Genomic DNA, 70,811 nt, shown 5'->3' with positions numbered 1-70,811 from the left:
AAAGCTGCACCGAAGTTTTCTTTGCACAGCTAGTTGGTTCTTCAGCATAACCATAAATCTAGCTGATTAACCCCGCGTGCCTGTTGCTCCTCCTGCACAAATCGAACAGACATCAATTTTTCCCCTTACAAAGCAAAATCTTTTTCCTTGTAACTGCTGCCTCCTGGAGACACCAGGAATTTCTCCCTGAGCTAGTTTAATTCTGCAATCCAGCACATCTTTTGAAACAAGTCCTTGGAACAAAGTATACCTTAATCAATGCTTTCACTAAAGCTCTTTATACTACTTTATCAACTGCATCCTCACCATCATGAAAGCCAATTTAAAATTAAAATGTATGTAGAGCAGCATTATTGCTATTCCTTATGTTAAACCAGTAAAACTCCATTAATTTTAAAAAAATAAAAGAATTGAGGATCCTTTTACAACTTCAGAGAGTAAAGCCAAGAGTAAGAAATACCCAGAATTTCAAAATGTTGCAAAAGTTATCTGTTCTGGTTTTACAAAGCACACTGGTGCACTTTGCCCTATTTTAAACATGCCATTCAAGTGTTATCTTTTTCTTTTATTTTACACAGGCAAAGGTTTATCCAGATTTTACACTCTCTCAGGTAAACAGCAAAATACAACAATTATTATATCAATCCCAAATAGAAATCCTGAGTGGCTCTGTCAACGTAAGACCCATAGCTTGAAGAAAGACCTGGTAATTTTTGTAAATCTGATAGAAAATATTTTAAAATCTTATATCTCAATGTTAGACATTTTGTTTTCCTCTCCTAGGCACATCCTTCGCCCTGGACAATGAAATCATACCAATAACTACCAATATTGAACATTAATTTATCTTAATTTTACACACACTTCCCAAAAAGGAACAAACACATTTCAGTGTGTTAACAGAGGTGTTTGGAAAGCACTTCTATCTGGGAGGGTTTGAAAAGCCTATTCAAAGCCTTTTTCCTAAAATCTGGTATGGTGACAGACCCATGTTAAGGCACGTAGTTACAATGGTAGGGACGGGCATAAAACAGGAAAGGTAAATAACAGTAAAATACTCACATTTAGTCTTCATTTCTCTTGCAGATATCATCTTCCATCTCCTCTTCACGATTGGATTTTGTGCCATTTTATTATAAAATGCAGCTTAGCTGTGTTTCTTTTCGCAATCCTCTTTGGACCTGGACTTCTTTACTGAAGATGTCTATTTTACAGAGAAGAAATGAAAGTCACAAAAAATCCTTGTGCACCATTTCACCAGATAAATAAAGCATTCCATTAGCTTTGTGCCTCCAGTATCGGAGAACCCCAAAGCTGATTCGCCTCTCCGAGATCTCTGCAGGCATTTTAACTAATGAAAACCCAATAGTTATGTATTTTATTCATGCCTCCTTTTAAAGAGCAGTGATGCCAACTCCATTTATTTTTATACAGAACATAGTGATATTGAAACTCAGCAATTTCCAATGCCAAATTTCCCTTCAGGGTCCCCCTTCTCTGTCAGCTTCAATGTGGCATCAAGCTCCCCTCTGGGTCTGCTCTTGCAAGGCCCTGAACACCTCAGCTTGATCTGTGGAACCTTCCAACATGACAAAAACTAACCTAACAGTTAGAAGATGGGGGAAAAGGGTGCCTTGTACGTAACAATAGTTAGAAGGTTGTTGGAATTACCTGATGTTTCTTTCCTGTTTCTCAGCACTGTCTGTATGGACTGGTTGGGGAAAGCAGAGCTCAGCACGTGCTGCAGTAGGCACAACACCATTGGGACTATGGTGTCTTGCTGACTGGATAGGCTTAGTGCTGAAGATCTGCATGGTATGGATGCAAATTAAGCACATTCGAGGCTGGAAAACAAGGTAGTGAGCTTTAGGATACATCCCTGGAGATACAGCTAGTGTCAGGTATGACAGAGTCCAGGTGTTAGTTCTGTATCTGAAGTAATGAAAGCTATTAAATGCCATAAAGAACAAATCACCAGAAAGGGAAACCATGATTTCTAAAGTGCAACTAGTATCAGGACACAAAACAATTTCTCAGCAAGTCATGGTAGGTGCCTTACTTTCAGTAACTACTAAAACAATATTCATCAAAATTTCTGAAAATGTCAGGTAAGAAACATTTCTAGATCTTTTCCATGAAACTTTTGGGATCCTAAAGGTGACAGAGAGAATGACTACAGCTCTTACACCTCATTTTTGTTTTTTTTTTTTTTTGGTCCCCATTAACAAACTCAGTGGGTGTACATGTGTCTGTACACACTGCAGCATAAGCACATTATAGAAATAGGCATCTAGGCACTGCTCAGCTACATCCCACAGTTTTTTCTAGCCAGTTTCCTCTCTCCAACAGTCCAGACATGTCAAGGATGGCACAAATATACCTGCAGTGAACGGATCTGGGACAAAATGCCCAACACAAGGGGCTTACTCTGATCTGAAAAGCTACAGATTGGCTTAATCCCTAATATTCCCTTCTGCTAGATTATTTTTCTGAAAGGTCCCCAAAGCATTCATATCTTTTTCAAGCTGCTATTGAGAAATGCTTATCTACTCTCCCCTCTCCCCAATTCGGTTTTGAAAGATCTTGATGCCTGGTGAACACAGTGATGCTGCCTCAATCCCTCCCTGGTTTGAGGCAGTAAAGTGATGGTGGATCTCAGCAAGTCAGCCTTCTCAGAAATGGGAACCAGGAGAACCACAAACATTTTGAAGCAGCCATGTTAGCTGCTCTTTTGCCTTCTTGGGTTTTCTCTACTCCCGTTATCTCAGAACAGAGCAGACTGTTTTGAAAAGAGGAATATCCCTCTGTGAATGTCATTCTACTACATGGAAACCACCAGCATACGAAACACATACTGCTATAGGTTTTAGGGAGGAAATTTTCTAAATGGTTATATTAAATTAAGGTTTATCATCTCACTGTTCTTTCTGAAACCTCATTATTATGAAGATAATGCATAGCTAGAGTATGATTACCTTACAGCCACACTTTTCAAATACACACAGATTCCTCTTACCAAGGACTTTATTTGCTCCTCTAGGTGTAATCTCAATGTATTTATAAAATATAAATGTATTTATAAAAATTGAGAACAACAAGGCTGTTTAGAAATTGAAATTATAGCAGATAGCATCCACACAACCTACAGAAAAATGGTCATTTCAGAAGTGCATTTAGTCGTTGCATACAACAGAGGGCACTCTCTTGACAGAATTGTCTGATTTAGACCAGAGTATAAAGGAGAACTAGATCTGTGACTGAAGCAATTCTGAGCAGCACAAGTGTCTACAGAAGAGCAGAGCTGTTGAATGTTTTGATCATCACCCAACATTTTGATCAGAGATGATGACCCTTCAGGTGCTTCTCCCCCATTTGGTGTTTTGCCTCCCTTTTTTCTCCCCACTAATACCCCAAATTTTAAAACACCCTACCCAGTGGCTTTACCTTTTCAAATTCTTGGACTTGGTGAATGATATTAACTCACTGGCTTCTTCTCGAAAGCTTATTTCTTTTGCCTGGCCTTTGCAACAGTCACTGTTCTCCCCGTCACAGCTATATTGTACAGAAAGTCTTGAGCTGAGTTTCCTTGCCAGGTTGATTAATTTTCTTCTTGATTATGCAATAAACGTTTCTCTGGAACAAACCTTGCATGATTGCAGCAGCTGCAAAGTGTGCCTCCAGATTCCCAGGCTGCCTCCCTGCCCACCGTGGGATGGAGCCTCTGGGCATACATACCTCCTGCATGCGTTACAGCACCACACTGAATGTGGTTCATGCAGCCAGTTAGCTGTGATTGCAGGATGGGCAAAGCCCTATCACCAATCCAAATCTGGATCACTATGTCCCTACAAGGATGGTTTCTTGCTAACAAATAAATTAATATAATAATACAGCTCCCAGAAGCGACTGCTAAAAGATCCATCTGCCCCAGAAGACAGCAACCCGTGAACAGGCTTCACCTCTGGAAGTGAGCCACTTACTGTTCTTTAAGGTAGCTCAAATTGTTCATCCTAAAGAGCTCGCATAAAAAATATGGACTATCATTTTTCCTAAGCAGCATATAGATTTACACTACTTATTTAGCTAAACAATATTTATGTTGCCAGTATTTGAAAATGCAGTGGTTGCAAAAGATTTTGGTGGAAACTAAAGCTTGGTAAGCTTAATTTCAGATGCGCTATAACACTGGATCTTTTTCATCTGGTGGGGCATGAAGACATTTGCCTTGATCTCGGCATCTGAAAACGCAACTTTAGGCTAATAACCAAGATGTAGGGAAAGAAAAGTTAGTTACAATGAACACAGATAATCTGTTTAGAACCCAACATTTCTTTATCCAAAGATTACAATTTGTTTTTGTCCTAAATCTTCCTCCTATTTGAATGACCTCTAATAGAACATAGGTTCTTACACGCTTCCTTTCTCACAGTGTGGGACTGTAATGCCGAAGCACAAGGCCACCAAGGTCGTGGCAGGAAGGAGAGCAATGAACACACACAGGTGTCAAGACAACAACAACACAGGTTGCAGCATGATAGCACTAGTACAGTGACACACATTTGCACAATACTTTGGTCATTAAATATAGGTCACTCTTCTCACTTGTGAATGGTAAACACCATTAACTTAGATGGCCTTGGACAGGCACTGCAGATGCAAATAACCATTAAGAAGGTCTAACAGAAATTGCCAATGTAAGAATTGGTCATATTTAACAAAATGATCAGTAATGCAAACCAGCAAGCATGCTACCTCTGCAAGCTGGTACTGTCCAGCCGTGATACTCTATGCTTGGTGTCTCCAAAAAACAGTGCCATGGCATTATGATTGCTTCCACTCCTGCCACCTCAGGTCCTGCAAGGAGAAAGAAGGAAAAAGCTCCAAGACTGTCAAATCAAAATGGGTTATATTCAGGCATTATGCCTTATATACTGTGCTGGGATCCCACAATTTCAAATCCAAATTTGCAAATGAATCTTCAGTAGCTGGTATCAGAGGGCATGCAAATGATTCTTGTGCAGATCAGAGATGCCAGACTAGGTCTGACCTGATATGCCGACAGAGCACATCCCCTGCTAGCTTGGCCCTGAAAGGAGTGAAGCCCAACCAGGACTGCAAGCCTTTCTGGTAGGGGATTTCAACAGCAGCACACTGAGGTAAACATTGCCTACACTGCCTGAGCCAGCAATACATTGCACAATATTAATACAGGTAACGTTTCAGATCCAGAGAGCACATGTAGCTGTGTACGAACTCCCTGCTTTAATCCTAATTCAGACACCATCATCATCTCTTTATTCTGTAAACCTATGACATTTTGTTTAAATGCTCCAGGCAGGGACAAGAAAAAACCCTACTTATCTCATAATAGTACCATAAGAACCATGAATCAGTACATACAAAACACAGCTTAGTTCATTGTGTGTATGAGAAGTCAATCTCCTCACCCTATTCTGAAGACCAAATCTGTCCAAGTTATCTCCATCCAAAGGGCAGCTGTCATTCACAGGTGCAGAGGAAAAAATGACTATTGATTGATTAGACCCTACAGCCATTTCACATAGTGTAACATCATGACCCCACAAAGGTCAAGTCCAATGACTTCAGGGAAAGAAATAACAAATCTTGCAGACAGGCAGTTAGGTACTACAGGGAGAGACTGGGTTCCTGAGGTGCCAGAGCTGCATTGTACCCTAAAGCATGGAGATCAGCATGCTTTCCAATACACTTTCTTTTGTTATTGGAAGAAAAGATAATTTCCATCTATTCTTTTTACCCTGTTCTTCAAAAGCAATTACATTAGACATGCTCCAGTTCTGAGAGAAATGTTGTTAAGTGTTCCTATCCAAAGCCCACCTGCAATGCAAACAGCTCTTCTGTGGTGCAACCAGTCTGCAGTCTCCCCAGACTGGTTCCTACACTGTGCCTCCTCTCCTGCTAAATCTTCTGCTAAATTTTCTCCTATCGTGGTTTCACCCACATTAACACTCTCCTCCCACAGGCTGGCTCCCCATGGGGGTTTACAGACCGTGACACAAAACAGCACTGGCGGGGATCCCACCCTGCTGCAAGTCAGTCTGCTTTCCTGCTTACACTCACCTGCTCTACTATTTGGAAAATAACATCAATATTTTTCTTCCGGGAATAAACTCAGTGACATACATCAACACTCTTCAGACAGATATTCAGGATGTGTATCATATTGATCTAATTTTTAAAAAGACAAATCACAGTAGGTAGCACAGACTTGTCAGTAACGTGGCCCTGAATTCTGTTTGGAGAAGATCTCGCAGGTTGAAATTGTGCTGTGCTTTTCCGTAAGCACATTCAGCAGCACCCAAATGATGCAGTACTGAGTGATGGGAATGGGGAATGTAGATCCTATTCCTTGGTGAGTGCTAAAGCTGAGGCCTAAAGTGAGGCCTTATCACTGTGAACCGTTTGCACAGCACTATAAATTTACACAGGGATAATAAGCCTTGATAAGGGCATTCTGAGTACTTCTCATTGTCTTAACGCCCAACACTTTCTATAGCACCTTTTCATGAAAACCTCAAAGTACTCTAAAAACAGTAACTAATCTCAAAGATTTATTTTCCCTATACAAGCTGATAAAAACTGAGGCAGAAGAAATGAAGCGAGCAGGTCACGCGCAGCAGGGCGACAACTGAAATCCCTGCTCATCCCAGTCACGGCAAACGTCAGCTGAATAACAGAAATAGTCAAAGAAAAATACGTGGCCTGATCTGATGTCCGAGGTTGAAACATGAATTGAGAAAATTTACAAATTGTATTTTGTTTTTATTGGAAAGAGCAATTCCACACATACAGAAAATCAAGACAACAGATGGAAAAATTCCCATGTACCGTTTACGAGGTATCTGGTGATCCCCAGTAACTAACCACAATAGCAAACAAAAGGTAAAACTGAAAGGTTAACCAGCCGGAAGGAAGTTCACCCCGACAGGTTTTACCTCGCACTTGCAATAGGTGTGTCCCCATGCCTCAGTGGTAGCAATCGCTCGCCCTGTGGTGTGCCCAGACCTCCGCCCCCGGCTCACCCCCAGCCAGACTCGGGCTGTTTACCCGTGTGAATGCCGATAATGCAGCCTCAGCTTCTCTCTGGGCACAGGGCCTATCTCAAAAGAAACCTCAGCAATCAGGAATTTCAAAGACATCATAGCTATTTCTTCACTGCAGCTGATCCCATTGTGGATGGGTTGGCTGCAAGCCACCGTATAAGCATCACCAGTTTCCACCTTCAGCAACAAAGCAAAAATACAGCAACTGCTCTTACTAGATACACTACAGGTTGGGGTACAACTTCATCTGATTTTAGGGGCATTTCAGACTAGCAGACTAAACATGAAACCAGGAGTTAAGATGCGTTTTCTCCCTTAGTTTCAGTGCCGTCTTACTGAACGCTACTGGCCTTGTGGTCTGGAGTCCGCATTGCATCCCATAGAGAGAAATGTTGATTTTGTCAGGGTTTGGCTTTGACCCTTCCACAGGGCTTCTTCTGCCTATGCTTACCTTTGGGCTAAGTGAGGCTTGAAAGGGGGACTTTGTAAGGATTACTAAATGTGTACCAGCTTTTGAAAGTAAGTGCCATGCGATTCAGTAGGATTAGAAGAATATTCTGACTATGAACATACAAAAACCTCCTATTTAATCTTTGCTTTCATCATTATTGTGGAGATGCTGATAGTTTAAAACAAAAACTTGTTCTTCTGGTGGAAGAAATTAATTTTAACAAATTCATCAAATAAAACAGTTGAAACAGCTTTATAATTTGGTGAAACAAATTTTCAATAGTTAAGTTAAAGATATAAATAAAACTGGATCTTCACTCCCACAGGGACTATATTCAAAAAGGTAAATAAAAATGGGGAAAAAATGTTTTGAATGTACTTGTTTAATGGTCCTTCATTGGTATAAACTGAAATTTTATTCAGGCATATTCCTAGGGGAAATCGTCACCCACGCCACACCTTTCTTTGGCAGATTCCTCCTCACATCCCTTAACAGCCGAGCAACACAGTGCATTGCATACAGTGTCAGACTCCAGTAATTCCCTCCTGGTGGCTGGGCTTGATGGCAGGGGAAGGACAGAATTGTCTATTTTGTATTACAGGCCTTTTCGTGATGTCTCATAGCTTGATCAAACTTTGGTCCTTCTACTGGATGTTTCTGCAGAATTTAATATGTTGCTTATTACATAGCCATTTCTCACCCTACTTTAAAGAGTTGTAGGGTAAGCTGATGGAAGAAATAACCTTGAAACACCGGTTCACCTAATTCAAAGGCTCCCTCTGACAGTAACCACCAGCAGCTGCTTACAGAAAGCTTCAAAGCACCAGAGCATGTACACGGTGAATCTCACGGTCCCCTGTAACAACGGTGGTAACCACAGCTGTCTTGCAAGATGCAAAGCGGTAAGCTTGCAGCCTGGCCAAATTCTATCATAGATTTTTACATAATAAAATACTGAGATGTCAAAAGCAACATTTAATAACCTGAGAGGATGAGATGCAGGGGGGAGGTCAGAGGAGTGTACATTTTAGCAACTCGAAAGGTACTTTCATGCATTTTAACCTTTTATCTTATTTTGATTTTTTTTTTCAAGATTTGATTTTTTGTAGCAAGATTAATCTCTATTTTGCTTTAAGAAGAGATCAGAAGAACTTTTAGAATGAGAAGGGACAGTACTGATTAGAGATACAGAAAACTTAACAGGAGGCACCCTGTCACCCATTACAGCTGAAGTCTGTATAATAAAAATAATACTAATAAAATAATTAAAAAAAAAAACAAAAAAAGGAAGAAGAAGAAGTAGGGTCTCGTTTATTACCTGCCTAACCAACATGACATCTAGTTTCAACTACATATTACTCATCTCCATTTCCTGCTCTGAGCCACCTAACACTGCCACGGTGGGCTGTTTAGCAGATATTATTTCCCTGCTCTAGAACAGCTGCATTTGAGTGGTGAACAAACTCCTGCACGGTCCACAGGTCTACAAAACCCTTGATACCTGTTAGGTGAAAGGTCCGGCCTATTTGTGGCAATAACATTCACAAGTGAGCAAAAAAACACCCTTCAGGGCTTATCCTTCTCAACCAGCAATAAGAAAATGAGTGCCTGTTCTGTATTTTCATCCCAACAGGCTCTTAAAGTGGTGATGATCCTTTCATTGCACTTCTCCACAGTCTGGGATGGCTCTAAGGGAATCATAGCAAACTAATCCTTTATTCTGCTTATAGTCCCTGAATACAGCAGCATGATTCATCAGGATCCCAGGTCCCCATGTGGTTATTCTCGTATTACCCAAATTTGATTGAAAAGGTGCATAAAAAGGCAGGTATCCTTCCCATAAAGGGCTGCAGCCCCTCACTTGGGAACGTTTACAGGCTGAGGACTGCATGCAACAGGGAACTGGTAACAATTAGAGCTAGAACTTGTGCAAATAAAAATAGCAAATAAGGAGCAATTATCTTTTAAATAAAGAAACAAATGAGGAAATATCATGTGAGGGCTTTAGAGAAAATGGGGGGAAAAGGGAGACCATGGTTGCTGAACCACTTAAAAAGTTGCCAAGTAATTTTGCTGAGCTACTTGAAATTTGGGGGCAGTGGGAGGGACTTGGAGGGATGCATGTGGTTAGGGCTTTGCTTGTAGTTTTTTGGTTGGTTGGTTGGTTTGTCTTTGTAACAGTTTATAATCAGTAATAGGGTCTCCGTCTCGCATTAGAAATCCAACAAGGGGCTTATTAGTAAGCTTAGTAAGTTCTATCCTCTTGTATAATATTAAAAGGTCAAAATCCATACAAGTCTTCAAAGATGAAACTTCTCATCCTTAGTAAATAGACGGATACATTATTCTCTATCTACACTTGTTTCAGGTTTCTGTACTTTTGTGCAAGTAAGTACAGCCCCTTCAGGATGCTGATAACACACTTCCAAGAAGACTGTAAGTTCAAAATAAAGCAATATTACAGCCTGGCAACACTGACAGCAGAAATCCTTGCTAGGTCACTTCTCCATCCTGCAATCTTCCTCTAGTGGGGAAATTCTTGTTTCCTGTCAGCCTACACATCATCACGGCTCTGCTATGGCTACACAGCAGTACCCCCTCTGCCTTCAGACATCTGCAAATGAGTTGGTGCCGAGTGGTGCCTAAGAACACGGAGCCAGCCCTGACTTTGATGTGTAAAGAGAATAAAGAAAACAAGTAGGAAACACAAATGCTAGGAAAGGTATAGCAATGACAACAGACCGCTGCAGAACTTTGTCTAAAAATAAGCTAAAGGACCTTAAATATAAAGCTACGTTAAATTAAAAAAATAATAATAAAATCAAGCACAGAAAGAGTGTAGACTCATGGGGAGAGCCTCTACAAAGAATGAATTTTCCACCTCAATGGCCTGAACTAAACACACAGACACACACACAAAAAAAAAAAAAAAAAAGGAAGGAAGAAAATTGGTTCTGGTAACCACAGGCAAATAACCAGGTTAAACGTTCCCTCTGTTGACAACAGGATGACAATTCTCTTTGTGTAGTCCTGCTCTCTGCTCTTGCAGCTCTCTATTTGCGGTCAGATACCAGAAGCGGCACTGTAACTCAGACACCGCGCATACACTCACGCACAGGTTTCCAACTCGAGAGTGAAATAAGTCCTTTGCACTCTTTTGTAATTTCCACCTGAAGGCTGGGCATAAATCCCCACGAGGCTGCCCAGCTGCTGGCATTTCTTAACATTTTGCAGTGTATAAAAGCAACGGGATTAAGATTTTTCTTACACCTCTCATTTCTAGGTACAGGGAACTGGAGAACGGCGCTATTGCAGCAAAACCCACCTAGTGCAGGAGAACACAGCCAGCTGGCTTCGCCGCCGTGTAGTCTTTGGCAGCCCTTCAGCACATTTGCACCATCCCAGCAGCAGAGAGCAACCGTGGAGCTGGTTGGATCGGCTTGTCAGGGATGGCGCGAGGCATGGGGCAACCCTGGGCTCTGCCGAACTTGCCCTGGCTCTTCCCGACAGGGTTTCAGCGGCAGGTCTGCAAAGCCCTGCAAATCAGCCTGAACAATTTCCCGCTGGCGATCGTGGAGCTGGACCAGAGGACACCTTTAACGAGACTGGCCTAATCTCTGGACTGATTTTGAACTTGCTGAAGGTTTAAAAGTTGCTCACAATTTTGCCCTAATTTTCAGGGCTCCTAGTTTCTCGAGCAGGGTTCAATTTTGGTGACTAACTCTGCAAGACAGACACTAATTTTAACCTAAGGCTTATTCCTTAAGTTCCCACTTCACTTCCTCCCCACCCCATTTTTTTTTTGTAATGTGACTGTGCATGCCACAAACTTCCGTTAGTTAACATTTATAAAAAGTCACTGTCATCTGCAAAAAGAGCAAGGCTTTCCTCACTCCCCAAAGTACCTGGCAGTTCAGCTTTTCTCACTCTTAAACATATGCACTTGTGCCTGAAGTTTGGCAATATTCATTACAAAATTCAGTGACCCGTCTGTAGGAGGAAAGCCTCCTCACCAGCCAACAGAAGCAATTTCTTGTGTTGGACTGCAGATGCAGGCAACTATTTGAGAATCCATTTCTAACACCTTATAATTTTCTATAAAATTTCTATTAAAAAATCTATATAAAATCTATAAAAATTCTATAAATTGTGTTTTATTTTATAAACAAAGTGGGAAAAAATCAAATTGCTCTTTCATCTGAAGCTCAAGACAAGCTGTTCAAAAATTAAATGTTTTCTTCCCCACAGAAATTTCAGAAAGTGGGAAACAAGCTACAGATAAAAGAAAATATTTTGGAGATATTTTGGAAACCTGTTAAAATATAGTTCTTTTGTTGTTTTTTGTTGTTGTTGTTGTTTTAATTATTATTTATTTATTTTTATATGAGTGAAAAATACTGATGATGAAAATTTTCTGTCAAGCTATAAAATATAATCTCCTGAGACATGCTTCTCTCCCCCAGTTCAATGCCCGAGGAGCCAGCAATCCCTAGGTAGATGAAGCATTTATCACACTACAGCAGAGGATGAGAGGAACACAGTCAGCCTCACATTCTCTCTGCCCTTGCTGCATGCTCAGCTGGATGTTCCCCTGTTAGTTTCACCCTTTTTCCTTGTAGAAATTGATCATGATCTGCAGAGCAAGTGGATTTCAAACTACATATTTGACCCTCTTCAGGTTGCTCAGGCACCATAAGAGCGAGCTGCTAATTACAGCCAGCCAAAGGACTGATATTTCACAGCAAGGGTCTGGAGAAATACATGATGGTAACAGCTCTGCTCATGTTGAAACCAACCGGTCCAAGCTTGCCTGGGAACGAACTGCTGCTGAATCAGAGTTCAGGTCCCAGTCACACCAAAGATCTTCCATGAGCTACAGATGGATGAAGTAACTAAGTGGCTTTTCAAGGGCACATTGTGCTTGTCCATGTTCGAAAGAAGCAGAAGCATGTTCCAAGGGAGGCAAGCACCAAGAGAAGACTGCCTAGGATGTGCAGCTTCTGTTCTCGTGCCATATAGTGCTTTGGTAAAAGCCTAACAAGAAGTACTCTCTTTTGCAGATAGTAACATCTCCTTATTCCACTAACAATCTGTTACATCTGCCCCTTTACTTTATGACAGGGTGCACTGTTAACTTCAAAGGGCAATAAGGAGGTCACTGTAGACCGCAGTGAAGGATGATCTCACATCAAGTGTGAGGAACAGTCTGTGTAGCCCAGTGCAGCACAACCATCAGACAGCACAAAGGAGCCAGGAGAAAAAGCCTGCAGCTCAGTGGCCTTAGGACTTTCTTTTTGCTTTCTCCAAGATTTTAGGAGCAGAGCACACCATAATCCTTGCATCCTTTCCCAGTTTGCTGCTCTGAAAGTGTAGGCAGTCCCAGTCCACAGGCAGAAGAGAGGGACACTGTTTGGTCACCATCTGTGTCACCCCTGAATCACACAGCTCAGTACGGGGCTGTCCCCATCACGTTCCGAACCCAGCACTGCAGCCGGGTTGCCTGATCCAAGGCTTGGAGGCGGAATGCCCTGCTTGTGTGCCCCAAGATGGAACAAAATGCTCTTCTCCTCTTCCTTACCTTGATCCCCTCCAGACAAGTAATGATCTTAGCAGAGATCATGGCTTGTTCCCCAGGGCAGCTGGGCTAATGAACCTGGTCAAAGCACGGCATCCATGTTCCCGTTCCCGGATCTGGGCTAGATTAAGACACTCATCACCAAATACTATAGACTACCAAGAGTCTTCCAGCAAGGTTTGTAATTCAATACAAAAGGACAGGAGAGACAGATCCCTGGAGAACTTCCTCTACCTCTTAGTGGAGGCAAGAATAACAGGCATTCGAAAATAATTTTCCTAGGATGCCAGGTAGGGACAGATTGTGTGAAGGCTGATGAACTGTCTGAACCACTCAGGACTGGCACCAAGCCAGTCTAGCTGTAATCGGTGATGCTGCAGCTGGTCAGATTATAAAATGATTGTGCCTTACTCAGCTTCCTCTGCCTGCCTACCCTCAAGCAGTACCTCTCCCTAACCCAGCTCTCTCATAATGACCTGGAGTTAAAAGGTAAACCAAAAGGTTATTCTGAGAAGAGTCTAAGGTAACCACATCGTTTTGGCAGAACTGCACAGATCTGATTTCGAGGTACTGATCTCAACCTCAGTTAGTGACAGCCAAAACAATACATCGGGCTACCAGCTCAAAATACAGCTCGCTGGTACACGCTCTCAGGTCCTGCAGCCGCCCCTAGGGTACAACCCATGAGAGAAGCACGCTGGTTTAATACAATTGTACTCAACCAGGAAACTGTCATTGCATGCTTACCATACAAACAGATTTTACTGCCTTTTCGTACTGGCAATCAGCGCTCTTTGATCTCTGATGTCCTTCCCGTCGTTTAACATTTCCTTTACAGACACAGTCCCATCATTTCATATTTCCATCACAGGCACAGCCCCAAGGTTTAACACTTACTGTGTCATGGAGGTATGCAGAGCAAGAACTCACTTTAAACAACAAATCCAAATCAAAAGAGCAACAAAAACGCAGCAGTCCAGAGATATTTGATATTTGGCAAATCTTTTCAGTTAAAAGTACATTTAATTTTCGCTAAATTAATTCTTTTTTTTTCCTTTTTTTTTTCCCCAAATGCAACTGTGATTCCAGACCACAATAAGTAACTGACAATCCATACCTAAAACTAACCAGTATAATTCTTCACATACTAAGAAACAAAAGTATGCCTAGAAATGCCCTATGTCGTTCTCACATTGGGCTTGGGATTTCTTAGTCCCCAGGGACTGAAAAGTACATGCAGAAACCTCAGGTGCACTTTGGCTGGAGACGTCCTTATTCACATATGCAAATCTGGGGAAATGACAAACTGGGAAAAGGAAGAGGTTTACTTAGAAACTTATCATGTTAGCCAAGTGCTGTAAGCAGGGGGCATAGTGTCAAACTTCTTTCTCTGAAGAAAGAGAACTGTGAACGGCCTGTCCCTGCAGGTCTTTCCTAGACTTCTTCTGTAAAATATAAATAGTTAGCAAATTCCCCTGGAGAACTGAGGGTGACCAGGTACACACGGCTTTTGCCTTTGAGCACACTGTTGTTTTCAGTGCATCTTCCAAGAAGATGTCCTGAAAAACAGAAATGATGTCCCTCCTTTGGCATGCAATTAGCAACTCTGACATCTAACCCAATCTCCTGAAAAAGGCTAGAAACTAAGGTTAGCTGGCTAGTGGGTTGCGAGATTTTAATGCATCAGTTTATTGGTTGATTTTCTCCTACCGACCACCAAGCACTTAATTAAAGAGTTAAGTTACTTGCTGCATTATTACAGACCTTAGACTGTTGGACAACAAAGAAAGCAAGTTTCCCATTGATCAGATCTCACTGTTTAACTTCTTGCATAACAGACTTGACATCTGAAGAGCTGCAGATTGAAACAATAATTGCAAATGAGGGGGGAGGTGAAGAAGCACATACTGTAATTTCCCATCCAATTTGTCATAGAACAAACAGAGCTAATACTACATGAATTGAATTAAACCATTTGTCACCACAGAGCAAACATTTATGTACAGAATTTAATCACATACACATCCCTGGAAAGGCCACTAGGTTACACAATTATATTAGTAGGTAAACATGTATGGCTTGCTGAATACCAGTTGGCTGACAATTGGTTATGTTGATGGAAAAATTAAGTACTTTGGCAGCAACTGGAAACTGCCACCAATAATTTATTCATTATTCACTCCTGAAGGTACACCACCTGGAGGTAATGCAAGAAAAGTAGAGCATTTCATGCAAGAGATTGCCAGTTGCAGGCTTCTCTTTGCTGTACAGAAAAATAATTTCTGCCAAAATATCAAACCTAAACAAGTGATAGGAAAAAAAAACTGCAAAAAAACATTTTCTTGAGCGATGGTGAATAGCAACCTAAACCAGCACAGAAACATCTGCAAACAAGACAAAGACAACAAGAAATAGCTTCATTCATCTTCTTGTCCTTTCTCCTTTTGCAGAGGAAAAAAAAAAAATATTTCACTTGAAATTATAAAGGATCTATTAAAACACCTTTTTTTTCTTTCAAATTTTGGCAATGTTATGTTAAAAGTTAAGAACTCCATCAATATCTTGGAATTTAACAGCTTCGAGTTTTGCAAGACAGCATTTTCTTATTTTAAAAATATAGAAGAGAGTATTTCTCCCTCTTTCAGAACCGTGGGACTTCTCAAGAAAACAGAAATTCAATTCACTTTTTTTTTTTTTTCAAAATTTTGAGGAATATAAAAAGAATTTTCAGTGAGTAAAAATAACAAGACCAAGAACAAAGTAACTCCTCACACACATGCAACTGCTCAGGGAAAATATCTCAGTTTTCATGTCCAGAATTAGTGGGAATATTTATTAAAGGCCAGCACCTGATAGTACTGAAGTAACTGCTACCTTTAGAGCCTTCCCAGAGAGGACACATCCTTCACGGGTCCAGGTTTTACTCCTGTAACTCCAGTGTCTGGAGGAGCCAGGAGGGTGGAGACATCACCTCGTTACCATGGGCATTAACTAGTGCTGACGAGCAGGAATGGTCTGAGCCCTACACAGAGAGCTCAGCCATGGTCAGCAGCCAAACAACGTGTCCTGGAAAAGCCCAGGAGAAGCAGTGCAGCCTCCTTTCCTGCTCTGCTCTGGAAATGAGCAGGCTGGCAGGGATGCACACCTCACCCAGAACTCTTCACAGGCTCAGCCCCAGCACTGACAGCCTGGGGTTTGCTAACCACAACCCCCTTCACTGCAGCAATTCATACAGTGCACTTTCTGCCTTCTCTTGACTTGGCTCTAAACAGCCTGATGGGTGGACGAGCACACTGTCAGTTTTCTGCCTTCTTTTCTTTTTTTTTTTTTTTTTTTTTTTTGCTTTTACACGTGTTTTCTGACCTGTGTTCCTCTGGGGTTCAGGAAGGACAGAAAGTCACTGCTCTGATTTGCATTGTTCTTCTGAAGCGCCGAATGTGCAGACACAATGTCATGTGTGGGAGTGACCTAGGTCAGAGATTATTTTATTCCAGCTTTCATATGCAAACACAGCTTTCCTCCCCTCCCCCAGGAAAAAGCAAAATGCTAATCTACAGCAAGTTGGACAAAGTCCTCTTCCTGCAGATTGTTAGGATGCAGCAAGGGGAAAGCAGCACATGCTACCAGCATGGTCTTGGGGCCAAGTACAATGCCAGCAAGAAGGCTGACAAAAGATGACTTTCGTGCGTATAATTTACCTAGCTACATTCAGTGCCCTGTGCTAAGACATCTATTGCTCCAACATAGAATGATATGTCTTTCTAAGGTAGCACAGCAGAAGACAATATATATGTATTTTAAAGAGGACATAGCAATGAGTTTGGAGACTAAGAAGCAGATTTTCATTGATTAAAAAACTGTGCACTTGCGTGACACAAACAACAGCTTCCTACAGAGCTCAAATGCAGGCTGTTATAGAGCAGTCCTGATCACAGACATCCTCACTAGAGCTAGTCCAGTCCATCAAATAACCATTTAAATTCAGAGTTTTGTGCTCTGTGGATGAATTGCCCTATTAAGCAACTGGATATTCTGGATGGAGATCATAGAGGAAGCATAATAAAAAGCACTTTATAGACTCATAGATAGAGGAATCACAGAATCATCTAGGTGGGAATTGCATCAGTGTTTGGTACACAGCAATCCTTTCTGAGCACTCTGACCTGCACGATGCTAGCAAAGCATGTAAAGTAATGAAGAACGTACAGCAAATTGCAAGGAGTTGGCTGCAGTATTAATCACGATGGCAGTTTTCAGCATTCACTAACAGCACAATACTTCAGCTGCATCCTAGCCTGGAGAGGAACATTTCCTGTTTATGAAGCCTCACACGTTTTCTGCAAGAGCTCGTGGTGTGGTGTAGCCCAGCTCAGCACCACGCAGTGGTTTGCTCACTCACCCATGGTGGGATGGGGGAGAGAATCGGAAAAAAGGTAAAACCTTGTGGGTTGAGATAAAGACAGCTTAATGAGGCAGAAAAGGAAGGAAAAATAATAATCATGATAAAAGAATATACAAAACAAGTGATGCACAATGTAATTGCTCACCACCCACCAACTAATGCCCAGCCAGTCCCCGAGCAGCGGCCACCCCCCGGCCACATGCCCCTGTTTTGTTGTTCAGCATGACCCTGTAAGGTGTGGGACATCCCTTTGGCCAGCCTGGGCCAGCTGTCCTGGCTGTGTCCCCTCCCAGCTCCTGGTGCACCCCCAGCCTCCTCGCTGGCAGGGCAGTGTGAGAAGCTGAAAAGCCCTTTACTTAGAGCTACTACTGCTAAATAAAAACTAAATATGCACTAAGAAAACAAACACCAATTTCAACACTATCCCATTTCTACATCTCATAGCATGACAGACAAGTGCTGTGCATTATCCTCGTTGTTTTACCTTCTCAGGTAAGAAAGGCTAAGAATAACACTCTGATAAAGCCAAGCTGGCTTGTCCTTACTGTGCTTCCTTAATGCCTTCCTGCTGACACTTTGTAAGAACACGACCAAGGGATTCATTGAAGGGATGAATTCAAGTTGGGAATGTGCAATCTCAGCTCCCCTTACAACCATGGAGCTGCAGGTCCTTTCACAAGGCAAACCAGATGTTAGGCAGTTAACCTCTCTGTGCAGACGTCTACTTCTTCCTGTTGATGACAAAGGAAACCTATGGTGACTAAGCCTTCAGTTTAAGTAGCACGGTTAAGCACCTACAGCTAATTGCACGTGCATTGAGGCCTACGGAGCATCTGTAATTCAGCATCTTCCACCTGGAAAGACTATTTGCTTTCTCTTTGAAATGCTCACGTAACTGGGAGCAGAAATTATCCCACTTCACTTAATAAAACAATACCAAATAGATACATGACACTCAATAGAATAATTGTTCAGTCATTTTCCTACCTACCTTGCTTAACAATGCTGTATATTTAGCAACCTGAAATCCAGGTGACAAAGGAAAATTGTATTTGAACTGGAACTTCTAGCAACAGATGATAGGTACTTGATGCTCTCCTGCCAGAGGAATGCATCTTTTGTGTTATACCTGACATTAGCAACAAAGGTGACAGTAGCTGAGCTGGTTTTCCACGCAGATCTACAAATCATGGGGTTATTCCTATGCAATAGCTTCAGGTGAGCTTCCAAGTAATGCAGCACAGGTCCAGCCAAACTACTCAAGACTTTTATGTAGTACTTTTTCTAACCATTGTACGGGAGACACAATTTTGACATAAGTTGCAGAGAAAGATATTGTCCAGCTTTGCTATCTGTTCACATCTAAACATAGGAATATCAGAGTCAGAAGGCCAAAAAAGTACCCTAGAGATGGTGACAGGAAGACAGCTTTTTATTCTGTCTTGGAAAATAGAAAGCAAAAGTTATTCTGTTGTGCAGCTCTTAATTGTTCTATAATCCTCACTAATCCCAGTTGCCACTGGATTCTGCTTTTCATTTTACAGATTAGTTTGGCTTTATTGGTTCCCAACAGTTTTCAGTTGTTTTTGTACTTTATAGCACTATGAGCAAGTTCCCAGAGAAATCTTAGACTATTACCAATGCAGTTGTATTACAGCTGAAAAATTACCAGATCTGTCCTCTGCTCAGGAAAGGAAATTCGACAGCAAGCCATATACACAGATCAACCAATACAGCTTGCTTTTAAATCCCATGACTCAGTCATCCAGAGGCATGCTTGTACCTTCAGCAAGGAAGGTGAGCCAATATCTTCAGTTGTTGGGCAAGTGGAATTGCTCACACCACCTCACTGACCGGTCTGAGCTTTACCATTGTTATCCTTGGGCAGGGTACAGCAAGGAAATCACTCCGGATCAGAACAGAATAACAAAGTCTGGGGGCTTCTGAAACATAAAGGCACAGACCTTCTCTTTGCTGGTTCACACAGGCTAAGCGTAAACACCCTGCAGCTTTATTCAGTGGGTTATGCTCCTTTTTCACCTACTGAGCAGGGTTATTTCCTACTGAATGTGTCTTTTTTGTAACATGGCCATCAGCACTTTTTCCTACCTTTTTGATAGTAGAAAATGCAACCGTTCTCCCATTTTGAAATCAAGAAAAAATGTATGCCTTCCTTCCCATGATGGTTTCAGGAGGATTTTCAAACAGTACTTGTTAAGCTCTAGAAAATGCTAGTCATGGGTTTTGCCCCACATTATTAACCCACATATATTGTTTAACTTCCTTTTATCAAAATATTGCTGTCACTTATGTTATTGGAATAATATAAGTATCAAAGACCATATTTCAATGTCTTTGGCCTGACATCCATGCAGGAAGGGACCACATTGAAACCAAAGAGCTTGCAGGGTAGTTAGAGGATGCAACAGGTGACAGTGACTAAAAACAGAGGACAAACAGAAGTAACAATACAGAATGATGTGGTACCTAGGTACCTCCTATATAATCAGTAGTAGATTTTCTCTTCCCCCCATGATGTGTGTCTGTATCAAAATTTACATCCAGTAACACAAAGTGGTTGAATGAGTTTTGGCCCTAAGTAGTCCCTGACGGAAATAATAATAATAGTGATAGTTTGGCTTGGGAAAAGGTCAGTAAGAAATGAAAACAGTAGTTAAGCAAACAAAAATGTTGCAAGTTGCAAGTTAACCATTCTTCTATAGAAGCACTTCCAGCAACCCCGTGTTGGCGTTAGGAGAATGGCATATTGCTCCCTGCAGCCTGACTGGGAGCACAAGCAGGAACAGCTGCCACATCAGTGGCTCTTGGGCATCATTTATATGGACTTATTACATGCTCATTAAAACACTGCAACAAGACTCCCTCAGAGCAGAGCCACAGCCCACTGGCACCAACAATCACAAGAGCCCTTCTGATGAAAAAGCTATTTACTTTTGGCACTCAATTCTAAGTTGTAAACTCTAGGTACTAAACCTTCATGAGAAAAGTTTCGGTGTCTGAAAAGGATACAGAAACTCTTTACTGCAAAAGTGGCTTCATTCAGAAAATCCTTTCCCAAGTCACTGCAAATATTTAACAGAAAACCACCACCACCAACAAAAAAGAATGAAATTCTTCATCACTTTGCTCTAGATCTTTGAAGCCATACCAGAGGTGATCTTGTAATCACATAAAACATTCGACTAACAGACTAGAGAGCCTGCTGGCAGGCAGTGTCCTATTAACACAGTGTTTTCTGTTTTGTAATCTTGTGAGTAGGCTGGGTAAATCACTAAGGTGAATGCACTGCATAAAAACAAGTTATTATTACGTGAGGGTGTAGCTGTCAGTATAAAAGATGGATGAGTAAGCAAGCCAGTAGCAAAGAGCGAGAAGCTAGCAGCAGTACTAAGGAGGCTACTGAAACAGGAACCAACACTATACTGAAAGAGGTGAGTGACTGACAAAAAAAAAAACTACTAAATAATAATAAAAAAAATGTTGCTTGCTTTGTGCACTTGGGCAAAGATGCCTAGCTGATGTTAACAGCTCCCTGCTACCACCAAATTAAGACATGATATTGTTTATCTCTTTTGTTCTCTACTGCATGGTTTGGTCTTTTGTACTAAGCTCCTTAAAAGATGCTAAGAGTTTTATAGTTTTACATATGCTGAATATATTTTCTAGACTATCTACTTCTACATATCATACTTGACTAACAGCTACTATTATGTGATCCTTTGCTTTGTGCATTTGCACTTCGGGGCTGGAGATGAGGAAAAGAAATGGGATGGAGAGGGGAAAAGAAGAAATGCTAACAATGCTAACTCTTGTGAGAACTATTTTATACCTGGACATTTGTGTTGGGGAGAGCAGAAGTGAACAGATAAATGACAACTAGGACATATGAAAAAATTCAACTATGTGGACTGGATAATTTGGTATATAAAGGGCTAAGGGAGATAACGAAATAATTTACACTGCTGTGTATTTTTGAAGAGTATGTTGATTTACTGCAAGACTGGAAGAAAGCAAATAGCACTGGACCCAAATGAAAAAGGAAGATCCCAGCAACAGCATGGATACCGGTTTTTTGTTTTTCCCTAAATAACGACATAGTAAAGTAGTACTAACAAAATAAACCATGCCAGTGACTACACAGAACTAAGTGAAGCTATCGACTGTACTCCCTGGATACACCTCACCTCTCCAGACAAACATCAGAGGGGGTTTTGTTGTTGTTTTTTTTTTTTTTTGTAAAAATCAAACACATATTGCAAAATTAAGAGATAAAGAGAATGTAAATGAGATGAAATCTAGCTGAGTGTTGCAGAAGTGTTTCATAATGTGCCTTCTTGCAAAAATTTTTGAAAAAAATCATTTAAAAGCACCAGTCTGCATCAGTTTTGAGTGAAACAGAAGAGACGGAAACTAAAGAAAGATTCACCGTTTCCAGCACCTGTCAGAATCTCCAGAGCCCTGGCTTCTCCCTCCAGCTTTGTTGAGAGGCTGACGTCAATGACCTTTTATAATTCTGCTCTACCTTTACATGTGGGACCACCTCTCCTTATGTTTGGGCAACAAGGTGGCATCTGGAAGTATTCCTCTCATCTGAAATAATTAGTGATGTTACTTACACCAAAGGTATTACAATATGTGGGCGTTTAAAATGAAGTATGGCATGTGACTGCGTATCAAGAGGAAGTCAAACAATCATCTGTGCTCCACGCCACGGACTGAAAGATGAGTAAGCTTGGGATCTCTGCATCCAAAGGAGGACACAGCAGAAGGTGTTACTACAGTACAAACCTTTTTTATGGGGTATATGCAGCATATGGAAATGCTTACTGTGGCCAGGAGGTTTTTATTCTTTACAAATTGGCCAAAGCGATCTGCCAAACAATCATCAGTATAATTAATGATCCATTTGTCAGTGATGATGATGCTTTGACATTTATAGAATTTATAGCATTTATGGCATGCTCCTGCAACCAGAGGACAGACTACATCCTGCGATACAGACATTGGCTCTGCTTGGGTGCCGTACCTGCCTCCAGAAAGGTTTCAAGCTGGATGTTACCAGCTGTAAGCAGTGATGTTACATGAATATTTTCAAGAATTCATCTTCCCATTGAATACTTCTACCAGCAAGCACCTTCTCTGGATTGCTACAGACTGAACTGAAATGCTGTGACTGCAGTCACAGAAAATCTATTTAAAGCTACACACAGTCAGAGAAGCAAAGCTCAAGGAACAGCCTTGGGACAAACCATGGCATGGCTGGTGTAGGTGGGAAAGGTTAAGGAAAGAGCAGGCTGCGTGCCAAAGGGCAGGCAACACTCGGGAGATCTGAGAGGCCTTGAAGACAGAGAGGTCCCACAGTGAAGGGATGAATCTTGGCAGCGCACGCTGCTGGGGATGAAATGGCTGCCTCACACTTCAAAGGTACTCGAGGCAGCATGAGGAGAGCCTCAAGTGCCATCCCTTTTTGTACGTGACCAGAGCTGAAGACACAGCCTGCTGCTGGCCAATTAAAGCACTTATCAGATTTGTATCAACTGTGGCAAATCGTTTTGCAAAAAATCCCAAACTCAAATGGAGAGTACCAAGACTTTGTGCTTCATCATCCTGGAAATAAAATAATGCAATTCCGGTCAGCAATATCTGTTATCTTGGTTATTTGGTCTGAAAGCTCCTCAAAGTAAACTAGAACTCATTCAGCTTTCAGAAACTGCAAGAGAAAAGAAACCGTCTTCCCAACCTGCTGTAGCACTGATTGCTTCTAGAAAGGACTTTGTAGGAAACACTCTGAAGAGAAATCAGCTCTTCTTTAGAGAATATGATAGATCTGACTGCGAAAGCCTTGGCAGCGACCACTGAGGGCTCAAGAGCTCAGCACAGCTGAAAAGCACAACCTGCCTGGATTTGCTAAGTGCTTTCCCGTCTGTTAGCTGTTACAATGATCAGACAAACAAATCCACTTCCCTCCCACTTCCTAACAGAAAATACCAAACTTCACAGCACGAGCAATATGCTTCGAGATCTGGCACGCGCACAAAGCAACCCGCATCAAAGGCAGGCCCCACCACAGCCAGCAAGAAGTTGCAAAAACACCGTGTTAGCACCACGCGAACTAATGCCCATCGCTTACACAGAAATACAGGTCCAGTGTCCACGTCCTCCCCCCACCCATTTCCCTGCTCATTTTAGCAGCTCCTGGCAGGAGCACAGGGATGTCTTTAGCAATGACAGATGAGCAGCCGATCCTCAAGGGGAATTTGGAGCCACTGATTCCATTTCCAGTAAAAACGGAGCACACAAACTGCAGCCCAGGTTTAATTTTAGCCTATGCTGAGAGAAACTGCACTGTGATGAGAACAAACTCATACCAAGGTCTTACCTCGTTGCATGAAAAGCATGAATAACAGGACAGTAATTAACATTTGGAGGTGGAAATATCATAGATCAGAGCAATTCACCTGAAATTCTAACGTGCTCAAATAGAAGTGAAAAGCTTTTGAGAGGAAAGATCGCTTCCCTTCTCTCTTTTTATCTCTTTTTCATTTTAAGTACAATTCAGTCTCCCTGCTATCCTTACTCAAGAGTCTTTTCTCATTGACTTGGAAACAGATCAGGAACTTAGCTCCCAAAATCTTGTTTAACTTCATTTAAAAATCATTTAACTTTCTTAAACCTCATTTAACTTCATTTAATTTTCTATTTGTATGTGCAAAATTTACTATAAAGCCAGAAGGTTTAAGACCTTTTAAAAAGTTAAACCTTTGAAAGGTTTTAAAAAGCAATATAATTTGGACTATGATGTTTTAGATATTAAAATACAGGTAAAATTTTAATGGCTACCTATGGAAATTGGACATAATTTCAGCAAGTGAAAACTTTGCGGTTCAGAACACATTGATATCAATATTTAACACTAGGAAAAGACTTGTTAGCTTTCACTTTATATACGTGATTTCAAACTTAGAGGAAAATAAGTTGTTATAATCAACAGCAAAAGACTTAACAGTGGAAGAACATCAGTATTTTTTACTGAGGGAGAAAGCATTTGAGTATCATGCTCTGGGATGTGCACCGCACTAACATGTGAGCTCAGAGGCAGAAGGAACATGTCAGAGGGGATAGAGCTCCCTGACAAAATCCTCCTGGCTCCTCAGAACAATGTTTTTTCTCTGATGCATCCCTCCAGAACAGCCTGAAAAAGGAACCCAGTATCTTAGCATACTGGCTGAAAAGCAGTAGTCAAACTGCATCTTGCCAAGGGTGATGGACGGAACTGAGCCTGATGTTAGGCAAAATCTTCCCCCATTCCAGCACTTCCCACCGAGACTGGGAAGCCGTTGGTCTAAGCATCATGCTCAAGGAAAAGAACCCCGGAATCACAGGACAGGGGGAAAAAAGCAAACCACAGGAAGACATACTCCATCTCAGCTGCTTCTGAACAATCTGGCATAAAAGGGATGAAATATTTGCCTGCCTAAACTGATGGACGAGGGCGCTAAGAGACTTCTTGGCATCACAAACACAATCAGCACAAACAAAAGCCAGGATAAAATTACCTAAGGCCAACTGGTCTGAAATGACTGTTGATGGTAACCTGGACAGCTGAGCCCAGCTGCTGGCTGCTATGTGGGCAGGAAGAATTCAAGGGGCCTGAAACACCACAGACTGGAAGGTGTCTGGCTCTTTAACCAAGACATTCAGAAAATTCAGAAGAGCAAGAGCTACAGCAGCACTGTAACAGATGGGAGTCCTTCCTTGGTACCGAAGGCCACACTGAGACCACGATGTTACCAAGTGGCCATACATCCGAACCTGAGACATGGCACTTTCCTCTTATTCCTCTTTTTATTCTGCTGGCTCCAACTTCTTTGCCTGTCACCAAAATTTAATTAAATAATCCTAATTAACTAGAGGATTTTGGTTTACTTATTTCAGTGACATTTTCAGTTTGGACTGAGTAGATACCACAAGTCAGGGACAGTCAGATTTTACAGATAGCCATGTATCGTTTAGCACACTCTGGTTGGAAAGAAAGTAAATGGGTAGACAGTATGTGGGATAACACTAACTGAGGGATGGGGCAAGTAGCACTAGCTGTGAAGTGTGAGATTGCCTCAGTGTTACTGTTCTTCATCTCTCTCCATCTAACAAAAGAGATCGCATCATGCTTCCTATGGGCAGGGTGCAAATTCTCTTCTTGGACAGAAAAGACTGGCAGGTAATGGGGGAGAATGAAGGCAATACTTATATTTTTTCCATTTTTTTTCTCAAGTATTTACCTTGATTCTCCAGTGAGAAGTGAATGAACACACGTGGTCTGATAAATCAATGGACATTCTCCCCTAACTCAGCTCTTCATCAGACACCACGTGCATTCACATTTTAGGTAGGATGGTGGCTGGCTTAATTTGCTTTGAAAATGAATGCATCCAGAGCAGCCAAGGAAGTTCCAGATCCCCCAGTAACCTAAGTACACACCTCCAGATACCAGCAAAAGGTCCAGAAGAAGCAGTAGATGGCACTCAGTGCCCTCTGTGTTGCAACCTGCAGAAAGGGGCTACCAATAGCTGCTGCAAACATCTACTGGATTTTTTTTTCTACCCAGATCTTTTTATCTTTTTTTAAACCTTTAAACTTCAAATGAAGAATTTACAGGTAGTCCAATACCACTACAGACAAAGGTCATGGGTCATGAAACTACCAAGGTGGAATAGGCTGCTGTTCTTCTGTTCTTCTTACAGCTAACATGCATTTATTTTCTCTTCTTTTGCATTCTGCTTATTTGTTACTTTCCTCCCCTTTCTGTTTGTTGTTGTGCTTTTTGTTTTGTTTTGTTTTTAAACATTTTTTTTTTATCACTCCCTGTCTTTCATTTGACCTCAGGAGCAAATCCAAAATGGATTACTGGTTGTGACTGTCTCGTTTTATCATGGTTCATGTGAAATAGTCCACATGGTCTAAAACAGAAGGTGTAACCCAAATAATGTGTGATTAAGCTTGTCCCGAATAGGCAGCTGAAAACAAACAAACAAAAAAAAAATAGGCATCTGGCCCAGTTATGGTCGGAAATCTTCTAAGAAAAGTTAACAAGAAAAGTCTACTGCAGTGACTGCAGTGTAAATACCATAGACATACATTAAACACATTGCACACTCATATATCATACACTGATTAATCAGTTAGTCAAGGGCATTTACTTACCTCATTCCAAACCCTTACTAAACATGACCCAGGGGTTACAACTTAGCCACAGGAAGTACTTGATTGCCTGAATTTGAATATCACTGATTTTTTTTTCTTGATGTACTTCCCTGAATTGCAATTTTTTTTTCTTTCAAGCAAACTGCCTTTTCAAGATCAATAGCTTCAATTGGCATAAAATTGAATTTGTTCCTTATCTGCACAACCCTGAAAAACCACATGTGCTATTGAAACCATCTCAATGTCCCTAAATATCTGACCCTAATTTTAGGCATCAAAATAAAAGTACTTTTATCAGTAATAAGGACTTTCAAAAAGAGAGGCTTATTAAAATTGAAATACACAGTTTAAAGAAATGTCTCGTTTTATGATTTCGCACTAGAAGGATTCAAAAGCCTTCTAAAATTTAGCTCCAATGACCTGTTTCAACAGAGTTCTAAAGAAATATGCACAATTACTTTGGAAATTAAAGGCCATGCCAGTACTCATCAGACAGTCTTTTAAATGCACGGGCCTAATGAACTCCATTGAATTAAATCACAAAAGCATCAGACACCTTATGTCATAACAAGCCACCTCTTGCACTTCTTATACCCAGCCTGGTCTTTAACTGGGACAAAATTAACTCAGTCAAGGCTTGAGATGAAGCACAGGTAGAAAGAAAAGCTTTTAGAAAATTATAGGCAATCTGCATTGTTCTAGTAACTATGCTTATGCAGAAGGTCTGCTGCATATGAAAGGTTGGATGTTAGAGCCCAACTCTGTACTGTTTTATAACGGCACCTTATCAACATGGATAGAATTACCTCTAGATTAAAAGGAAGGAAGAGCTTCTACATTATAGAATTCCTAAACTAGATACGGACCCCAAATCAGATCAAACCTCCTCTGAATATCAGAACAAGAGCTGATCTCCAAGGCTTATCCTTTGCGTTATGCAAAGGTGAACAGAAGAGGTCCAAGGCACAACATATTAAGGACTGTAACAGGAATATCAGCCATTCCAATGTATTTATTCCTCTGCCATTAGTAGAAAGGTATCTTCAAAAAAAAAATCATTGCTAGCTCTCTTGTTCAGCTAAATTAATCAAATAAAAAGATTTGATAAATCAAATCTTCATGCCTATCTATACTATAAATGGAATTTGGTTGATTCAACAAGTTACAGCACTGTGATAACACCTACAAGCATTCCAAGTGGTCTTTAAACTTTCCTCATCTAAATATTACACGTCAGATATTGCTCCCTTTGAACATTAGCTCTTTCCTCTTTTATTAGTCCATAGATCCAAAGTCTAAAGTCACGAGTCACTAAGACAGATTTGCTTCTCTCTCTTTTTTTTTTTTTCCACTTCCAGTTTGAATGGTCAATAACCAAAGTCTCTGTTCATAAATTGTCATGACTGGCTCTCCTGCCCACATTTTATCCTGGCAGTAGGGGAGGTTAAATGCAGCAATTCTGGGGGGATAAACGTGTAGGTAGAATAACAGAGCCAAACTATGAAAACTAATGAATAAATGAATTCGAAGCTTCAGTTCTTGGATTATGTCTCAAGACTGAATTTGAAAGTCTAAAGAAGTTGATGCAGAGGCCAAGCTCTGTGTGGACCCAACAAACTTGGGCTGAGCTTCAGAAGGTCCGCAGAGCCTCTGCTTTAGTAGGTGCTTCTCATTTTCATCAAGAGTTAAATACCATGAAATCTTCACTGATTGCTGCCAGCTGGATCTGGGCTCTTCTGTATCCACAGTGTTTGCCCATTTTATGTTTGAGCAGCCTCCATTATATTATTAACCTTTAAAGAAAGAAAAGACCTGATAATTTAATCTGTCCACAGACTTTCAACACAGACATGCAGCTAGGCAGAATGTGTGCTGGATGGTCTCAGGAGTTAACATGCAATACCCAGCATTTACTGCTTTTAAGATAGGAATGGCTTTACTTTGACGGAGAGAAAACTGCAAAGACAGCTTCCTTTATTTTTCATCTATGATACTCATCAGATGGAATAAAAGTGATCAATACCAGATGTTTTTTGTGTCAGAGCTCAGAAGAACTAATCTTTTGGGGGAAAATATCTAATCCTAAATAGACTAATGTAAAATTCTCAGTCTGCAAGGCAAGATATAAATCCAATGCTTCCAGTTCCTGCATAATGATTTGTGCCAATTCATACTTCTGCAGATTTCATTAACATCTACAGTTATCTTAAAAGTATGATTGGTCTGGCTTTAAAACCATTGGAAGTTCTGGGGACATGCCATAGATTTTCAACAGGAAAAAAAAAAAAAAAAGTCAGATAATTTCATACAGCAGCAATACCAGAAAATAAAACAAGTGTGCAGCTGCTCTTGGGCACCACAGAGCCACTGATAATATACAGACAGGAGCAGTCTCATTAACTCATCTAAACAGTTTAATTAAACATCCATCCCTTTTATTCAAAAGCATTAACCCAGTAAGAATGACAAAATCCTGGCACCAAACTTTACTACTGTCATGGCCATTATTTAGGCTGAAGGGTTAGAGTTTGTTTCATGTTTATCACTCGACAGCCTATTGCGTTTGAGTAGATTTCACAAGACCAATAAAGAAAAGGCTTCTTATATGTTACCTAGAAGAGTGATTAAACTCCAGCTTTGGGTGGTAATGACCTTTAACTCCACTCTTTACAGCTTGGATTAGTTGCACAACCTCAGCAAGAATCGCTTTTAATCAGCATTCTGGGATACCCCACGGTTATATGTTCACTGGCAGGCAAGTGAAACATGCCCACAAATCCCACTGTCAGTAACGAAGATGGAAGTGAGCGGGAAGACACACCCCTTGCCATTTCTTGTTCCCTTTTGGTGAATGCTCATCACTCAAGTGTCAAGTCTGTACAAAGGGTAAACGCTTAAATGGTTTGTGTGATATTTGAAGGAGGAGTTAATGTGACTAGTTGTACTTCACATAAGCACAGAAAATGGATCTAATCAGAAAAAGTAAACGAGCTTTCTATCACCTACAAAAACTAGCTAAAGAAAATCAGGATTATCACATGCTTAAAAACACACTAAATGCAGATGCTTCTGTCAAAAATTAATAAACCTGAATATTTTATATTGTACCCTGCTCAGAGATTTCCAACTAAATTGAAATATCATTTTTCAAGAAATTTCAAACCTGACACAATTCATATGATCCTAGCTAGTCTACAGAGACTCTTTCATGCCCTTTGTCTTTATTTTCTCCAGAATTTTGTCTTGAGGGGAAAAATTACCAACATTTTTGTGAACTGAAAGTGGAATGATTTATCCCAGTCTCCCAGAAAATAGCTTTTGTTAATTCTGACTAGCTTTCCCTTGAGCCCCTCCTTTTCAAAACTGGGACATAGGTGATGTTTCCACAACTGTTTTAGTCTCTCTTATGTCACTGGTTGTGTATTTTAGTCACTGAGATCACCAACTACGGCATCACTCATTCAGAAACAACAAGGAACATAGATAACATACACAGACAAGCCTGCACTACAGAACATAACCCCATGGGTCTTCTGGGGCTTGTGAACCTGTTTTCTCACACCTGCTTTCAAAACAAACTGAATAAAGGTCCACCACAGTTATCAATTCAGTAAGACTTTTGCTCTAGAGCCCAACCTACGCGACTCAGAGATGAGACATTGACCACTCAGAGTCGCTTAGGACTCCCAGCTCTCTTCTTAGCAGTAAACTAATCAATAGTCTTCACTCATCAGGAAGCAACCTTAGAGGTGAAAAGTGTACAACTTACATTAATTTGTTGTTCTAAAGAGGTAAAAAGCCATGTACGTTACATACCAGGGAGAAAGAGTGGAGAAGGAAATGTCATTACCGTTTAACACATACAGGTTAACCTAGGTAATTTGCTTTGTCTCAAGTCTCCTTGCTACTCTTCCACCACGTCTGAGATAAAAATGCATCTAGAGACAAATCCACAGCTGATGTCAATAATTCTAGCTCTTCTGAGGCAATGAGGCAACACCCACTTACAAAAAAAAAAGAAAAAAAAAGTAGTTGAGCAGGAATCTAGTGCATACCTCATAACAGCGTTAAATTGACAGCTTTGCTTCCCACATGCAAGGTGCACCATACACCACAGCCAAGAGACTTGCACACTGGTAGCAAACAAACTCTCTCTACATCAAGTTTGGAACTGCCCCACTCATTCTTTCATCCTCCCCAAACCGACACTTTCTAAAACTTACAGGAAATTACAGATCAGAAGGTCTAGGATGATGATTACTGCTGCCATAGGTGCTTCCAGTTTTACTAATCTGTGCTGATAGAGGCAGACTTCCCCATCCCAATCAAGAATACTTAGAATCATAAATGAAAAGCATTAATATTGTATAATTCAAATATTAAACATAAGTCAAAATACAGCACCGGTCAAACCCAGCCTAAATCAACAAAAGCTTCATGATTTTGAGCAGTCTGAACAGTATGAAACGTGCAAAAAGAACTTTCATTTTAGCTTTGTGCCTTGGATCCTGAGGAGCAAAGCCCTTCCAGAGATTACACCCACAACCTTCAGAAGTGAAGCAGAGGAGCTCCACCTCACAGCTGGGTCCCAGTACATCACTGCACAGCTGAGCCCATTCCCAACCAGCATTGAGCACAACAGCAGTTACTCCCACTCTACAGAACGAGGGAGACAAATTAAATAAATCCCACTTAAAACAATGCAAATTGGTGATGGAACAGGTTTTGTCTGCTCTTGCTAGTCTGCTAATCCTTTGCACACCTTCAAGGGAAAGATGTATAATGGTAAGATAACCAATCCCCTATATATCCTAGCTGCACTTAGAGCTCCTGCCATAAAGGAACGTGCTCCTTCATAGACCACTTGAGCTGTAAAGAAAACCTATTCCTCAGCGGTCAGACGTGCTTAAGAACAGGCAAAATAGAGGAATATGTTTGCAAGCTCTAAGCACAATTAAGAGGTACCTCATCTCAGTGAAATGATGCTTATTTGGTGTCCCATGCACACTCAGAATAAATGGAGCCCTGCTGAAAATCCCAGTGTGCAGCTTTCACAGGGCTGGGGTTCACTTTCACAGTGTGCTGCTCTCTTCTGAATCTGTTGCGCAAGAGTTGCATGTTTAACATTTCTAACCAGCCAAAATTGCTCTTTATATTTGATCAAGAATAATTTTTACCTTTGAACCTGTTGCAACGCAGGTTCAAGGGTTACCTGGGTGCAGTACTGCCTGTTTATTAAAGCCACACGCCGATGATTCGGGGCTCAGTCCTGCCGCAGAAGCCGGGGAAGCACCAGCCCTCGAGCACCCACTTGGAGTTGTAAAGCAGAGAAGCGAGGCAGCCGTGTCAGCCCCTCCACCCTGGGTGGACAGAAGGTAAGCAAATCCCTCCTGGTCGGAGCCAGGCTTTCCAAAGTGCTAGGCTTCCTACTCCTGCACAGGAGTACTGCGAGGGGAACAACAGCCCAAATTCGCTGTGACGTACGTGCTGGGTGCTGTTAAAGGTGACAACCAAGTAGTTAGCTGCACAAGGAGAGGGTCTGGTCTCACGGAGGCTTACAAAAAAATCACAGCCGGAGGAAGCGCCTGAGTGAGAGTAACCATCTCCGCGCTCCCCGTTGATATAGCCTGGCTGGAACGGGAAACCTGACTGCTGGCCAGGCTGAAGCCATTTTCTTATCAGCGTGCTGGTTTTGTCTGTTTAAAGATACAGCACATGGGGTGCTAGTGCCAGCTCCCCTTCAGCTTCCTCGTGAAAACAGAGCTCCAGAAATGGAGCCGTCATTTGGTTCCGCAGCACCAGAGGCAGGCTTTGAAATGTTGCCAGTAAAAAGATGTTATAAACTGGATTGTTTATAAACACAAGGGTATCGGCAAACCTTAGTACTATAGGAGCTTAATCCCTAACTAAAAACACAGAGGCTGGTTGTAATAACTTTTTTTGTAAATAAATAAATAAAAACACAGTTTTCAGAGCCATAGAGATAGAGCCTTCTCCAAGCTCTTGCTTGTGCATAGAGCTGCAGCTGTAACTGAGGAAAGGACAGCAAAGAGAAAGGGTAACCAGAACTCAAGCTGCAAGTAAGCTGGCAAAATGTGTGCTCCATCATCCTGCTCATGGTGACTTCTCTGAGGAACCCACTTATGCGCCGAGAAGATCATTTATGTCTCTGTATGGTTTCTTTGTTTTACAAAAGCCAGAAGGTTGTCCTCAATAAAAAAAAAAAAAAAAAAAACAGACCAATAAAGAATTATTATTTTTATAGCTGTCAGAAAACATACAGGAATCGAAAACCCCTAAACCCCTTCAGATAAAGTGAGCCCATACTTCCCACAGACTCACAAAACCTAGCTCCAAGTCTTGAAGCGACAACAGAGAAAACTATGCACTGAGATAGTGCTTCCCCTTCGCTTACTTACAACCAATTCTATTTGCCATAGGTAGATGGGATATTTGGGCATCTTTGGATGGCCAATGCTTGTGTTGTGCCATGACCTTAGTGCTTGTTGTGAAAGCTCATCTTCTCTCTCCTTTTGTGACAGTGACAATAACAATTAATTTAAACTCTATATACATTCTTTGCTCTACTGATCTTAATTTCATAGTATGTATGAAAGATGCAGGTATACATTTTACATATGTGTACAAAAAGAAAAAAGGTTGAGTTATTCATGACTCTGCTTTACTTTATCTTTTGGCAAAGAATTACTGGCAAAAAAATATATTTGTGCCTCCTTTAAAAAGCCAGGGTTTATTCAGATCAGTTGAGGCAATATCAAAAATAATAAGCCTCAAAATTATCATGTTATTTCTTACCCATGCTGGGGAAAGAGCATCAGCTCTATTTTAATTTACGAGCATTAAAAAGTACAAATCATTAAGGAAAAGCTATCCTTCACAAGGCTTTTGTGAAGTTCTCTCACACCCCCAGCAAAAGTCAGGGCATCTGACTGAGACGTACAGCATTGCCACCCAACAGCCGATCATAGACAGGGCAGATTCACTACTTTTCCTTTTCCTCCTGAAAAAATAACAGCCTGAGGTCAGATATCTGAAAGGAGAAATCCTCATAGAAGAACTCACAGTTGTTAATGCAGCCGGCTGGGCTGGGAGCCTGTCTTTCCCTTCTGTGTAAGAGGCATTGCCTTTCTCTAAGCATAAGTGCACCATGTCTGGCACTACTGGAGCTCAAAGTCGCAGCTTTGTTTGAATGCCCCAGGAGCAGCTCTGGGTAGGCAAAGGAGTTTTGTGCAGAACAAGCTATTTCTTTTTCATCTTCATCCAAAGCTCATGACAAAATCAGTGATTTAACCCCCAGCTTCCCTACAGGTCTGCATTGTTAAATAATGCCGAAATTGCAGAGTAAGCTAGCTTTACTTCAATAACATAAAGCTTGCAGCAGCAATGAAGACATAATAGCAATTAGTAGAGACTAGGTTTTAGCAAGCCAAGGTCCAGGACAGGTAGAACTCTTTATGCAAGTACAAGCTATGTAACTTCTTAGCTTTATTGTAGTTTATTCTGACTAGGTAAATTATTCTGAAGTCATGCAGCACAGAAAAGCTTTCAGATGGGCAAACTGTTAAGCAGGAAAACATTTCCAAGATCTGAGGTCAAGGCACTAAAGGAGAAATTTAGGTAAAGCTACTGTCTTCCTACCTCTCAAAGCCTGCTGCAAATTTCCAGTTATATCAGGCAAGCACCATGGAGAAAAAGGGAAACAGCAGTAGCCATAAACTTTCACACAAAGAAACACAACTCTAGACAGAAAGCAAATTCCTGTCATAGTAGGAAATAAAATTATAGTTTGAAGCATGACTCACTTTTACATTGTGCAAATAATTGTGCATATGTAAAATGACAGCACAGCAGAAAGCAATTTAGAAGGGACAAGGCAGCTTTTAGGGGGGAAAAAAAATTCAGCAGAAACCATGATGCAGCCTACCAACAAGTGTGTTAGAGTGGTAGATAAGAAATACCATACCCAAACTATTTTGTTAGCACTACACGCTGCAAAGCTCTGCTCACCTTAATGTACAGCACAGCTACAGGGAGATAATCCCTGGTATTGAAAGTGCAGCTTTAGACATAGAGGAAAAACAAGCAAATGGATTATAAATTACAAATAAACATTCAAAAGATTTCGGTATAATTTTCATCTCCTTCTTTAGAAACATTTAAAGTTCAACTTCCTTGCTTCACCAAATAATAAAAAAGAAAAACTTCCTCTGTAGTTTTTTTCTAACCACTGAAGTTCCTCCCTTTCATAACCTCTGTTCCCGGCATGCTTTTCTGCTTGCTGATTTATTTAAACTGGGGAGAGGGAACTAGCTCTAGTTTTAAAACGATTACTATCTAATTGCTTTTGGTTTGCTATTATGCTCGTAAGGCTCCCTGTGTTTAAGGAAAAGAGGTTGGCTTCCTGCCTTGTCTACAGCATGGTACGTGCTTTTGACTGCTGCTTCTCTTCTCTGTAATTGCTCTGAGGCGCTTTTTGGACAAGTAATAAAGTTCCACTTTTGTTTTATTGTTAATGGCCCTGCTGATGGTTACTCACTTAAGTTTTAGTACAAACCACGTGCAAACGTAGTGCTTAGCTATGAGGTTCAAGATAATGCGGTTATCAGGAGCCTGCTAGGAAAGCTCTGGTAGCATGCCATCAGATGCTAATCTTAAACTTAGTTAAATTCAGATATACGCTTGCTCTTTGCTCTTGGTAATACGACTGCTGTAATATGTTGTGATAAAAGACATCCATACTTATAAGTTCTTAGTGCTACCTGTTCTTCGTGTGGCTATGTAAGCTGCTAAATGATCATTTTCTAGTTTTCTGAGGGGCTCTCTATGGATTTCTAAGTTGAGCTCTAGTTTTAGCTGTTTCAGCTATGCATGTTTATGTCTAATAATAATTTCCCGTTAATGTAATGCTGATATGTGCATATTTTATGAGGTTATTGTCCTGTACTATCTAATAGAGGAAAGAAACAGCAACAGAACTTGTTATACTATTTTTAAAATTCTTCAAAACTTCAAAGGGCTAGGTGTTCTGTTTTTCTGTGGGACCAATATACTTTCTGAATAGGTAGCTTTCAAGGAGAAAACCTGATATAAATTACCCCTGAAAGCTTGGCTTCAGCAGCTACCTGACGAAGCCTTAGCACTAAGCAGTGTCACGGCGTCACTGTGCCTGATGGAGGGACAGTAATATAAGCGAAGTTCTTTATAAAAACGGTCTTTCTATTTTAGAATACTGAGAGTTCAATAGAGGAAGACCCAGAAATAGTCTGTAACATCTAGTCTGAAACCACAAGTGCTGTACTTCCTGAAAGTAAGTTACTGAGGCCCTGTGCTTTCCCATGGCAGAGCGCTTCTCAGGCAAGATCAAAGGACACTTGAACTGTTTGGCTGTAGCTCTTGTAAGAGGTACTCTGAAAGCAAAGTGCCTCTCAGGCTTAATGCAAGTTACTGTGGGTTTTGCTTTACATACAAATCTGTCTGCCTCTAAACACGGTTCTGAGAAAAGCCGTTGCAGCTAACTCTGGGATTTTACTTCTCTTTACATAACTGAGTCTGTGAAGTAAGCTGTCTTCAGAGCCCCGAATCTCCCAAGGCGATAGGTGATGTGGTTTGTGTGTGGCTCTGTTCAGCAGTTGCTGCTGAGATCTTGCACTTTAGCTTCCCTCTGGATGCTAAACCCTGCAGAACACCAGCTTTCCTTGCTGCAGCTGGAGGAAGATGGCACACAATGCTTCTAAGCACAAACTGGCACATGGCTCACATCTGCAGGAGACAGGCAAGAGCTGCACTATGTGTAAGCAAATGCAAAGGGTGAGCTAATGGTGATTAGTTAATGAACTAGGGTAGAACCAGCTACACTGGGGCTGCTCCTTACTCCTTCTGCTCAGAGTCAGTAGGTTACGTTACTAACGCTGATAACAAGTTCTTGTGATTGCCTCAAAAGCATAATTAAACCATTTCTTGGGCAGGCATGAGACAAAGAATATAATCTTGGAAAAAAATCTCACGGGCAGTGCATGACCCTTGCCTCTGAAATGGTGTAAATACCAGAGATTTGCTGTCTGTAAAGAACTCTGTGAGAGAGATGATAAGTTTTTCTTCAAACCTCTATGCTTGAAACCACAGAGCTCAGTTACTTTCCGATGACTGCTGACTTGTAGAGAATAGAGAACAACTCTCATTCATTCCTCTAGCTAATGAAGGAATCGTGCTGGAGATTATGGGGGGGTGTACAGTAGAAATGAGAACACGCAGTCCTGAACTCAAGGCTGTAACTGGAATCACTGTAATCTCTTTTGATAAAAAGGGGGTTGGTGGAGGGGAACCTAAGCCTTTGCACTCCTGATCCTGGTGCACCTTATCCCTGACCATTGATCAGGTCAGACAACCTAAGTACACTTTAACCATCTATGATCTTATTGCACAAGAGGACTAACAGAGGTGGCTTGAGACATCTGTGCATTTCCCATCTTTCTGGTCACTGGGGGCTAAGTCCCTCAAAACCCTGGGGTTTTAAGCACTCCAGCCTCTCTGCACGCTTAAGAAAGCCCTTAATGCTCATTAACTCTACAGTCAAAATGCCCTGGCACTGTTGCATGTTGCACCAAGCTGAGTTTTCACTCAGCCCATATAGATCAGGTATCATCTATGTACAATGTACCGGATTTGTGGGTGAAACTCAGGTTGTGGTTACTCCATGGCACATATCGAGGGTGGAGTACATGGACAAAAGACTCGTAAAGAAAAAAGTTTCCTGTCCTCTCTGCTGGCTCTTCTGCTCTCAGGGCAGCAGGATTAAGTGGTATTTGAAGGATGCCAGAGGTGGTTAATTAGCAGTGCCTTGGATTTCACACGTATTTATGGTATAAACTCTAGGAATAGTAGACAACTGGCTTAGATCTGGAAGTTGAGATAAATTCACTTGTGGTTTCTTGTCACAGCCTGAATAACACACCCTGTGTACTTTGACAGTAGGGGTTAAAGCCAACTAAACGAACAGTTGGAAAGTAAAAGCAAAACACTGTAATAAGTAAAGGGAATTTAAAATTGCCTTTCAGATAAGAACAGCGTATTTTTCATGTAATGTAAAGAAGATCTAGGTATTTGTGCTTTTGACACAACAAAAACTTCTGTGGTTTTAAAGGATGTTAGGTTTTGCCCCTTGCATATACAGGCTTATTCAGTACTGTAAGTGGGCTAGCAATGACGGTTATTAGAAAAAACTAATTAGAAGCAAATGAACACATGATACTTCCCAGGTTTTGGACATGAGCTTGTCACAGGATGTTTCTTTAAATTTAAAATTGTTTTGGTTTGGCTTGTAACTAGTCAAGAATAATTTTCAGTTATAGGAATGCTGGTTAGGTCACACTGGGATAAGACTACTGCCTGCTTTCTCTTCTCTGTGGTAGAAACTTGTGGAATCAATTCAACCTGAAGGCAAAAGCTTTGCTGCAATCAATCACCTTCAGGCTTCTCTCACACTAGATCAGGTGCTCTCCCTAGACTTCTCTGAGCTCTCTGCTCCGAGCATCATTATCTTTCAGAGCTCAATGGTCAGTTTGTGCCAAGACATCTAGGAAGACTGCCTTGCATGCGAGCCAACGAGGAGATGTGAGTACCATGACTGAAGGCTTTCAGTGCCTTACCTACTGCTGCCTGGAACATTTGGGGTTAGGAATCCTTACCACAGCAAGATTAGACAAGTGTCTTCTATTAATTTTCTGTCAAATAAGGCCATTTAACAGACAGTAGTTGTTTGTGACAACTGCACCAATCTGCCTGATTAGGCTAATTAACACTGCTAATCAGCTTTAATCAGTTACAGAAAAGAACTCTGTGCTACAGATATGATCGACAGTTATGCTTATTACCTCTAGCACAATATTCTCAAGGCAACCAATCCTTCCTGGTTTCTAGGAAATAGCCTTTAAATTGCTATTAAAATGAACGTGAGAACACAACTCAGTCATTAACACTGGTACAACTACGCAGGCATGTGCTTCCTTCAGCTGCCTGCACATAGCTCCCTTCTCGTACTGCTCACTGGGAGAACTTTACATCCAGAGAAGAGTCATCTGAAACACACTGAGTGAAAACTCCTTTTGACCCATCTGGGGATGGAAAAAGACAGCAGAAGCTGATTGCTATAAATGAAAATTCAGGGTAACTGGATATGAGTACTCTGGTATCCCTTTTAGAGGGATGGGAGGATAGATGTGCTGAGCTCTAGATTTGCCATCTTCCCACAGGCTAAGCTTCCAACATACAAGTGGTTCAAATGTGATTTGTTCTGCCACATGGATCTAGCAATGGTCTCTGAGTTAAAGCAAAAAAGTTTGTATATCAAACACCTCTGCATGTAGAACAGTGGAGATGCCCGTACCAAGCTGCTTCAGTTCTCATACTATAACATAAAAGCAAGTAGTTGACTTCCACTATAAATCAGATACTGTTCAGCCACCTACAGAAAGCTGTTTGCTTACTGCTGAAGTAAAGGTTAACAAGACCAAATGTATACATCATGAAGAGTATTAAATTCTTACTTTTCCAAATACAGCAGTGATAGAACAGACTGCTGGGTGACTTTGACATGAATTCAAACTTCAGCAGCAGACCTGGTTTAGGAGACTTTTTTATTTTCCCCCAGACTCAGTTGATAAAAGCCAAAGGAAGGGTATGGAGATGGGCAATATTCTGTACTGAGAAAAAAGAGGCTCGTACTTCCTAGGTGTGGTATGTCCAATGACCAGATTCATTCAATGCCATCATAAATCACTAGCTCCTGCCGTTCTTGCTGTAGCAGAACTTTTTGTGGCAGTTCTCTCAATGCATCAGATGTAGGTCAGGGGGTTTGGAGGGCACACTGTAACTCAAAATGAGTAGGTCTAGGGAGTTGATACTTGCCAGATACATGGGTGATGTGCTTTTGGCAGCTTGGCCTTGACAAGTCTCCATGGTACCTGTTCTTATCCAGATGCTGAGCATCCAAAGCACGTCTTACTTTTCTCTCACCAGAGAACACATTAGGATTGCCAATTAACGTAGCCACCGGAAACTGAGAAGTACAAACCCATAAACCTCATGTGGGTGATCTAACTGATCAGTCTGGGTGCAGAGACCCAAATTCTGACTTTGAGACCTGGCTGAATTTACTGTTTGAAAAATACCTTCAACTTTCTCAAGTTACTCTAATTAAAGGGTACCTGGAGCCCATTGCTCCAGAATACTTGGTATTATTCTTGTACAAGGAGTCAGTTAGTTGCTAGCTTACGTATCTAAGGATTGGGTCCCCTCAATTCTGCATGAAGGAACTTGAAAGGGTGTGGTTAATGACCTTGCCAAGTGTGATGTGACGTGTCCTGCATACCTATTTAGATACTAGCAAAGATAAATTAGTGAGATCTGAGTTCATTTTGACCAAATACAGTCAGATCTGCTAGATTTGCCTTGGCTATTCAATCTGAAAAATACCAGAGCATTTTGGAAATTAAAATACTTGCTCCTAAGAGAGGAGAAGGAACTAGATGTTGCTTTGCATCTCTTGTGAGGAAATCCTGTATTCTCAGTTTTTGCTTCCTTGCCATTGCAGGAAGAGATTCTGCAAGATGTAAGCAGCAAAACTGCTTCTGTATCTCCCAGCCAGACTTGCGTTGCACACGTTGACTTCCAGGTCACCATTTCTTTGTGCAAAAGTATCTTTCAGAGTTTTGACTTGTGCTGTATCTTATGCTGAGGACACTGCCATCATCAGAAGCACTTTCCTGGTATAGATTCAGATTTCCGGTAGGAGCAGCTGATCATGAGGACATTGCTTCTCCTGCAGACTGTTACAAGTTCATTACATCTGTGTAAGCTTCAGCAATAACTCCTCCTGTTGGACAGCTATAGCTGTTTTGAGGTGTTTTCTTCCACCGTTCACATCTCTGAACTATATGCATTATTTTTTTTGTATATACTTAACTTGGGAAATCATATACTGGCAGATTTTTACTCTTGAGTAGGAAAAAAATGACATCTGTTCCTTGCTTGACATCATTGGACTTCAGCTTTTTGTGGAGGTGGATGCAGAATGGATTAAAATTTATGGGGACAGGTGACTTTAGATCTCTTAAAGAGGCTTAAAGCATTGCATAAGTATGCCTTATTATTGTACCAGGAGTCTTTAGGGGCAAACAGCTGAAACAATCTGTGGTATAGCTTAACAAACTACTTAAGTAACCCTGGCTTACAGGTAGTGAGTGCTTCTAACGTATACCTACTAAACCTCCTGTTTGTTTCAGGTTCAACTCCGACTGCACTGATCCAGCACAATGATCTGGATACTTCAAGTCTTGTTCTCACCGCTCCCAACACCGGCATTGATAACTCTTATTGTATTTGGGGTTGTCATCTCCCTGTGGGTGATAAGCAGGCCCAAACCTGTTTTTCCTCCCGCTGACTTGAACAAGCAGTCGATAGGAATTGAGGTAATGCTTATTCTTCATGTGGGGATGGAGTATTTTGAGAAGCTTGCCCTGAATACCAATCCCTTTTGACTCTGGGCATCTGTGGAAACTCTGCTGTCTGAGATACAAAACCTGCTGTACAGCTCAGCAGTATTGTGGGGAGAAGGGAAGTGTTAAGATGCCAGTCTTAAGTGTTAAGAGTAAGAAACTGCAACTCTTTCCAACAGGGTTAGGTGTGCTCCTTACCCTTGGCTGTCACTGACTTTTTTTTTTTTTATGTACTATAAATGATTTGCATCTGTTTTGAGGCTGATGCTAGACTGAGATTCAGGACTTCATGTAACTATGTAAGTGGTTGCACTTCATCTTAGTCAAGGTCTCTATAATAGCCCACAACTGAATATTAGTCTAGGCCATATAGAAAATTCCTCTGCATGTGACTAGTGACTGAATAGATCAAAACCAGGAAGGAAAATGAGACTTCCCTGACAATTCAATGGCATTGAAATGCTTTAAAAGGGATTGCTGGGAGACTAGCTGAGGAACAAATGGCATTGCATCTGTTCTGCACTGATTTCATAACTGTGCTCTGTTCCTAGGGAGGAGCCAGAAGAGCTGCAATCTTGACAGATAATAACCTGATTTCTTATTACTTTGAAGATGCTAAAACCTTGTATGAAGTTTTCCAGAGAGGACTGCATGCTTCTGGTAAGCTTTGCAGCTGCCAGTTAGTACTTACACATTGCAAGTAAAAAAAGTGGTTCCAAGCTTTTTTGCATTATTTCTTGTCTGTAGTAACAGTTAAGGTTTCCTAGACTTCTGTGGGGTGGAGTGACAAGTGACCATATTTCCCCCCCTCGATTTGGAAGCAGTAGCAGTTGGCAGATTGGGCAGGAGCAAACATTGGGAGCTTAAGGTGGCAGAGTCCTGTGAAGACTTAGCAATACCAAGTGTGGTTTGGGGGGGAAAAGGGTGTGTGCAAATAAATCCCTCTGTTTTGTCTATGAAGTGGGTGAGTTTTTTTCAGTGTAAGATTACTGCCTGCTCGTAAGAATGAGTCTGTCTGACTTCAAGGGTCCCAGACATGAAAATGTGATAGATTACAAACTACTTCAAACTCTGCTGAGTTGTGAAATGGGAAAATATCAGCAGATCCTGGAAGTATTGCTTATAAAGATGAAGCCATCAGTCTTAAAATCCTTGTTTGTGCAATGTGCTTAACTGTGGACACTGCACACTTCCACGCTTCACACAGTTAGGTAGATGTCTGAAAATACTTCCCACTTACCAATGTTGCATTGAAGTGTGATGCAGCTTCAGTACTGAGCTTTACAGCTGCTTTTCTGAACTCTTCCATTAGGAAATGGCAACTGTTTAGGCTACAGAAAACCCAACCAACCTTATCAGTGGCTGACGTACAAACAGGTGAGTGTTGTACATCACGGATGACTTAATTTGGGATGCTGTTTTGTAGCGCTAAAACAGGGGGAAACTTTCTTACAGGTTTTGGACAGAGCTGAATACCTGGGATCAGGGCTTCTGCAGAAAGGATGTACACCATCATCAGACCAATTTATTGGCATTTTTGCTCAGAATAGGCCAGAGGTAAGCGACAAATTGAATGTTATTTCCCAGTAAATTCTGACATCTTGGGGAGCAGAGGGTCTGTTCAGCTTGCTATTTAAATAGTTTGAGGCCACATGAGGAACAACCACAACTGGCTTTTTCCCTCCTAGTCCCTTATTACTGACTGGGCACATACTATGCTGGGCATGTAATACAATCAGTAACTATCTTGAACCCTTGATACTGTAAGAACCTCATAGACATGCTCCTTACACAAACACTACTAATGTGTACATGAGCTAGTCAAGCTGTATGAAGTCACTAGGTAATCCTGTCTTGTGAGCTGCTATTTTTCTCTAGCTCTTTTTTCTCTCTTCAGTGGATCATTTCAGAGTATGCCTGCTACACTTACTCAATGGTTGCTGTTCCACTATATGACACTCTGGGGCCAGAGGCTATTGTGTATATTGTCAACAAAGGTAAATATTGACTTCAACTACTTCATAATAACGATATCTCTAAGAAGCTTTATTTTGAGAAGGTTAAAGTGCAAAGAAATTTCACGCAAAAATTAGAGTAGCTTTAACCTATAGTTTTATAGACACTGCTTCTGTAAAGCTGGTTTGCAGAGTATGAGATTCAACGCTTAGAAGAAAGCAGTGGGTTTTGTATGTCTCCTAGTGTCTTGGGTGCAAGTCCACTGACAGCCTGCTAGATTCTGTGGACCGTGCTGCAATCAGAGGGGTCAACAACTTTGCTGTTTGAGGTTTGGCAATCTTGAACTCCCACACTGTTTGCCAAACAGACAATGCAGACAGATTTGCATGCAAATTAAGACTAGATGTGTCTCTCTGATTTAAAAAGTTCTAGGAGGCAAAGAGCAGAGGAGGGGAGGAGTAGAGATAAGCCTAAATCTATCTGTTTAGTTTTATAGAACTAACAGCTAGCATGCCATCATGAAAGAAACTGGAGAGGGAGCTTGAATGCATCTTCAAACTTTCTTTCCCTAGTCTGAGGGGTGATTGAGGGCAGGAGGAAATAAAAATCAACTGCTGTCGCAACTATCTAGGATCCAACCTATAAACAGGATTTGCCAAGCAAAAGCACTTGAACAGTCATGGTGGTGAATCTTGCCAGCAGGTCTTGCCTTAGTGCTACACAGCTGTGACTGACTAGGTTAATGGGGAACCAGCATGTTCAGACAAATCCAATTCCTCTGCTGTCTTACTGGTAAAGGATTTTGTAATGGCATAAAGCTTTCTTGCACATGCAGGGAAGTTGAGCCATTAACTCAAATTTTAGCTACCTCTTTCAAACCAGTCTAAAATTCTTTAGATTTAAGGAAAATGGTTAAATTTAATTGATCAGTGAGCTTTTATGGCAATACCAAAAGAATAAATACTTGTCTTGCCTATGACTGAAGATATTTGTCTTTGATTCTTCAGTGTAAAGGTTTCACATTGGGTAAAACTGAGATTCTAGCTATAAAGTCAGTTGGCCCTAGTAGGAAACAAATTTCTTAGCACTGTCAAGCCAGCCAGTGAATCCATGTGATCCAAATGCAAATGGCTTTGGAACATAACCAATATTACATTCTAAGTATATGTTCCACTGAGCTGTCTCTCACTAGTGTCCCATGTCCTCAGAACAGACCTGTGAAATGTAATTTCTTTTCTGTAGCTGACATAAGCGTAGTAATTTGTGACAAGCCGGAGAAAGCAGAGATCTTGCTTGAAAACTGTGAGCAAGGAAAGACCCCATGTGTGAAGACTATAATTCTTATGGATCTCTTCAATAAAGAGCTCAAGGACAGAGCAGCTAAAGTGGGAGTTGAAATTCTAGCACTACAGGAGGTTGAGGTAGGTGACTAAAGACTTCTTGATCTTGCAGAGGAATACCTTGCTAACTAGACAACTGCACCTTCTCTGGCAACAATGACACTTTAATATAAGAATCATCCAGTCGTCACGCCTGTATCAGAGATCTTAATGAGCAGTCATTTTGAAACTTGATATATTTCGCCAAGTAGACTTGCAGAGTTCAAACCATTGACTAAAGTTGTGCTCATATGCTGTGGACACTCTATGCATTAACTTGAAGACTGCCTTAGCATATCTCACGGTACAGTTGTAACAGGATTTATCAGGCTTCTAAGCTGCCAGTTGAGTCTAATTAAAACTTTAAGTGTAAATGACTGGCTGTTTTGACACCCCAGTACTAGGCTTAATTTCCAGATCTGAGGTATAAATGTGGAGTGTAAGAGATGTGGCCTATATTAAATAAAATGAAATATCTCCATTCAGGACTTCCAAATCCCTTAAGCAGCTCTACTCACTTTCTACACATTCATGCTTTTCACAGTCTCAGGAGTCAGCTTTTCCAAGTTATAAGTCCTAAATGTGTGAAGACCAACTTCTCTCACTGAATGAGATAATTTCAAGAGTCCAACTATAACATTGCATTTGAAATCCAATTACGTATTCATTTGCTATTGCTGCACTTCGTTCTGTTGCAATTGTTAAGCTGTATTTTCTCTATTACAGGAGCTGGGAAGAAACAACATCAGAAAACCAAATGTAAGTATCTCTGTGGAATAGTTCTAAACTTGTGAAACTAGTCTTTGAAAAGACCTCTTGCCATGCTGATAGGAAAGGAGGCTGGCAGGATTTTTTTTGTCTATCTTGTCTTGATGTTTCCAAAAAACTCCTAGTTCTTCTACCTTCAGGAAGTGTACGTAAATACTGATAACTAACCTAATAATCCTTACACTGTTGACCTAATGTGGCTTTTTCCCTCTAGCCTCCTAAGCCTGAAGATCTTTGCATTGTGTGTTTTACTAGTGGTACAACAGGTAAGAGAATGCATGTTGTTGCTTTTATATTAAAACAACTGCTGTACTAAAAACACTAACTTTCCAGTGCAAAAAAGGGAAATACTAACAACATAAAAGAATAAGTTAGAACCATGTCAAGCCACTACTGAGGACACTTGGTATATCGGGACATTGTCCCTACAAGTCAAGTGCACAAAGACAAAGCTTCTTAGAGCTGGGTGAGGGAAGATTAACCAAATATATGTTGTCCTACTTTGTGAAAAATACAGGGTCTTAGGGCCGTAGCTGAAAGTGCTCAAGATGAGATGTATTTGTGATCTCCTAAGATAATGCAAGCTATGACTGAGCCTAATACCAAGGCAGCTCAAAGTGACTGAGCCAAAGAAGACATGGACAACTAACTGATTGCAGCAGCAGTCACTCACAGCTGACTTTGTCTGATCTCTCCAAAGGTAACCCTAAAGGAGCCATGCTGACACATAAGAATGTTGTTGCAAATGCGGCTGCCTTCCTTAGAAGCGTAGAGGTAAGCTACTGTTAACGGTGGTCTCTAGGCTATGTGACTGAGTGGTGAAAATGACTTTACTGTGGGCGTCTTCTGCAAACCATTCATTCCCTGTAGGCACTATCCTAAGTGCCCTTGTTTCCACGGGAGAATGGTATGGTAAATAACTTGGTTTGACCTTGAACAAGAACTACTTAGAAGTTACTCTAGAATGAGTCAGACCTACATGCCAAGAGTACTAAACCACCATATTTCAAGTTTTGCTGAAACATGAAACTAATCCTGATCTAGTGTCCTGTCTCACACTTGACTGAGTCAGTTATAGCTGCAAGTTTTGAAAAGATGGTGGATGAGCCTAAGTTGCTTCAGTCTTTTTAAAAGCATATATTTCAAAGCACTCAAATTGATCCAAACTTACTTTTACTCAAGAGGGCATAGGGAGTGCTGACATACTTCTGTTTCTTTCTCCTGTAGAACACAGTTGAATGTATGCCTTCCGATATCAGCATATCCTATCTCCCCTTGGCTCACATGTTTGAGAGAGTTGTACAGGTAAGTAGACTGTGTGCATGCTACTAAGCTTCCGTAGAAGACATAGGATGTATAAACTAATTGACAGTAACACCTGGTAGAAGTCATACCTAAATGGCTAAGCCCACCTACCTAAGGTAAACCTTTAAACAGACTAAATTAACGCCTAGTTACTTCTCCAAGATATGGCTACTAACCTCCTGTAAGGAAGCTTTGTTCTTCAGTCCAGCCTCACTGAATTTGTGACACCAATCTGCAAATCTGCAGGCCAAATTAGCGGCATCAAGCCATTAGCCATCTATAAATCAAATTATAGCAAAAACTGCTGGCTTTCTATATTTCCTCAAAGTCTATTTACACATGAACAATACTCCTATTGAGTATTGGAAATCATGCTGCTTTCCATAGAAAATTATTATGGCTAACAAAGCTATGAATTATCCTTGACTGACATTTGGTTGATTTTCAGACTGTGGTCTACAGCTGTGGAGCAAAAGTAGGCTTCTTCCAAGGAGACATCAAATTGCTGACAGATGACATGAAAACCTTGAAGCCAACACTATTCCCAGTTGTACCGAGACTACTCAATAGAATATATGACAAGGTATGTGAGCAATTTTTAGCTAAATTGTCTTAACATTCATGTATCTAAGCAAGTATGCACATTCAAATTGAAGTTGAATGCATCATAATATCATCATGAGGTTAATTAGTCCTTAGCAGAAGGAATTCTTTAAAATCCTTTCCCAGGAGACGGAAAGATCCCTGAGACCTGGACTATAAGTGCAGTGTATGCAGTCATGGCTGAGATAGGTCTGTTGCTGTTCTGAGACAAAGATCTTGTTTACTTTCAGAATGAAAATAAAGCAAGTGCAAAGCTAGAAGGCTCACTAGCCCTCGGAGTTGTAGCTGAAGTATGACTGCAGCAACACAAATTAGTATTGCACTTTGGTTTGTCTCCTAGATCATGGCAATAGTGAAGACAAATCCTAGAACACCAAAGTAATGCATGGTGCCTCCTAATAAAGCAAGAACTTGAGGCATAGATATGAGTTGAAACCTGAGGGTCTGATACTTTTCCTTACAGATACAAAGTGGTGCAAATACCCCAGTGAAAAAAATAATGTTCAATATTGCTATGACTGTGAAGATGGCTGAAGTAAAACAAGGCATAATGAGAAATGACAGCATTTTGGATTGGCTGATCTTCAAAAAAGTTCAGGTAAGCTCTTACAAGTGTAAGTACCCCAAGCAATGTAATGCTAAGAGTTTGATCTGATGGCTTCTAATTCACTTGTAGGAGACCATGGGTGGAAGAGTGCGTATAATGGTAACGGGTGCAGCCCCTATATCTCCCTCTGTCCTGACATTTCTCAGAGCAGTATTGGGCTGTCAGGTAAGCTGATTCTTGTTCTTGAATGCCTATTTGATGGTCACTTGGGTGTAATCAGTGATGCAGCTGTGGTCTAGCTGAGCTTGTTCCTGGAGGCACTGCTGTCAGGGTCTTCAATATTTACAGGCTGCTTGATGAGGGTTAACTGCAACAGAACAAAATTTTGCAGAGCTAATTGACATCAAACTACAGTACTGCAAAACCTCCTGTATGCTCTGGGAGGAGGAATAGAGCAGCAGAAAAAGGAATATGCAGCAACCTCAGCAAGTCAGGCAGCTGCCTCTGAGTTTTGTGGCTTATCTTGACAGTCAGTAAGCTCCTAGCGTGGTACATCTGAGAACAGAGTGCAGAGAATGAGGTAACCAGAGCAAGGTTTGGATAGCTGAACTTGAAAAACATCCAATCACACCAGTAAGACCAGGAAATCTGAAATAGGATAATACGGTCTTGGTTTCCTCCTTAAGACAAGATTTGTGCATGGGCATAGTTGAAACTGTGAGGCCTTTTACACCAAGGGCTTGCTGTTCAAAGGATGTTTATGCTTTCTCACACAGATCTTTGAAGCGTATGGCCAGACTGAATGTTCAGCTGGATGCACTTTCTCAATGCCTGGAGACTGGACAACAGGTGTGGTAGCTGAGACTTGGAAACTCTTGCACAATTGTCAATAGAAAGTGGCACTCAAGCTATTAGTTAAACAATAGACAAATTCTGAGTGGTTAACCTCAAAGTGATTCTTTGTAGCAAGTCACCTGTATGGTTAACAGGATACCAAAATATTCAGCTCAAATAGGTGAGCATCTCTTGTGTAAAGTGACCTAACCTATATCCTGTCCCATTGTGCAGGAGTGCCTGTACAGAGCTGAGCAAACTGACAAGAACTTCCCAAATGGCTTTAAGAAAACTAGTTTTAGCTCACAAACCATTTGTTTACCTCAAAGAATTGATTATAATGCCAGATAGGAATATTTTCCTGAAGTGCGACACTAACTTGGAGTTTTAAGTTTCTCTTAGCAGGGGTGTTTTTAATATTGAGCGTTCTAAATTCAAGCTTAGGTCACCATCCTTCTGCACCATAACTGCAGATCATAATGAGGATGAAATGCAAATAAACACCAGGGTTAGTGGGGGAGTTCTGTGGAGGCAAGTGTGGCACATGGTGTGATTGATTAGACCAATAAATGAGTCTAAACATTGAGACTTAACTGCTACTTATCCTGCATTAAGTGTCTGAAAATGGATTTATAATACATAATGTTCTTGAACTTTTGGTATCAGACCCCTTTAAACAGTACTCTTTCTTACTAACGTAGTGAATAGATCCATTAGGTATCTACTATCAGTAAAGTCATATGTAGGGGGACCTAGTCTTTCCAGTTTTATATTAAATAGGTACAACTCCTAGCAGAATCCACGAGTCATGACTATCCTTGTTTGTTGTTTTGTTTTTTTTTTTCCCCTTAGGCCATGTTGGACCCCCTCTGGCTTGTAACATCATAAAATTAGATGATGTGGCAGAAATGAACTACTACTCTTCCAATAATGAAGGCGAGGTAGGTACAATCTCCTGTGTGTATCAGAAAATACTGAAACATAAGGCTTGTGACTAACAATATTCTGTACCTGCTGTAGGTCTGCATTAAAGGACCAAATGTGTTCAAGGGTTATCTGAAAGACCCTGAGAAGACAGCAGAAGCAATTGACAAAGATGGCTGGCTTCACACTGGAGATATAGGGAAATGGATGCCAGTGAGTAACTGCTTAATACAAACCATCCCTTGGATGTGAATTTTCAGCACGCTGCAAAGCTGCAGAAATAAATTCTAGGATAGAAGCTTTACAAAATATTTTGTTAAATTGTTCACCATGTAACTCCAGGCAAAGCTCCAAAGGCCAGTCAGGTTATAAGATCCTGCATAGCACCTGCTAAGCCAGTAGTTAAGAATATGCATCTTCTACAACAAAGAACAAAGTCTCTCATTTTTGTCACAGGAGAACACAGCAACTGTCTAATCATGTCTGCACCTATTGGAGAAATTGGACAACGTGCCCTTTTAGAGAGCAAAAACCAGTTCCAGATTATCATGTGCCTTTCATTTAAAAACAAGCAAACCATTATCTTCTGCTGCCTATAGAAGGGAGACAGGCACTTGAAACTAACGGCTTCCAACTTTAACTTCTAGAATGGAACACTGAAGATCATCGATAGGAAGAAGAATATATTTAAACTTGCACAAGGAGAATACATTGCACCAGAGAAGATAGAAAATGTCTATGTTAGAAGTGCTCCTGTAGCCCAAGTCTTTGTACATGGGGAAAGTTTGAGGGTAAGTGATATTACAAGTGAGCATCCTGCAAGATTCCTCCCACAATGAGTTCTGGAATATCAGGGCACAAACTTTAACATATACTACAGCACTTGAACAAGATCTGTTCTCCAGGGCACGACAGTTATAGGCATATCCTCTGTATAGCCTTCCCTCTTGACACCAAAGAAAAGGAGATCTCGGTATCAAGTTGCAAGTTGGGTAAAGGTTAATTATGTACTTGTATGGAGTTAGTATGTCAGGTGAGTTCTGTACAGTGTCTCCACTGCTTTGCCATAAAGGTGTCAGTTGCTGGAGTGGTTAGCACGTAACAGACGTACTATATGAGCACTTGGACTGCTGCTGTCAGAACTCAGGTAAGTGGCTTCAAAGTCCGTGTAGCTGCTTTCCAAGTTCTGCAGATTGGGATGTAGATGGGGCTTAATACAGAGATATTCTTGACGATCAAGCTCTCATGTAGACAATACAAGTAACTCCAAATGGTCTTGGTATAAACGTGACTCCTTCTACTTGTTTTCAGTCTTGTCTAATAGGTATAGTGGTTCCTGATCATGAGACACTTCCAGAATTTGCAGCAAAACTGGGAATAAAGGGTTCCTATGAAGATATCTGCAAAAATCCAGTGAGTGGTCTTACCTTCTTAGTGGGTTATAGGTAGATTTTCAGTTCTGAAGTCCAATCTTGCATTGCTTTGACTTCATTTTTTACCCATCTTTTTGTAAATTAAACTAGCTTAATATTGGGTGACTGCATGACTTTCAATGACTATCACTGTTTCTTTTCCAATGAGAAGATAGGCATGACCTTGTAGTGGTCATGTTACCATATGTCACCATGTTTCTTAACATGAGAAATGTTGAATGCTGAAATATATACCTGTATTCTTGCTATCTCAGTTCTCACTGACGGCACTGGTTGTGGTCCTGAGCCAATTACAAAATGGCAGCTTTACCCACACTGCTTCTGCTCTCTCTTCTAGGCAGTGAAGAAAGCTATTTTAGAAGATATGGTCAGACTGGGGAAAGAGGCTGGTCTTAAATCCTTTGAACAAGTGAGTACTTCCAAATCCTGCTTGTCACAGTATTGCTAATACAATGGCTGGGAAGTCTATTCCTGCTGTTACTGACTGCCAGGACAGGGACCTAAGACAGCTGCCCAGGAAAACTGATTGCAGTAGGCAGGGAAGCATTACCTGGTTACCTGTCTTTTGACTGAGAGGCAGGTAGATGTACAGGGCAACCACTGCAATTGCTATGGAACGGTTCCCCATCGGCTGCAGGAGCTGTACTGTAGCGCCAGCCTATCTTTCTTTGTCAAAAGGAGTTTGACTTGCACCAAAGAAACAGTTTAGTTACTAGAGACTGAGTTCTTGGACTAAGCTCAAGGAAGCTGAGGAGAACTGTTTTTTGTCCTCTAAGTAATTCTGTGTCATGTGCTAAATTATTTTCTTTTAATAGGTTAAAGACCTTCACATCCACACAGAGCTGTTCTCTGTAGAAAATGGACTCTTGACACCAACACTGAAGGCAAAGAGAGCAGAACTTGTTAAACTCTTCCAGAAGCAGATTGAGGCCCTCTATTCAAAAATGCAGGAATAAGTGGCTAATTTAAATTAAACTGAATGGAGTATCCAAACAATCTGTAACACTACATGACTTATGGAGAACACAAGCATGAGTGGAGGGGAGCAAGGAGAACTGAAATATATTTGTTTCTGGCATCCTGGGAAAAAAGACTTTCAGATGAAGGCGGCTACACTATGACTGGTGACTGGCAGTGTAGAATCTCACGGGACTGTGCATCAGATGTCTAGACAAAGCCAGAACTTCCCTCTTCCTTGGGCTGTGAATGAAGCACACAAACACTGAAGAGCCTCAACCTTTTCCAAGTATGCACTTCCTACTGTTGTCAAAAGCGAATATAATTTTCTTGCTCCAAGTATGAACTCCATTCTGAACTTGTGGCTTGATCTGCAATCAGACTGAACTTTTGTGCAGTTGTGTTGTAGGTTTGGGGGCGAGGTAGTTCAAAGACAAAGTGCGGGAAGATAACACTTCAGTCTCCACTCAGGATGATACAACCTCAACAAACCTGTCTCAATTTAAGCTGTCACAATACAAATAGGGGCTTAACATCTGTTCAGCAACTACAAAATGAACTTCCTGCTCCTAGCCTTGGACTGCATACTGTATGTTGTTTTTAATGAAAGTGTGATTAGTTGGGCATAAACTGGTTTATGAAATGCATGTGTGTAAAGCAAACATATTTCAAGCTTTACTATGGGAGGCACTGGATCATTGATTTGTTTGTTTTGCACATGTTCTCAAATGCAATGGCAATTACAAAGCCAATACACTTATGAACTTATGAGCCTAGTAACTCAAACTCTTAAGTGTCCTTCTCAAGGATATAAAATGCAATAAATTGTGACTACAAACTCAGACCAAAGCCTGTTTTTTTTCTCTGCTGCAACCAGACATCCACCTGCAGGCTTATTATTGCCTGGTTATGGATAGTTTTCTTCAGAGGCTGTGTCCTAGCTGTCTGTATACTTGTTTCCTGTGCTGTCTGAGCCTAGCTGCAGCTCAAGCCATGAGGCAATAAGCTAGCGTGAAACAAGATAGTGTTCCTCTAATCAGCTTTCCTTTTCTTATAGTAAGACAATATATGTCAAAATCTTCAGCATAGTCATTCCTCTTACTCAGCTTGTCCCATAGAAAATTAAATGTGATGTCTTATTTTAGGGCAAAAAAATGATTATGTTCTTTAGGAAAATATATTTAGGCAAATGAGTGCTGTCCTCCTCTGTTTTTAGAAAGGGTTACAGGGTTCTGTAGAGAGAGTTAAGCCAAGTTGCTGACAATTTTTACCTGTTCCTGTAACAGTTTGGTGTTTGTTTCTGTTAAAGGCAATGCAGCTTTAAGAAGGATGTAATATAGGAGAGGAGTACATGTAGCTTTACAGTTCTGTTTCAAGTCTAAGTAAGTCCAAAGACCTTCATTCTTTTAGGTAACTATCACTTATTTTATGTGCACTGAGCACAGTTCTTTTCATAACCTCAGGGTATAAAGACTTAAAGAGCCTGAAAGACATGCAACTAACTGTGCTGCATGTCTTTCCCATTTCCTTAAAGCAAAATGACTTAAAAGTTGCTGATGACTTAATCTTTTGGCCTATATGTCAGATTGAGGAGAAGGCATGAGGGAAGAAGAAAAACGTATACTTAAAATGATTGTGGAATCTGATAAGCAACTCAGTTGGGGGCAGCAAATCTAGAGCAACTGAGATACTTTGTTTTATCAACAAGTGAAATTATCCCACCATGACCTGTTTGGAAGTTGCAGCCTGGCACTCTGAGGTGGACCCTTTGACTAGAATTATACAGGTATCCATCACCGTGCTTCATTCAGTTTACAGGGATCTCTTCTTTTTGTAGTGAATGGGGAATGCCTACATTTCTGCACTATGTCTCAAAAAGTAGTAACTCCATACAGGCCACTTTCAAACATAGTAATGATGCTTTCTCTTTTGATACAGGAAACACCGCAGTTGCTTAACTTGGTTTGTTCTTAGAGGAAATTAAGCTTAGTCTCACAGTCTACAGACTTTTAAATTTTTCATGTTTGTGGCATCTACTACTAGCTGTTACAAAGATTGAATTGGATGGGTAATGGCATTGCCTGAATAACAAATCAAACATTGTAACTCAAGTGTAAATTGGTCTAGTCTCCTGGTGATGATTTTGCCATATGAACTGCTTCCAGAATAAAGCTTTAAAGTGAAAACAGGAGTGCTCTAGGCATGCTTGCATTGAAATGATGCAAAAATGATTTCAGGATATTGTTTGTGAACTAATGAAAACTAAACATGGCTTGAAGCACTATTGCACAGAATGACCAAAGATTTGATGTAAGGACAGCTATAGGTACAGTGAAATTCAATCAGGTAACTGCAGCTTTCTTCTAATGATAAAGAGATTGGAGGTAAAAAGAGAGCTAACTACTTCTACAGTTGTAGATTGCCAGATTTAGACTCTCCAAATTCTGCATGAATTGTATATAAAAATACACCAAGTGTCTTTTCTTTCCATCTCTGTGGAACACCACCTATGCCTGCAATTCACTTAATAATAACTAGTTAGACTCTTTCCTCTCTATCCAGAGAGGAAGCGTTTGGACAGAAGTATTGACTCTTAATTCATCATTTCACTTTAATGAGGTCCTTATTTAAATCAATGCTCTCAGGACACCTCTAGCATCATTCTCTAATGCAGTAGCTAGGGCAGTCAATTGTAAAGACTAGATAACCTGCACGTCCCTGGCTTCCTAGCTTGCTAAATTATCTTTTCACTTCCTGGCCACTGCTTTGCATGTGAAAAAGCTTACTATATGGGAGATGCTAAAACTCTGTTAAAATCAGAAGCTTTTTGTTCAGGACTACTTAGGAGGAAATAACTCCTTCATTGTCGATTTCTTTTACTATCAGTAACCATGAGAGTTCCGTACAGGTTTGCCTTTAAATTTCATCCTCTGATACAGCTGTTTCTGGCTCTGAAAAGACAGCTTGCATTTTTTTTTTTCCACTGCAGGACCTCTAAACACCTTCAGGAGGTAGGCAATTTTGTTTTGGCTGGTTCTTTGTAGGAAAGCACTGGCTGAGTGAAGGTGCTAGAATGGTAAGTAGAAACAACAGTTATCTGTGCTACAAAAGGGACAAGGTAGGACTGAAGTTATAGCCATAAGGAAAGAAGTTGAAAGCATTAAAAAAAAAATATATATACACACTTCAGAGTTCATTTCAGACTCTGAGTGTGCTTCTGAAGCAAAGTTCCTGGGCGTTCTGTGGTGCAGTATGGAGTGATCTTGGTGTGCAAAATTCTGCTCAGGTGAAAGTTGAAATCCAGTTGAAGATGTTCTTCAAACACAAAAAGACATTCAGTCCCTATAAGCAGACCAGTACACATAAATTCCACTCCTGCCCCCCCAACCCCTTCTCCAACTAGCTAACACTCAGTGGTCAGCAGTGCTGACGATTTGTTCAAATCATTAATTGCTGCCTGTCAATACAGATAGCAGCTATTTAATCATTGCATAGTCAACCTTGACAGCTCTTCAGATGGAAGACAAGCTTATTTTGTCATCTTTCTTTGGCTCTAGACTCGACAAACACCAAACAGAAAACACTCCAGTCAAGACTAAGACTTTACACCATGCAGTTTGGAGGTCTTCATATTAATTTCCAATCACATTACAAAATAGTGCAGAATTAACCCTTTTGTTATATTCTGCTAGGTTATGGCCTTTCAGCTCTTGCTAGCAGGGAAGCTAGAAGTATGATATATTCCTATACTTCTAAAGCAGCCTGCTTCTATAAAAGTGCATTGACTTTAACAGGGGAAAGCAGCCTGCTTTCAAACTACTGAAAATGAATGCTAGCTCCTCATTAACACAACTCAGAAACATAGCCTAAGACAATGGCTCACCATCAGCAGTAATGCACAGCAGGCTGAAGTAATAAAAAGTCACTGGTGCTGGAGGTAAAGATTGTGCGCAGCAGCATAGTTGCAATGCTGGCTTGTTTGTTATGTGGTTATTTTTGTATACACTTAATATTGTCTAAGACATGCTTATCTGCCTGAGACAACTCATGCAGGTGGAGATAAACAAGGTATTAGTTTAGAACAATCATTTGCAAAAACTCTCACCTTGTGATCCGGAACTAGTCTAACTGAGAGAACAAAACCACCTGCAGAACTTAGGAGATACTTAGAAAGTTTTCAGCTGGTACAAGTTACTCTGTTTTAAGGTCTTCTTTCTAATAATCCACACTAGATGCTAAATACAAAACTCTTTAGGTAAGATATTCATCACTTAGTAGTGACTACACTTAGAAAAGTTTTCACTCTAGAAGATAGTGCTTCTTTTCAGTCTAAGATGGATCAACAACTCCGGTCCCTTGGATAAACGCTCATATATCAGAAGTATGAGATTAACTGGCTATAATATTTTGCCATTAAAAACACAAAATATTTATATGGTAAGAGCTGAAGTCTTTCTAACCTTCAAAAACAACAGGTGAAATCTGTACTTCCCAATCAGTTTGCATTTCCATGCCTATAAGTCAGTCCTTGTAGCTCTAAGAACAATTAAATCCACAACTGAATATGAATGTATTATTTATTTGAGGTGGATAATTCACATCATTAAAAGTCACAGCTAACAAATCTTATCTTGAATTTGAATTAGAGGTTTATTTTGTATTTTTCAGGGGCAGTTTCAAAGAAAGTAAAATACAAGAGATATGCATCACGCATCACAACAGATGCACTTGTGGGAAAAAACTAAAAGATGATTCCTCAGAATGCAATTCAAATGGCAAAAAGAAAAGAAACCTGACTTGGGATGAAAAGAGATGCATCTTGAAGGCAATCCACTGAATGGCTTCTTCATTTAGCATTTTGAAAGAATGCAAAACATGGCACAGGCATATCCAACGCTTTCAGCCGTGAAGAGGAGAAAATCTTGTCCCAACATATTCATTGCATAAGTAATATACAGAAAAATTCAAGTAAAGGATTGTGGTCTGAAGTAAAAATTCCATCTCTTATTAAAAAAATGAGAAGGCTATCTGTTTTTCTTCTCTCCATCCACTGGTTGATCCATTTCAGAGTCATATTGGCATTTTTCCACACATTTCCTAGGGAACCAGCCTCGTTCTCTTATTCCACCTTAAGATATGAAAAGTTACATTAACTTGGAATAGAATGTGACCCACTATTTAGGAAAAACACAGGACTGGAAGAGACATCAAGAGGTTACCTAATATGTTCTCTCTCCAAGGCATCACAACTGAGTCATTGCTAATGTATTTGCCTGGGGATGCATGGATTCTCTCCCACTGCCTAACCTGTTTTCAAAGATCTCCAATATTTCCTTTCCCAGTGCTCAACTTTCCTTACTATTAGAAAGGTTTTCCTAGTACCTAATTTGAATCTCTCTGCAATTCATGTTCACAACTCTCTTCTAAGCACCAGGAACACAGGAAGCAGCTAACAACCTTCTCTACAACAATGGCTGTTTGCACATTCCTTAGCTTTTTACTATCTACTTTTCTTCTCCAGCTGAGAATTCTTTCAGCTTTTCCATTTAGGTCTATTTTGAGCACTGTGATTATTCTCATTGTGTTCTTCTCAACCCTCTACAGCTGATATTACTCTTTCTGGAGATACAGTAAACACTTTCACTTGTGTCAGTATTTCAGACAAGTCTCTGACAATATTGAGTGGGATGGAAGGATTACTTCATACATTTGTGAAGCTAGATGCTTTCTTTTTTGCAAATGTTGACTCATCGTAAGATTATGATTGCCTACTTTTTTCCCCATCAGAAGAACTGCTACTTAATCATTATTTTTTTTCTATCTTGTTTTAGTACAGCTAGGTATTCACATTTATAGAATTTTGCTATACATTCCTAACAAATTTCCTCCTATTTTTAAAGTCCAGTTCTCCAAAATGTCAGTGTTAGTCCTCAGTCAGACCTCACTTTGAATGAGAAATTCAGAAAAACATGACATTCTATTTAGCGCAGATATCATCTCCTCCTAATCTTCAAAATGAACACCACAATACAATTACCACTGTATTGTACAATTGCCATTACCGTACTCATTTCATTGACTTGTTTAGGTTTGGTGTTTGAAAGCACTTCTAGCTCACTGAGGTCTCCAACTTCCCATGAAAAGCAAGGATGCTTTCAAAGTAGTCACTGTTGGCTGCCTCTCTTTTGTCAACAATAAATGTTCATGCAATGAATTCACAATTGTTTTTAAGAGACAACGAAATCCAATGCACCCTCAATGGAAAATCTGTCAGGTAATGTTTTAGCTTAGACCTCAGCAGGAGAAACGTGAAAATTTCAGTGCAGGTGGTTATGATACTGTCTCTCTATAGACTACCAGGAGTTTTTAACTCTCTTTGATAGCTGTGTTTGCTAATTATATAATACATGTTGAAGTCCCTAGAATTGATCCTAAATCTAACATCTGATTTTTAAGACAAAGAGTAAGCCTAACCTTTATACTCACACGGGGTATTGAGGTAGGAAATCTGAATGTGTTTAAGAATAACCAATACTCAAATATCAGTATTTCTCTGATTATGAAGACATATTCCCTTTGCTACTCAAACTTGAGTAAACCATGACATTAATGTTATTTCAGTCTGACAAATTCACTTAATGTTTATCATTTATCAAAACTGACAGACCTACCAGATATAAATAGTAAAACCTGTGGATGTGGTTTTAAAAAGTAGAGAAGCTAACATCAGTACAGTAAGTCATTCTACACCTTGAGAACTGAACACGTAATGACATCCATATTTCTAACAGCAGTTAGACTGCTATACAACTGATTTGCAACTTGTAAACAATAGAAGTGAAAATAACTGTTTCATACCATCAGCAGCCGAGTCATGAATCTTCTCACCATACATCCAGTGTCTGGGGAAGAAAGTGTAACAGGTAATTAGATGCCAGAACTCATCTCAATATTTCTTTTAACCAAACAAAGTTGTGGAGCCACTAACTTTAAGCCTCTTGTGGCTAAAATCAGATCCCCTTTACTCAGTGCAATTCTAGGTTCTTCAGTACATGGTGTCGTGAAGAACGTTTTAACACCTTTAGTCACAGGGCAGCAGACACCACTGTAGTCTTCTATTGCTCGATACCGCACCTACAAATTTGAACAAAACATGGCAATATATTATTGCAAGGAGTTATGGCCATGCTGACAGTCTCATACCAAAAATCATTTCAAGAATCCCATTAGATCTGAGTATAATGACAACTGGCTGTCTAAATTAGCTGCTTAACAATGAAGCACAGAGTTATCTTTATTATCACATTTCTTATCTGGAAACTAGGGAGCAAATGCAAAGAAAGCTAAATTTTAAGTTTATTTAAGCAGAGGTTGCAGCACAGTTTATGTGGAAACACCAAGTCTTTATTTAATTGCCAGGTATAAAAATCACGAAAAGGAACAGCATCAGTAATTAGTTACATTTATTTAATACGGAAATTTCAAAGTGACATTTCAGATCACAAACATCCCAGATACTTACACTTCTTACTCGCTTGTCTGCTTTCTGTTTCAGTTGCTCTATCTATAAATTACAAATAGAAATTTAGGCAGTGTTTAGTTTAAGACAACTTGTGTATTCAACACAATGAAGTTAGGTATTGAAACCATTAAAGGCAGAGAAATATATTTAGCATTCAAAAACACTCACAAAAGTGTAACTTCTTAGTCTATCAAAAATGGCAGAAAACTTGACAGAATTCCCATTTCTTAGTCTATTTTAGTTATTAAAAAATATGGTACATTACTGCAGAGGAAAGCGGACAACTGGATAGTAGGGAGGATTAACTTGAGATAACACTGAAGATCAGTTACCGTCAAACTGTACTGATGACAGCCGTCTCTTACGGGCCAGTCCAGGCCATCTCCCTCAGGAATCCCAGACCATGTAAACACTTGCTTGAAGTTCTTCCATTTACTTCCCATGTCATAAGGAAAGACAAAGGTCTCACCCGTTTGGTAGTACTGGATTCTATCTTTGGCCTGGAAATAATAAAGAAATACAGTACATTAAAAATATCCTACAAACTAGATCTGAGCAGCAAATATTAGGAAGGCCAGGCCATATGCACTGTATGGGTCCATGAACCCTACAGGTTGAGGGAAAGAGCAATAAACTCCTGCCATGCTAACCCAGGCTTTTAAAACTACTTGTCATTAAATGCAACTATCATGGCATTTAGAAGTGTATCTGATTTTGTTTGTTTTCCCCATTTGCTCTTCAAAAACAAAGTCAGCTGGCTATACCACTGATTAATCCACTCCATGCCTTAATTTTACTTTATGCCTTTTTTAAAGACTCATTCTTCACTATTTCTCAGTTATATACAAAGACTTCCACAACTCAGGATTCTTTGTTTAATGATCACAAACGTAATTCAATACTGTTAGTGTTTATTCCACCTGAAAGAAATGCATATATAGACATGCTTTAGATATCCCACTTTCTCTATTTGTATTTCATTCTTTCAGTAACAGTGACATCTAGTGGAACAGTCAAAGAAGAATTTGTTCTCTGTTGCATATTACAGTCTGTGTTCAGTCTTCAAAGGGACATAATAGCGGTCTACATTTGACAATAAAAATTACAACAGATTATTCCACATTTAATTAGGCAGTTGTAAGAGTGCTAGTACTCAAAGGTCTAACAGGACTACGATCCAGTTAAGCTAGATTCAGTGCAGAGAGAAGGCATTACAATATCTAGGTACTCATATGGGCTCAAGATCTTCCTGTTAAATTTGATGCAGAACAAGAGAAAGACAAAAAGATAACAAATGTCTGTGGTATTATACAAAATATCCTGGTGGCACTGAGCTATTTTCTAAACATTAAGTCGGCTTTTGCTTCCACTAAACTTAGCTTCTGTTACTTTTGAAAAACCGTTGGAAAACCTCTGAAGATATAGAAATTGACAAGAAATTTAAAGAGATGGGAGTAGGTATCTTGATGTTTTCTAGGACTTTTTCAAAATGAAGGAAAATACTCCCAAAATTATTTGGAGAAGTAGTAAGTGAGGAACATCCCAAGGGAAAACAGACTATCTAGAATGGGTAAGGAAATTGGACAGTTAAAGACCTAGACAGGCATAACTAGAGGCAAAGACAACTTAAGTTTCAGATGAAGTCTGCTTATATTCCAAATAGATATGCAAAGACTCCTGCAAGTAGTTTTTAGGGTCAGTCTGGATTTTTCATGAAAAAGAAAACAAATCAGAACAAAAAAAATTATGCAGTTAAAGGATTTCTCCTTTACTTCGGTGAATTTCAGAGACAACAAGGGAAAAGCTGGTTTTTAACTAAGCGTTGAAGTGAAATGACACCATTGGTTTAAATCCAGATGGGTGAAACAAGAAATTAATAGACAAGGAGAGTAAATTTTGTAGCAATACAGAATGAGAATACTGTAATAAAAGCTTACCTTTTCTTCAATCCAGGACTCGATTGAAGTTTTATTTGTCAGAATGACTTTCATCTAAAATAGATAAAAGCATTAGATGAAAATAGCACTGATTTCTGCAGAGATACATCGGCTAGGTAAAGAAAACTTCATTTAACTAAATTCACTTGAAACAATGCAACTCTTACATGCTCAACTGAAACACATAAAATATTCAAATTTAAGAGTCAACATAGATGCATGTTAGTGCTATCCTCTAGAATTATACACTTAGAGGGATATTATATTTCGGTTTATGTATATTTTTCTTCCCTTCCAAAAATCTCAAACATTTGAAATAATGTATCAGGCATGGTTATTCCTGTTTTCATGGATAGGGACATAACTCCCTGAGATACCACGTATTTTGCCTTTTCCAGAACGGAATTTAAAACACTTATTTTTTCCCATTAAGTTTTCACCTATAAGTTCTCCCATACAGTGGACAAGAGAAAAGAAAGAAAAAATAAAATTAAAAAATCGTGGTAACAACAGAAGAGGTGGGAGGAGAAAGCAACTTAAAAACCTTGAGAAGTTATGCAGCTACATTAGCTCTAAACAAGTGCTCGTATCTCAAGTCAATTCTGTTTCTGCCCTGCAACTGACATCAGCAACAAGCTAGGAAAAACTCACAGCATTTAACTTCCTTGTAACAGACCCCATAAGCTTACCTGGATAATAAACAGCATACCAACGGCAATAGTTGTTCCTAATGCCAGTCCTAAGGCAAATAAAGATGCAGCAAATGCAGACAGTCCAAAGGGAATAATGGTTCGAGGATCTCTTTTGGCTGCACTCATGTCAATCTTCACAGAACTCCACCCAAATGATATCTGCAAAAGGATAACAGCATCGTTCAGTTCTAGAACATGCCAGCTACTGAAACAAAACTGGTTACCTGTAATAAACATGCCCAACTTCTGACAGGTTTATAATGCAAGCAGAGTAGTTAGAAAATAAAAACTATATATGTATATTTTATTTTATATTATATGTTCAAAGTATTTTTCCTGTTCCAATTTTTCCTCATCATATATATATTCTTTGCTATGTGTAGGCCTTTGCTAATAGAAAGCTAAATCAAAATCACTGCCTTTCAAGCTTCACAAGCACAGCCTAAAATCTGCAGCAAAATCTACATTATGAACAGTTTTGGATGGAAAATATGCGTAGCACAGTACTCATTTTGAATGGAAACACTATAGGTTTCCTCTGAAAGCTTTTGCAAGCACTAGTTCTCAACATTACTGCCCTGCAACCAGAGCATACAGCCTTCACCTGTTACACTCCACTGATGTTTTTAAGCTTTTCGTTGCAATTGCAAAAGCTGAAATCAAAGCTCAGAATCTTAACCATGGATCTGGAATGAGGGATGTATTCCAGAACAAGCTTTGTTCATTGTGGCTTTGGTTTTCTCATTTTAAAAGAAATTCAGTGTAATTTGTTTGTGGTTCCAAAAACAAAGTAGGTTAGTTTTTCCCTGAATAAAGTGATACAGTTCTAAAAAAAAGCAGCAAGCAAAAAGAAAATAAATAGCATCTAACTTGTGTGTTGGAAATAAATAGCAGACTTTCTGCACCAGCCAAAACACATCTTGTATGTATATAAAGAGTGCTACTCAGTATAAGTCTTCAGTGAATGCAAAGCTCTAGGAAACTCCCTGTGTTTATGACCAGCAACAGAGAAAAAAAAAAAAAGGAAAAAACAAGTATTTTTCTGATTCCTTCACCAATTAATGAACATTGTGGTGCTCTCTGCAGTTTGAGAAGTACGTACATGATGAAACAACAGCAAGGAATTCCACATACAACTTTTCAGGAAACCAAACTGTCCCATACTCCCAGGAACAAATTATCCATCCAACTTAAATTAACATTTTCAGCACTTAACTATGTTTTCTTACTCTGTTGTAAAGCTGAGTGTACATAGTCATTATGAATATGAAAGAAGCGTGAATGCATCCCAGGGGTGCTAAGAAGAGAAACAGAGTAAAAGATGCATGATTCTGGTATCCACAACAGTTGTTGATCCAAGGACAATGGTGATCCATCTTCATGACACATCTGTGAATAATAAATTCTGATTAATATAAAGGACACAAATGAGTTTGGTTTTTTTTTTTTTTGAAAGCTTAAAAAAAAGGACAGCTAGCTTTCTACAACCTACATACATTAATTTAAACCCATCAATTTCTGACAGATCAACACAGCAGTGTCCTTTGCTGTTGTTATTCAAAATAATATTTCATGTTGTAGAATGAAAGAAAACAAAACAACAAGTACTTGCAGGTCCTACTCTTCCTTCCTTATTGCCTTTTTTTTTTTTTAAATAAGCACACAGGAAAATAAAAGAAATGTCAAACCCCATGTGGACTTCTTGCTTAAAGAAGCCTGACTTCTCATTAAACGTCTCCTGGTTTTGGTAGAAGATCCTCTGAAATCTTCATTAATTGCTATGTATTGACCTCACACTGCTCTAAGTCCTTTCCTAAATCTATTTATTAGTGTAAGCACCCTAGAGACACCCTTGTATCCAACATTAAGCCAGTTATTTTGCTTCAGCTTACAGGTGAAAAAACAGAAATGATAAAAGATTTGTCCACATACCAAATTGCCTAGATTTAACTGAGCAGGTGTAAAACTCACTAATTGCAATTTTTAATTACAACTACAGACCAAAGGTATGTGATAAACAAAGGGTTGGATTACTAAAATATCCAGTTCCTCTGAAATTAAAAGTTAATTGTTTTGGAACTACCAATGTGATTTATCTTTTAAGATAGCCCACTCCCAACAGGGAGTTCAGTTTCTCCCTTTGAAAAAATTAACACTTTGTTAGCGTATGCTCAGCTCTCTGTACAAGTTTTTGAATATGCAGTCACAATCATCAGCACAAGTGTTTCTGAAGAAGTTCCTGGGTCTTGGCTAGAAATCTCACTCCATTCATGAGGGCCACAGGAACTGAATCCATTCAAACTTGCCAGCCCATAGAAGACTTTGCGGTGATTTATGTTAAATACCTCACTGCACTGCAACAGTCTAGAAATACATGCAGAGTGAGTTATTTTGGCCACAGCTGGGGGGGCAGGAACTTCTTAAAATAGTCTCAGATTATTTTGCTGATATGTGCTTCAGTTTCTTCTGGTTTATTTCACTAACAATAAATTATTAAAATAACTTGATTTTGCAGAGACAATCATCAGAATCTGCTGCCATTTCTAAATAACTCCTCAGCATACGGACTGTCACTCAGAGAAAGACTAATTTTAAAACTTGGGATGATGCAGCTAAATGACAGCCCTGGTCTGTGGTTTCAGTCTCTACTTCCTGAAAGCACAGTGATTGGATAACTTGTATTTATAGAAATAACAAAGGAATGTGCATGTTACAATACCCTTTTCCCATGTTCTCTAGTTAGTCCTTCAGAGGAGGACCTGCCCAGTAAAAGGTTAAAGGCATCTACAGTGTAGACTGCAAACAGTGCAAGTGTCTTGCCTTTTTTTTTTTCAAGCTGCACTAAATTTCAGTGCAGCTATTTATAATAAAAACATAGAAACATTAGCTCTAAACAGACCTGTTGGAAGATTAACACATAAAAAAGGCACAAATGTTTTAAGTTAACCACAAAAGCTTATGACTTGACTTCATAAGGAGACTCCCCCTGAAAAAAAAACCTTCAGCAAATGGTAAAGAACAGTCCAAAATTTCCACTCAAATCAACGTTTTAACTGGTAAGAGAACAGAACAGGCTTTTCTACTGCCTGAACAGGAGGATGCTTGGGCTCAGAACTTAGAAACGACTGAAAGATTTTTAGGTATTTAAACAGGCTCACCTCCCTGAAACAGTACTGAAATATTCTGTTAATACTGTCAAGTTCTTAAGAGAAATTGATTTTCAACTAAGAAGAAAATGTTAAAGGCAGATAAACTTAACTTTCTTCACTAAAACGCTGTAAGAACACACAGAAGTCATACAACTGGAAATATTTGAAACAGGTACAGTGTTCATCAGGAAATCTTTTAAAAATATACAAGACCTGAAAGAATGAAGGAGATTAATAGTTCATCACTAGCACAGTAGTTGCTTTCAGTACAAACATAAAGCAATTTTAAAGAGACAATACCTGTTACATTTTCGACAGTGGTGTGAACGTGGTGCCTTGTAAGACTGACATACTTTACAGTACTGGAGATACATGCAATCCTGAGAATTTTCCTTTAAACAGAAGAATTGGCATATTAGATAGAATTCATAATTCTACTGGCAACACGCATCTTGGCACTTGCACAGCCTAATACATCCTTGCTTTCTTCTGACAGGGTGTGTTCCACAACCCAACCCTATTTAATGGTAGGTGGTGGGAGGGGGGAAAAAAGAAGAAAAAATCTGTCTGCTATCAACACAACCATCTCTCACTGTTGAGAGTGCTCCTAGCTAAAATAAATAAACAATTCTTCAATCAGGATTAGGAATTGTGCAAACAGAGTTTCATAGTAAACTGAGAGTATAAAAGAGCATGGGGCCTTTATCGTTAAAAAAAATGTTTGTACGCCTTGTCTCTCATTTTAAACTATGAGCCAGTCTAGGCAAGCTGCTAGAACATTAATGTTGAGCTGGCTCTCATCACACTCTTGTCTCCCTGTCTTACAGACACACTCGTGTGCGATAGCTACAGACACAGAGAGACTTGTAGAGAGCAAGTAGTAATGCTGGGCAAAGCCCTGCCACCACAAAGTGGAATAGACAGCTATCCCGCTGGGACTACCTTTGGATACTCTTCTCCCTACACTTGGTCTTGAGATGTAGTTCATGAGCAGAAGTGTGATTATTCCTAATTTTGGTGTTACTGAAACACAAGCTTTGGCCAGCTGCCTCGAGATACTGAGCCTGCATCATGCTGGTCCTTGACTACTGCTATTCTGAGAGGTTACTGAACGAAAGGAAATGAGGATTTCTACCTTGACTTACAAACAGGGTGGTGAGGCACGGGCACAGCCTGCCCAGAGAAGCTGTGGATGCCCCATCCCTGGAGATGTTTAAGGCCAGGCTGGATGGGGCTTTGGGCAACCTGATCTGGTGGGGTTGGGACTGGGTGCCCTTTGAGGTCCCTTCCAACCCAGGCCATTCTGTGATCATAACCCCGTGTTGCTCGTTAGCTAAACACGTAATTTGCTGGCTCACGTTAAATTCACTGAATGAAGTCCGTGCTACCGGCGGCGAAGTCTGCACTACCCCAGCACCCGCATGAGTGTGCAGAGAACCCTGAAGCTCCAGTTCCTAAGACAAGTCGCGACAAAGGCACGACATGGGGCTTCCCCTGCCCTCCCCGCGCTTCCCCTGCCCCTCCCCTGCCCCCCCGTCCCCAGCCCCGCAGCGAGGCAGCTCTTACCGGCGTCCACCCCAGCGGGACGTACCCGGGGCCGACGAACATGGCGCTGAAGTAGTTGTAGAGAATCATGACGGTCCAGTTGAGGAGCACGACGAAGTTGACGCTTCCCCCGGCGGTGTCCAGGGGCCAGTACCACAGCGCGGCGTCCGCCATGGCGGTGGCGGAGCACACGGCCACCACGGCCAGGGCCACCAGCGGCCCCCAGTGGCACAGCCGCCGCGCCTGCCGCAGCCCCCCCGGGCCGCCCATGGCCGCTACCGCCGCCCGCCCGCCGCCGCCGCCGCCGCCGCCACCCCGCCGCCCATGGCCCCGGCGGCCGCTGAGGGAGACGGAGGGGAGGGAAGGGAAAGGGAAGCGCCGGGCCTCGGCCCCGCCCCGCCCGGCCTCAGGAGCCTGGCAGTCCGCCGCCCTCGGGGCCCTCTGGGAAACGGAGTCCCGGCCCTTGGCCCGTGGGGTGGGGTGGGTTAGGATCACAGAATCGTTAGGGTTGGAAGACGCCTTCAAGATCGTCTGGTCCAACCGTCCCTACACCACCAATGTCACCCGCTAAACCATGTCCGCAAGCACCACGTCCAGCCTCTCCTTGAACACCCCCGGGGATGGTGATGCCACCACCTCCTTGGGCAACCCATCCCTATACCCGACCGCTCTTTCTGAGAAGAAATGTCTCCTCATTTCCAACCTAAACCTCCACTGGTGCAACCTGAGGCCATTCCCTTTAGTCCTATCACTGGTTACCTGTGAGAAGAGGCCGACCCCCAGCTCCCCGCAGCTTCCTTTCAGGCAGTTGCAGAGAGCAATGAGGTTTCCCTGAGCCTCCTCTTCTCCAGACCAAACACCCCCAGTGCCCTCAGCCGCTCCTCACAGGACTTGTGTCCCAGGCCCTTCACCAGCTTCATAGCCCTTCTTTGGACACACTCCAGGGCCTCAATGTCCTTCTTGTGTAGACAGACCCAAAACTGAACAGAGCACGTGAGGTGCGGCCTCACCAGAGTACAGGGGAACGATCACCTCCCTGGCACTGCGGGCTGCGCTATTCCTGACACAAGCCAGGATGCCGCTGGCCTTCTTGGCCACCATGGGCACACTGCTGGCTCATGTTCACCAACCAGCACCCCCAGATCCTTCTCCTCTGCACAGCTTTCCAACCACTCTGCCCCAAGCCTGCAGCGCTGCATGGGGTTGCTTTCGACAAGCGGGGTTGCAGCGGACGGGCTGACCGCCACCTCCCGAGCGCCGGGACCGCAGTCGGAGCCCTGATGGCTCACCGCGAGGCGAAGCGGCCGCGAGGGGCTGGGTGACGCTGCAGAAAGCCCCCAGAAGAGGTGAGGAAGAGGAGGAGAATTGCGGCGGAACCCTCCGCGAAGCGCCGTGCGGGCGGCGGGGACGCGTTTCGCGGGGAGCAGAACGCGGAAGCGGCCGTGCGAGGAGCGGCTCCCCCCCCCCCCCCCCGCCGCCGCCATGTCCTCCGACTTCGAGAGCTACGAGCAGGACTTCGCCGTGCTGACGGCCGACATCACGGGCCGCATCGGCAAGGTGCCCAAGCTGCTCGGAGGTGAGCGCGGCGGGGAGAGGGGGCTCGGCCAGGAGCCCGGCGGTACCGGCCGGGCAGCGGGCAGGGCAGGGCAGGGCAGGGCGGAGCGGGGCTTCGGCTTCCATCGCGGGGAGCGGAGCAGCCTCCCGGCGGCTGCCTCGCGAAACTCGCTGCAGGTCCCTGGCAGGGCGCTGCCGGCCTGCTGGAGGGGGCTGCGGTCCTCTGCCTCTGGCGGGGGGTGTAGGAGGTGGGCCCGCACAGGAGGAGGGCTGGGGGCGGCTGGGGTGGCTGCTGCAGCTGCCTGGTGCTCAGTGCTCGCTGTTGGGATCCTGCCACACGGTGAATAACGAAAATCGAGACTTTTTCCGTGTGGCGTAGGTAATATCGGAGTTGGATAGTTGTGGTGACTCACGTGGAGCAGCAGACCGGAGGAGATCAGTGTTCGTTTATTTAACGTGTTGGTCACTAGCCTGCAGCATTCGTGGGCTGATTCGTGACGTATCCCTGTGGTACCGCTGGGAAAGTCTTCGAGTGTCAGGGCAGAAAGCTGAAAGTGATGATCTCTGTAACCTGGCAGCTAAATCTTCTAACCCGCGTGAATCAGCGCCCTGATGGGGTGCTCCCAGAATGCGGCAGATGAAAGCTAAAATTGGATTTCTCATGCAACTCACCTTATTCTTCTGTGTCCAGGCTGCTAAGGACTTCTGCCTCTGTTTCCTATGCACATTTTGCAAAGCTTTAGGATACTTAACCAGTGGAAGTGGTTATCTTAAAAAGAGGCGATCAAAAGGCACACACTGATGGTACACCTGTCTGTATGGCTGAAGGGAAAAAAGTCATATATCCAGGACCAAAGAATAACTTCTTACTTTTAGGGTGAGAAGTGCATCATGAAGTGCTGAAGTAGTGACTAAAGAGGATTTGAGGTAGGTGGTTAACTAAAACATATAATCCCAGTGCGTTGTTAAGTCAGAGGTCCAAAGTACATCTGAAATGAATAAATGGGGATTTTCAGTGAAAGTCTGTTTGATTCTGGGAGGTTATGTCTAATTGTTAGGAGATTAGAAAGACTTCTAATAAAGCGGGGATCAGTGACCAACCACAGGCATAACTGAAAGACAGGAATCTATGTCTTCGCATTGGCTTAACAAAGCTGTTTTGCTATTGGGCTTAATAAAAAGGACATTTGACGTTAATTCAATCACAGTCTGCAGGTACTTATGAGGTAGCGTTCTTGTGATTGAGATTTAGAACGGGTATAATTTAGATTGCCCAGAAACAATATTTAACCTGTAAATAGCCACTGAAACCATTTACAGAGGAGAGACAGCAAATTCTTCGCTGTTGTGAAGTTCCTATTCGAGGCAGTATTTCTTTTTCCACTGCCTCAGAAAGAGTTGTTGACTTTTATAGCAGTAAATATAAGGAGCTCCTTCAAGTAAAGGAAGACATTGTAAATACACGAATGTCTCCTGTTCTGAAAATTGGTAGTGCTACAAAGTGAGCATGCTTATTGAAAAGGAGCAGAGACTTCACTTCTTAATTGCGTGGATTATGGAAGTCATTGGAGTCTGTTTAGCAGCTGAAGAATATTCTGCTTCACAGTAGTGGATTTCCATAATCCTCTCCTTAAAGTCAGCCCCCCCTTATTCACTCTGGGGAGACTTTGGAGCTTAAACATGAAATGAATGAAGAGTATTGTCTTTAACAGTGACATAGCTTGAGAGCAACAGGCTTTGAAATCATCATTCTTTTAAGTAGCCATTAGAAGGGTGTTTTTTCATTTTTTTTTTTAAGAACTTACTGTTCTTTCAGAGGAGAAAGAATGCATGTTCCCTGTGGGATTGATAGTGTGGTATTGGGCTAAATGGCCTCAAGATAATACAACAACTAATTTATTTTTCCTAGAAGTGGCTTTTCTACGTTAGGATTTGAGGCTGGTCTGATATGGTTTGGGCTGGCTTGCTTTATAGCTACTTTTTGCTCTGTACACCTGTGAATGGAGTGCTTCAGTTTTCAGAACTTTTCTGTCTTTCATCAGCAAAAAGTTCACGTATAACTTTATTACCTAACATTGCAATTTGGCTTAGAGGCACTTTTCCACCTGGGGAAACAAAAAAACAACTCTGACTATGCTGAACACTTTAAACAGAAATATTTTAAATACACATTTTTCCCTTGTTTCTTACTAGGAATATTTGCAAGATCTTTGCTTCTTCATCACCAGAAGTTCCAGTTAGTTCTTGTGGAGAAGGCTGGGAGAGCCTCAAAAAGAGGATTATGATTCAAGGTGGGAGGGGGACGTGAGGACAGATGCACGTGAGGTGGCATTTTTCAGAAGCAGTGATATGAGAGAGATTGCTGATGGCCTTCTTCCTCCACGCTGGAAGAAGCAAGATGAAAGGTGTAAGGACTTGAGCTACTTCTGCATAATACAGAGAGATCTACTGAAGTCTAGTG

General features: G+C 41.0%; 4 protein-coding genes and 1 long non-coding RNA gene across 14 annotated transcripts in view; 3 read left to right on the top strand and 2 right to left on the bottom strand.

Moving 5' to 3' along the window:
- The window catches only part of TECTB (tectorin beta), a 10,134-nt gene extending 8,919 nt beyond the window's left edge, over window positions 1–1,215 (top strand). For both annotated transcript variants that reach the window (XM_067000611.1, XM_067000610.1), the window contains exons 10-11: window positions 579–611; window positions 1,087–1,215. In XM_067000611.1, coding sequence (XP_066856712.1) covers window positions 579–611; window positions 1,087–1,139 — 86 coding nt within the window. In that variant the 3' untranslated portion in view covers window positions 1,140–1,215. The remainder of the gene's footprint in view (window positions 1–578; window positions 612–1,086) is intronic.
- The window catches only part of LOC106031890 (uncharacterized), a 5,439-nt gene extending 584 nt beyond the window's left edge, over window positions 1–4,855 (bottom strand). Inside the window, exons 1-4 of the long non-coding RNA XR_010832858.1 lie at window positions 4,753–4,855; window positions 1,672–1,844; window positions 1,063–1,204; window positions 1–92 (exon numbers count right to left, since the gene is read on the bottom strand). The exon at window positions 1–92 is cut by the window's left edge and continues 584 nt beyond it. This is a non-coding gene — a long non-coding RNA (uncharacterized lncRNA). The remainder of the gene's footprint in view (window positions 93–1,062; window positions 1,205–1,671; window positions 1,845–4,752) is intronic.
- A 15,999-nt stretch (window positions 4,856–20,854) lies between these two features.
- ACSL5 (acyl-CoA synthetase long chain family member 5) lies at window positions 20,855–52,788 on the top strand. 4 transcript variants are annotated; one of them, XM_067000596.1, is made up of 22 exons: window positions 20,855–20,962; window positions 31,932–32,107; window positions 41,033–41,218; window positions 41,797–41,905; window positions 42,558–42,622; window positions 42,701–42,802; window positions 43,143–43,242; window positions 44,444–44,622; window positions 45,307–45,339; window positions 45,563–45,614; window positions 46,049–46,122; window positions 46,576–46,653; window positions 47,102–47,236; window positions 47,720–47,854; window positions 47,933–48,028; window positions 48,580–48,652; window positions 49,490–49,578; window positions 49,658–49,774; window positions 50,209–50,352; window positions 50,873–50,974; window positions 51,332–51,403; window positions 51,810–52,788. In XM_067000596.1, the coding sequence occupies exons 3-22, from the start codon at window positions 41,063–41,065 to the stop codon at window positions 51,948–51,950; spliced, it is 2,052 nt and encodes a 683-aa protein (XP_066856697.1). In that variant the 5' UTR covers window positions 20,855–20,962; window positions 31,932–32,107; window positions 41,033–41,062; the 3' UTR covers window positions 51,951–52,788. The 4 variants fall into 4 exon arrangements, with proteins under 4 accessions (XP_066856697.1, XP_013030008.2, XP_066856698.1 ...); XM_013174554.3 differs by lacking the exon at window positions 20,855–20,962 and adding an exon at window positions 31,398–31,517; XM_067000597.1 differs by lacking the exon at window positions 20,855–20,962 and adding an exon at window positions 31,574–31,693.
- Window positions 52,789–56,510: 3,722 nt separating this feature from the next.
- ZDHHC6 (zinc finger DHHC-type palmitoyltransferase 6) lies at window positions 56,511–67,179 on the bottom strand. The gene is made up of 10 exons (XM_067000598.1): window positions 66,818–67,179; window positions 65,552–65,643; window positions 63,332–63,491; window positions 62,100–62,261; window positions 61,411–61,464; window positions 59,806–59,973; window positions 59,474–59,515; window positions 58,940–59,085; window positions 58,810–58,853; window positions 56,511–57,079 (listed from the first exon to the last, which is right to left on the bottom strand). The coding sequence occupies exons 1-10, from the start codon at window positions 67,064–67,066 to the stop codon at window positions 56,976–56,978; spliced, it is 1,221 nt and encodes a 406-aa protein (XP_066856699.1). The 5' UTR covers window positions 67,067–67,179; the 3' UTR covers window positions 56,511–56,975.
- Window positions 67,180–68,234: 1,055 nt separating this feature from the next.
- VTI1A (vesicle transport through interaction with t-SNAREs 1A) overlaps window positions 68,235–70,811 on the top strand; it is a 266,673-nt gene continuing 264,096 nt past the window's right edge. For all 6 annotated transcript variants that reach the window (XM_067000600.1, XM_067000603.1, XM_067000599.1 and 3 more), the window contains exon 1: window positions 68,235–68,372. In XM_067000600.1, coding sequence (XP_066856701.1) covers window positions 68,279–68,372 — 94 coding nt within the window. In that variant the 5' untranslated portion in view covers window positions 68,235–68,278. The remainder of the gene's footprint in view (window positions 68,373–70,811) is intronic.

Source organism: Anser cygnoides, chromosome 7 (genome assembly GCF_040182565.1).
Source record: "Anser cygnoides isolate HZ-2024a breed goose chromosome 7, Taihu_goose_T2T_genome, whole genome shotgun sequence".
NCBI classification, from domain to species: Eukaryota; Metazoa; Chordata; class Aves; order Anseriformes; family Anatidae; genus Anser; species Anser cygnoides.
Note: the sequence above shows the minus strand (reverse complement) of the source record. Positions and strands in the feature narration are given on the sequence as shown.

Excerpts from the sequence above, each read along its gene's own strand:
- ZDHHC6 (XM_067000598.1), bottom strand. The coding sequence starts at position 67,066 with ATGGGCGGCCCGGGGGGGCTGCGGCAGGCGCGGCGGCTGTGCCACTGG. Across the intron at positions 58,854-58,939 it reads TTAGCCACAAGAGGCTTAAA|ACACTGGATGTATGGTGAGA; the intron begins GTTAGTGGCTCC and ends TTTCTTCCCCAG. Across the intron at positions 57,080-58,809 it reads TCATGACTCGGCTGCTGATG|GTGGAATAAGAGAACGAGGC; the intron begins GTATGAAACAGT and ends TCATATCTTAAG.
- ACSL5 (XM_067000596.1), top strand. The coding sequence starts at position 41,063 with ATGATCTGGATACTTCAAGTCTTGTTCTCACCGCTCCCAACACCGGCA. Across the intron at positions 47,855-47,932 it reads TGATCTTCAAAAAAGTTCAG|GAGACCATGGGTGGAAGAGT; the intron begins GTAAGCTCTTAC and ends ATTCACTTGTAG. Across the intron at positions 49,775-50,208 it reads ATATAGGGAAATGGATGCCA|AATGGAACACTGAAGATCAT; the intron begins GTGAGTAACTGC and ends TTTAACTTCTAG.